Source organism: Chrysoperla carnea, chromosome 1 (assembly GCF_905475395.1).
Source record: "Chrysoperla carnea chromosome 1, inChrCarn1.1, whole genome shotgun sequence".
NCBI lineage: Eukaryota > Metazoa > Arthropoda > Insecta > Neuroptera > Chrysopidae > Chrysoperla > Chrysoperla carnea.
Genome location: NC_058337.1, coordinates 7,708,577 through 7,780,665, shown reverse-complemented (window position 1 = coordinate 7,780,665; position 72,089 = coordinate 7,708,577). Strand labels below are relative to the sequence as shown.

General features: G+C 30.5%; 4 protein-coding genes across 7 annotated transcripts; 1 reads left to right on the top strand and 3 right to left on the bottom strand.

Moving 5' to 3' along the window:
- Nucleotides 1–35,769: 35,769 nt before the first annotated feature.
- On the bottom strand, nt 35,770–44,654 carry LOC123297528 (MICOS complex subunit Mic60). Of its 4 annotated transcripts, none has more exons than XM_044879228.1 (9): nt 44,492–44,654; nt 43,967–44,354; nt 43,714–43,836; nt 41,731–42,485; nt 40,714–40,942; nt 40,603–40,623; nt 39,213–39,368; nt 37,411–37,699; nt 35,770–36,821 (listed from the first exon to the last, which is right to left on the bottom strand). In XM_044879228.1, exons 1-9 carry the CDS (start codon nt 44,543–44,545, stop codon nt 36,644–36,646), a joined length of 2,193 nt encoding a protein of 730 aa, XP_044735163.1. In that variant the 5' UTR covers nt 44,546–44,654; the 3' UTR covers nt 35,770–36,643. The 4 variants fall into 4 exon arrangements, with proteins under 4 accessions (XP_044735163.1, XP_044735172.1, XP_044735187.1 ...); XM_044879237.1 differs by having other exon boundaries at nt 43,714–43,833; XM_044879252.1 differs by lacking the exon at nt 43,714–43,836.
- On the top strand, nt 44,535–45,441 carry LOC123297553 (39S ribosomal protein L35, mitochondrial). Its single transcript, XM_044879264.1, has 2 exons — nt 44,535–44,674; nt 44,879–45,441. Exons 1-2 carry the CDS (start codon nt 44,650–44,652, stop codon nt 45,397–45,399), a joined length of 546 nt encoding a protein of 181 aa, XP_044735199.1. The 5' UTR covers nt 44,535–44,649; the 3' UTR covers nt 45,400–45,441.
- Nucleotides 45,442–49,533: 4,092 nt separating this feature from the next.
- LOC123305632 (oocyte zinc finger protein XlCOF6.1-like) lies at nt 49,534–51,190 on the bottom strand. The gene has a single exon (XM_044887405.1). It carries the CDS (start codon nt 51,179–51,181, stop codon nt 49,889–49,891), a length of 1,293 nt encoding a protein of 430 aa, XP_044743340.1. The 5' UTR covers nt 51,182–51,190; the 3' UTR covers nt 49,534–49,888.
- A 3,429-nt stretch (nt 51,191–54,619) lies between these two features.
- Nucleotides 54,620–60,213, bottom strand: LOC123301077 (fumarylacetoacetate hydrolase domain-containing protein 2). The gene is made up of 4 exons (XM_044883810.1): nt 59,525–60,213; nt 59,251–59,467; nt 56,676–57,004; nt 54,620–54,856 (listed from the first exon to the last, which is right to left on the bottom strand). The coding sequence occupies exons 1-4, from the start codon at nt 59,815–59,817 to the stop codon at nt 54,706–54,708; spliced, it is 990 nt and encodes a 329-aa protein (XP_044739745.1). The 5' UTR covers nt 59,818–60,213; the 3' UTR covers nt 54,620–54,705.
- Between the last annotated feature and the right edge of the window lie 11,876 nt (nt 60,214–72,089).

Genomic DNA, 72,089 nt, shown 5'->3' with positions numbered 1-72,089 from the left:
GAGAACCGTGGATTTTTTTTTGTTTTTTTGTGTTTTTGTGTGGCAGGCCTTACCTAAAAATTTCTTTTTCTACTATTCCATTTTTTCCGCTTTCATCGTATGGGTGCCCTTTTCCTAAAAACTTGTTGTCGAAAATGATTTTATTTAGTTTGTGTACCCTATATATATGAAATATATCAGAGTATATAAAGTTTTATCTCAAGTTTGTAACGCTTAGTAATCCAGCGAAGCGGGTTTAACAGCTAGTGTTTTTTTAATTAACTAGTGAGTCAGTAAATGTGACACAACAGTTCTAACCGATAAATAATAATTATTGATTTAATTCCGTATTTTCCTTCCGTTCGTTTATAATATTTAAATAGTAATTACATATTACGTGAAAAAACAATTAATTACAATTCTAATGATTAACTACTATAATGTCATTTCAAATTTTAATTTCCGGTTTCTGTCATCAAAATGATATGACATACAGGGTGCGATAAATTGATTTAGCATATGATAACGTTAAACAAAATTACTTTACTAACAGTTGAAATTTTTGCGTGCGTGCGTAGTAAAAAGTGAAGTCGAGTTCGTAAAAGAGCAACATAGGTCAATTGAGTCTTGGGTCCCCATCTCGTAAACCGTTAGAGATAGAACAAAAGTTTACATGTTTACAAAAAAATTTACAAAAAATAAACAACTTTTGTTTGAAACATTTTTTTGTAAACATCACGGTTTATCTACGAGGGAGCAAATTAGGTGAAAATTTTATAGTAAGTATGATTATGTGGGATTTTCCATCATGTGTGTGTGTGGCTATTTAAGAGTTGATATATTTCTTAACTTACGTGACGTCAAAAAACAAACAATTGCGTCATCAACACTGTCAATACATGGTATTTCAATAATTAACTCGGTTCATTGTTTGTTTTCACTTGCTATTACTTTTTTCGTGGTTTGAAATGTTGTATATTATTAAATATAACAAATTTAATACAAAGCTTGCGAAAATTGTTGTATGAGAAAATACGTTTATTTAACTATATTGTGAGAGAATAAAGAGTCAGCATAATTTTTACTCTGGGAATTTCAGTTTAAGTAAATTCCAGTTCACCACATATATTTAATAATATAATAATAATATTAATAATAATATAATAATAATAGTATTTAAGGATGTATGAGCATGACAACAATGTTTGATTGAAAGGCTCAAAATTTGTTTGTAGGTAGTCTTTTACTCAAAGAATATGTGGTTAAAATTTCAGCATAGGTAACCGGGCAAATTTTTAAGAAAAAAGTCATTAAAAATCGATATAAAATACATTGGCTCTTATGGAGGAATCTCAAAAAACGACATATTTTGGAAGTTTTTGATAATTTTCATTTGGAATGAATGAAAACAAATTTAAAAAAAACTTTTTAATAGAAAGTAAACATATTAGCAATGAATTAGAAAAGAAAAAAACTAAGTGTCACCGTCCATATAAGAGATGTAAGAGCAGGGTAGATTAAGGGTTGAAATTATTTTTATCTTATTTTCAACTTTGATGATGAATTTTGTTATAACTTCATGAATGTAGACGAAAAATAAGAATAAAATTTTTCGATATGTGTCTTGGTTTTCGAAATATCGAAAGCTAAAATAATTAAAATAATTAAACAAAATTTTCAATTCAATTTTCGGTATTTTGAAAATTAAGCCAGATATCGAAAAATTTTATTCTTACTTTTCGTCTTATATCGTCAATTAATAACATAAATTTATCACCAAAATTGAAAATATCTATTTTTAAATTTTTACCCAAACGCCCTCGCTCATACATCCTTAAGTACCGTATTTGGTACATAATTATTTGGTTAAATAATAGTATAGAAGTAAATCAAACTTAAAGATAAATGATGATCCAGATAAAAATAAATACTAATAAAAAAATTGGAAGTATAACATAACGTAAATTTGTTAAGTGCTGGCCGCGACAAACAGGTATCTATTCGTTGTGTGCGTAGTCATGGTAGGGACAATAAAATCGATATTAGCGCTTCCAGTGAAAAATTTTGACGTTATAGGGGGCTGTTATTACTAATTTGCAGTTCTTTACATGTTAATGTTATAGAAATGTCAAATTAAAATTATTGTAAAACATGAATTAATTAAACTTAATGCATTAAAAATTGTGAAAATAAGAAATCAAATTGCACAAATATTATTTTTCAAATGTAAATTATCATAATTATTTATTTAAATTTGTGAGACAATAATATTAAATTTTCAATGTAAGTCTTAAATGCAATCCATACAATTATATATGCATCCATACAATTCTATAATTAAAGTAGTGTATCGTTACCATGGAAACGAAACTCACGCACGGAGCGAATAATCTATTGTGTACAAACAATAAAAATAAACAAACTAGATAATTTAGTAATCTATACATACTTTGTCCTGAATGACTGATTGACTGACTGACGGATCATCGCACAGCTGAAACCGCTGATGGAGCTTGGAGAGTATGTTCTTTGTATGACGTAGACATTTTCCGAAACTCTGTATCCAAATTGATGATTATACAATAAATCAAATTTATTTAAACAATTTGAAAATCTATTGGAAACGACTCTTTCAAAAATTTTGCTAAAGATTGGCAAGCAGGAAATGGGTCTGAAATTTGTTAATAAGTATTTAATCACATTTTTGTGCTCAGTATGCCACCATGTCATTCAGGTGGTACTTCCCTAAATTTGTAAAGACTTTGTAGAGAATATGTAATAGAGTGCCTTAAAACACATCTCTTTTAATTAAGTGCAAGAATTCTCTATTATCTGTAGTATAACTACTAAATAATGTTAGACGAACGATGCAAAATATTAACTAGTAAATTTAAACCTGAATAGTTAAATATTTATTGTACTTAAATCTACTAAATAAATAATGATCATATCATAAAATAGCATGCATATATCATTAGTTATATACTAATAAAGATAACAGCTTTACTACACCTAAAACTAAATGTTAAAGAATTTCTCTGTTAATAGTGATTAAAAATGTTTTGACATCTAGATCCCATAGAGGAACTAATTCAAACAAAGCTGTTCTACAATTTTTTCACAAAATTGTAGTTTTTGATGTAATAATTTGTGAAATTTCAAATTCAAGTAAATATCACTTTCTCTGAATAATGCGAATAAGTTGCTATTATTTATTAAGGATGTGTGAGCATGACAACAATGTTTGATTTAAAGGCTCAAAATTTGTTTGTAGGTAGTCTTTTACTCAAAGAATATGTGGTTAAAATTTCAGCTTAGGTATCCGTGCAAATTTTTAAGAAAAAAGTCATTAAAAACCGATATAAAATACATTGGCTCTTATGGAGGAATCTCAAAAAACGACATATTTTGGAAGTTTTTGATCATTTTCATTTGGAATGAATGAAAACAAATTTAAAAAAAACTTTTTAATAGAAAGTAAACATATTAGCAATGAATTAGAAAAGAAAAAAACTAAGTGTCACCGTCCATATAAGGGATGTAAGAGCAGGGTAGATTAAGGGTTGAAATTATTTTTATCTTATTTTCAACTTTGATGATGAATTTTGTTATAACTTCATGAATGTAGACGAAAAATAAGAATAAAATTTTTCGATATGTGTCTTGGTTTTCGAAATATCGAAAGCTAAATAATTAAACAAAATTTTCAATTTTCGATATTTTGAAAATTAAGCCAGATATCGAAAAATTTTATTCTTACTTTTCGTCTTATATCGTCAAGTAATAATATAAATTTATCATCAAAATTGAAAATATCTATTTTTAAATTTGTGCCCCCACTACCATGCTCATACATCCTTAACAAGTAAGCGGTCAGAGCCATTAAAATCTAGACCGGCTCAAGCCTTCCACAATAATGGGCCCCGGCTGTTAAAGTCGCTTTGTAAACTACTGGACTTGTTTCTTCCTTTTTAGATTTTATTTAATGCAGTCGGGTTTTTTATTTTTTTAATAATTTATTTTATTAACATATACATTTTATGCCATGTATATATGAAATATATCAAGGTATATTTTAGTCCCAAGTTTGTAACGCTTATAAATATTGATGCCACGAATAAAATTTTGATATAGGTGTTCATAAAATTACCTAATTAGTCGAAATGGGCTATATTTTATTTTCAAAAAAATTAGGGTTCCGCATCAAAAGTCAAAATCCATTAAATAGTGAAACATACATTTTTGAGTTCACTACGTAACCGATTTTTCATCTATAGAATGCAGTGCTGGACTACCCATTAGGCCGGACTAGACCATGGCCTAGGGCCCCCGACGGGCAGGGGCCCCCACGAAAATCTGATATGATTATTTTTGAACAAAAATTTTCAATTTCAAGTTATTTTTTTGTTATTTTGTTCATTTTATTTCGTTTATAACCTTGGAATGATATTAATAGGCTGTACGAATGCTATGAATACACAAATAACGATTAATTTTACAATTATTCAAAAAAGGGGGCCCCAAAATTTTATTGGCCTAGGGCCCCCGATGGGCTTAATCCGGCACTAATAGAATGCTACATTATCAGTAAGTGATACGGCCGTTTTTTCTTTTCAAAATAATTAGGGATTCGAACTAAAAGTTACAATCCATTAATTAGTGAACAAAAGTGAAGGTAAGAGAATTGATGGCTATAACGTAGATAACTGCTAGTTTTTTATATTGTAAACCAATATCTGTGCAACTAATCTAAAACAAATAACTTCTGCGTGATTTTTTTCCACAAAACTTAATAATAAAAGTAATAGTTTTTAAAAACTAAAAAAAACACGCTTTTAGCACGTACTAAAAATTACAAATGGAAATCACTAAAAATTACAAAATAATTCAGACATTTAGTTTGATGACTCAAGAGTTTTCCCTTTGCCAAATCTTCATTCGATCGCATGTAAACATAAACAATTTCAGTTCGTGACGAACGATAAATAATTACCTATGCAAAATGGTTTTAAGTAGGTAATCATCTTTATTAAATATTTACTATGATTTATTATGAAAGAAAGCATGGAACGTTTATGTAATCTTTACTCTTATTGGACAAAACGATCCACGCTTTCTTTCATAATAAATCATAGTAAATATTTAATAAAGATGATTACCTACTTAAAACCATTTCGCATAGATAATTATTTATCGTTCGTCACGAACTGAAATTGTTTATGTTTACCTCTGATCTAATGAAGATTTGGCAAAGGGAAAACCCTTGAGTCATCAAACTAAATGTCCGAATTATTTGGTAGTGCGTGCTTAAATCGTGTTTTTTAGTTTTTTAAACTATTATTTTTGGACTTAACGTTCATTTGTTATTTTTAGTGCGTGCTAAAAGCGTGTTTTTTAGTTTTTTAAACTATTATTTTTATTTTGTACTTTTTAGTCTGCTTATAATTTAAACTTAATTTACTACTTACTAATTTAAAATATTAATAGGTATTTAAAGATATTTATTATTAATACCCATATCATGGCGGTGCATTTCAAATAGCTAATCCGCCATCTTGGATGTCCGCCATGTTGGATTTAAGTCATGTGTCTTAAATCCCATCATAATTTGGAATCCCATCATGTGTGGCCATCATAATTTTCCCGCTCACAACTTTTCACATCAATTGGGGTAAAAATTATTGGAGAAAGAAAAGAGATTACACTAGTAAGAACAATACGCAAAAACAAGCCTGAATTACCACCCGAAATAGTAAACAAAAGAGGAATATGAATGTTTTCACCACATTTTTCCGTTACTAAGGATACTACTTTCTTGTCTTACATCCCAAAAACAATTTTATAAACCTTGTTAGTACATTACATTATGGCTAAGAACTGAGTGATCGCACAGACAAAAACTATCAATATTATTGAACTAAACCAAGTAATATAGTACTGGAATATATCCCTAAGTCAAATTAGACCTTAAGTCCTTTTACGTCAGTAGCTTTGAAGACCGTATGAAGGTTAAGAGCAAGATTATGACCAAAAGAATAAGAAAAATACAGCATGTATTAGAACAATATCAAGACGTTCTTGTACCAGCTAATATTTTAGAGGTCTTAGTCTTCGCCTTACTTTTAGTTATCGATTAGAATATCGTTTATTAGCTACACAAAAATTTTGAGAGTTCTCAGTTATTTATAAAGTAAAACTCCATTCATATAATGAATCACATTGTTTATAGTTCATCATACCTTACACACACAACTAGATCTAAGTTGTATTCAGACAATGAGAAAGAAGTCTCACAACTGCTAACTGGCATATAATATCATCTAGAAAGTATACAGTTACATCATATTTAGTACAACATAGTGACAACTTTCAACTATATTTTACATCAAAGTTTCTTGCTTGTTAGAATGTTATGTATACTTTTTTTTGTAACATTAAGTACCTAGGAAGTCTTATGACAAAGCTATTAATCTTAAATAAAAGACCCCTGCATTGGATGAATACATGATGTGAAAAAATTTACTTAGTAGGTAATTAAGGTAGTAGTCCTCTTTTAGTTTAAGCATCAAAAAAATGATTTTTGTAATTTATTAACAGAGTGTAAAGCATATGCATTTATTTCATTTTCAATATAAATATTTTGGACAAAAATATTTTTTAGAATTGTATATTTTGGTTATTTCTTGAATAGTTCAGTTTGTTTAGTCCAAATTAGATCCAAAATGCAAAAAAGTGTTAGTATACACGATTATTGTCGTAAAATTTTCTAAGAAACATACCAATTATACAAAATATTATTAATAGTCGGATAAAGGAATACATAAAATAGCCATTCTTAGAGAGTCCTCGATAACAGCTCCATTTTTCATGATTTTTTTTTTCAAAATGATTCCTATGGCTTATTATTTAAAATCAGAAACATTTCAGATGGGGGAAATAATCTGGAGGGGGAAAAGGCAATGTTACGTGCTGATATATCGACGACCAGTCTAAATCACTAATAATAGAAGTTTGAAATTTCGAGAGGATATTGATTTTATACTGTAGATGTCATTTGAGAAATAATTTTTCGAAATTCATCCCCTAAAAGGGTGGAATAGGGGATGAAATTTTGTATGAAAATATTAAAAATTCTTTCACCTATAAAATGCTACATTATCAGTAAGAAACATGGGCTAAATTTTACTTTCAAAAAAATTAGGATTCCGCTTCAAAAATTAAAATCCATTAAAATGTGAAACCGTTATTTTTTAGTTCACTACTAAAACAATTTTAAAAATTATTTCACTTATACGCTACATTATCACCGATTAACATGGGTTGTACTTTATTTTCAAAAAAGTTAAGGTTCTTCACCAAAAGTTAAAATCTGTTTTATTGTTATTAACACGCTTTTATTAGCTTCACTTGTAACTAACTATGTATGTAAGAAAATCTTGGAATCTTAATTTGACCCACTTCTTGGTCTTCGATTAGGATGAAATTTTGCACACGCTCTGAGTTCTGATGACAATACATGACTAGCTAAGAAACGTCATTACAAATCCAATATGGCGGCCTCCCCAAGACGGCGGACTGGCTGTTTGAAATCCACTCCGATGATATGGATATCAAATGAAAGGGTTTGCTGTCAGGAATACAAAAAAAATAGTCACGTGACTTCAATCCAATATGGCGGACGTCCAAGACGGCGGACAGGCTATTTGAAATGCACCCCCATGATATGAGTATCAAATGAAAGGGTTTGCTGTCAGGAATACGAAAAAATAGTCACATGACTTAAATCCAACATGGCGGACATCCAAGATGGCGGATTAGCTATTTGAAATGCACCGCCATGATATGGGTAATTTTTCCACACCCTAGAAAGGTGGTTACCACTCCCTGAGCTAAAGTATCACTAGGCACCATATAACTTTAGTAAAGAATTTAAAGGTTTAAGCCTCGGTTACTGGAGTATATATGGTTATTCAAATTTTTAACTTATTTTCAAGCTTTGTGCTTTTTAATAGTAATGCAGAAAAAATGCATGACAAGTAAATCGATTCTCATACTCTCTTATGATAAGTAAATTTTCCTATACAAGTGTTAATTTCATATGTTGTACGTAAATTAATGATATGAATACATAAATGCAAGTTCATTTTGTTGATAGTTAGTTATACACAAAATATCTAATCAAAACGAAAAATGTAAGGCTTTATTTTGTAAGAATGTATTATATATATCTCTCTTATTATGCAGATATATTCTATACCATTGTACAATGTAGTTGGGATTTTGTGTAAAAAATTAACACAAAAGTTTGTTTTAATTGTTCTTTTTAATTATAAAAAGTAAAATACTTTATGAGCAAACATTAACATAAAAAAATAATGGTTGAAGTAGTATCTACCTAATGTTTGGAGAAGAATTTTATTTTCATATTAACAAAAATACGACTTCTTTTTAACCTCAAAAAACAAATAAAAAATGTTGTAAACTAATTCAGTTAATACAGATTTTTATCCCCGACTATAATCCCCAAGGCTGATTTTTGCCAGAAAGATCCCATAGGCCTCAGGGTAGGTTATAATATATAGTTAATCTAAATAATATCAAAGATAAAAAATAAGAACTCTAGGATATTTCGTTTTTGCCCCAATTTCCTACATCAAGTTTTTGTATTAATACGTATTTCGGCTACCAAGTAGTCATCATCAGTATGATTTAGCTAATCATAATTACTCTTGTATGCTACTCGTTCCTAATTTGATGGCACACTGCACATTGATATTGAATTGAAAATTATTTATTAATATCCTCAGTTTACAACGTTAAATTACAATATGCCCTAGAATCTATAGCCTAAGCTTTCGTAGGGGGAAGTAGGGGGACTTTCAAAATCGTCCGAAGACAACGATTTTGAAATTTTTGCACTTTCGCAATCTGCGAAAGTGCAACGTTCAACCAGATTGGGGCAACGTAGGTGAGTATGGACCGGATACATTACTTGAAAAGTCGAATGTTTCAGACGTTCGTCCAACTAACTCCTAGTGTTGAGTAGTGGGTGCAACCCAGCAAAGGATGCGTTAACAAGGGTAAGACGTTTTTTAACGTTCTGCGCCCAACTCAACTGCCTTTGGAGGGTTATACCCAAGTATTCCTCACTTTGAGTCTTCGTAGGATTAATTTTGATTTAGTACGTGACATTTAGTACGTGATACTAAACCTATTAAAATTAAAAAATAGCTCCTGTAGTTTAGTGCAAAAAAAAATCTCTGTAGTCTCAAGTATATGTAAACCAAAAAGTTACTTTCACAATAATATTTTTCAGGATTCTTACAGTACAATAGTTATTAATATAATTTTTTCTGTTGTTACAGAATTATGGGGCTCCAAAACATTTTGTTGTAATGAAGATGGTTGCAACTCATCAAGTAAATCACAATCAATGTCATTTATACTATTAGTACTATTAAGTACATTGTTACCGATTGTGTTCAACCAAAAATACCATTCACAACAATATATCATTGCAGTTGAACAACAATGAATGAAAAATACATACACACATTGGATTCAATATGTAACAATAATATCAAGATCATTATTGTTACATATTATTAAGGTGCAGGTTAGTATGGTACCAAGTTGGCATGGTGTCTCCTATGTATGTTCAAGAGGCGGTGGCGTTGTTGGTGTGAGATACCATTTGGGTTGAAACATCACACGAAAAAATATTCTAAATCATCATTCCTAGAGTCTTCCTAAGAGTGTTAGTTACAAAGCATTTTCATTAATATTAAAATATATATTACATTAATTAATTAATTATTATCAAATCAATTCGTTCAATTACAAATTTTAGATGTTTACTTCTAAACTATTATAGAACAAAACTAACAAATTATACAATTATGAATTATTATTATTCATTAATTAAAATCATTACATTTAAATTTAATATTATTAAAATAAATAGTTCATATATATATATAGAATAAATAAACTTAAAACCAATTATGTACGCTTGAATTTCATAATAAAAAAAAACACATTACAAAAATTATTACGTTTATGTTTTGGTTTTGGTTTAATCATATTGGCTTAAAGTCTCCAAATTGTTCTTTGGGTGGTTCTGATGAGGAGCTCTCACGGCCACAAAATTTTTTAACGGGTAGTTTTCGAGATACGGGCAATCAAAGCTACATACATTATAGTTATAAAGCTCGTAGCTCAAAAACTCGTGAAAAAATGGCGCAAATATATCTGTCTGTATATTCTAAAACAGCAGAAATTTTTCCATTTTCTAAAGTTACTGCGTGAATTACGTGATGAACCTAATGATTGGCGGAACTACTTGAGAACGGAGTATTGTATTACATTATCCATTATAAATGCGACTTTTTTTTTCGATGGGGCGTAATTCCACCATACTCCATTATGAAATACTTTCCACGCGAAATGCCTTTTACTCCTCGTCGCTGTAAAATACTTACTGTAAAATATTTGATAAGGATTTGTATATGACGAGGAATTGACGATGGAATTAAAATCATTATTCTATTTATTTAATAAAATATGTACATGTGTATTGGTAAATATAAAGAATATGAATAATATGAATACTAAGATTGTATAAACATTATTCACAGTTCAATCTATGGCAACAAATTGTCAAAACTCAATCGTTCCATCATACTTGATGGAGCATAGCATTTTGCTTTTGTTCAGTTATCGCTGCAACTGTACCGCCTTCGCGTGGGATTCAAAACTGTGCTCTTTCCCAATCCACACGCAACGTTTTATTTGCAACCTTTTGAACTGTGCTGACAAAACGTTGTGCAAAACGTAGTGTGTAGACCTGGCTTTAGATCTAGACCTGTCATTTTAGAGTTTCATCTTGGAATCTAACAGATTGTAACAACCCTTTATTTTAATAGTAGAAATGTTATATCAACATAGGGTCTCGTGCTAGCGTCCTTAGATATTCAAGGCCAAAGGTAGCAAAGTTAAAGTTTTATGAGAATATCTCATTTACATTAATTATAAAAGATTTAGAATTCTCTACAAATTTTGTCTGAAATCTTTTTTTATACGTTGAAGCGTTTTTGAATTAGAGGGCGGAGAAGATAATGAAAAAATATCTGGATGACCGAGCTTTGCTCGGTATTCTTAAAAAGACACTAATAGAAGACCGTTTTAAATGTCTCCACACAAATACCAATTTGAATGTCCCGGTAATGTATTTTATTTCATTAACTACGATATACACCAATAGATGTCAGGAAGAGTTATAATTTGCATTGTATTTCATTAACTACGATATACACCAATAGTTGTCAGGAAGAGTTATAATTTGCATTGCCGGTTTCAGTTTTTCATGAAAAGACGGATAAAACGACGTTTTTTAAAAATGAAACCTTGCAAGATCGACTTTTTGCCCCAAAAAAATGCATCTCTATAGGTCACACAGTAATGTCTCCATGACAGTAACTGTTGTCTGAATAAAACCAACATTAAAAGAGTTAAATTAAATTTTTAATTTATTAAAAAACCAATACTTTTTCTTTTTTTCCTACTCTAAATCCTATTATCCTTATTAAAATATAAGATTAATTAATAATAAGATAAAATATATTTAGATTCACTTAATTACTTCATTATTTGAACGAGAAAGGTAGGTAAATTTCTATATGATTCACAAGGAATATTTAAAAATATAGGGTATTAAAAAATTATTTAAGTAGTATAATTAATGAATAATTAAGTAAAAAACCGTTTAATTAACTGGGATTCACGTTTGAACTTGCACTAAAGTACGTATAGCGCTACATCTTCCGCGCCCTCTATTTAAAAAACAGTTCTATCCATCAAAAAAGGTTTCAGATAAAATTTGTAGAGAATTATCCACTACAACTCTTATAATAAATGTTAATACGATTAAAGGTAAAGGAAACGAGATATTATTAATAAAACTGATTTTTGGGATTTTTGACCTTGAATATTTAAGGACGCTACAACATTTGTACTAAAGAAATAAAGGTTTGTACTCGGTAAGAAATGCATGGCGTTTACTTCAATGCTGGCATGATATATACAGATAATAATTATGTAAGTATAAGTAATATTAGAGTATTAAATTAGCATATCCACCAGAAGTGTCGTGGGTATCGCCAACCAGTATGGACCTAACGCTCATACTGTATATGGCGTTCACACCGAACTGACATAGTGATATCTACCAAAACATTTTTACCTTATACTATAAAAATAAAGCTTATTCCGTGAGATTCCGAGGTTACCCCTTTTTGACTAATATGGCTAATCAATTCAAAATGCAAATTTTGCACCAAAAGAAGCAAAAAAGTTGTAATGTGACTGTTTTAAAATGTCATAATAATAAGTAAAATCAATTTTCTAGACACCTTAGAGAAAAATAACAAAAAAAGTCACATAAACAAACATAGTTTTGGCTCAGTCTGAAAAATTTATGATCGTATTTCTCGAAAATGAAAAGCCTTTGACCGTAAAGCTATGATATTTTTTGTTATTTTAAGGTTTCATTTGAAAGTTTGCCATCTTGTATATTGAAAATGAAAAGTTTTAGGAATCAAAGTCATATATTCATATGAACTTCTTTGCTTCTTTTGATGCAAAGGATCATTGTTTTAAGTTTGTCAATATATTATTGAATTACCAATGAATGATATTGAATCATAAATAAATATAAATAAAGTATATACAAAGTATTTCAGGAGAAACAGTAAAAGTATTGAGGCACAAAATAAACATTAAAGTATTTTTATCCCGTTAGCAATTGTGTCAGCCGTTCGATAATATTTAATCCCGTGATGAGAGATTTTCTCAAGCGTTCTGCACATGCATATTAATTCATTCTATGCATATTAAAAAAGACAATTTTATTTATAAAATAAATATACTAACAGGTTATATACCGGTTAGAATTCTTTCAATAAAAATTGTAATAAAAATCACAAAACAAAGTTACTTAAAACAGCGTCATCTACATTTATTAAACTTATTATTAAAATTAATTAATAGTTATTAATTCTTATCACAATTATTATCACTAAAATTATTACACAATTAAATAATGTGGCATTGCAATATTTTTGACAAATAAATTTCAATGACTCTACACTACAGAGCCGAATATCTTTAAACTAAGTAACTCATAACAGGAGTGCTGATGGGTTAAACACGGATCCTATCCAGAGAGGTACAAAAATAAAAGCAAACCTATCTGTCTTTGTTGTCCCTGTAGGTGTACCTTAAGCAATCAGAAAAGTTCCTATATACATGGCACCTATCTTCAAGCATTGAGGAAATACAAAATTGTCTTTATTGGTGTAGCGTTTGTGAATAGCACACAAATTTATTGAAATGTTTATGAAATACCTTGTATATGTATGAAAAAAGTAGTCACGCGTTCCATTATTTTATAAACAAGACATCTTCATATCAGGTCTACAAAAATAAAATAAAATAAAGCAAAATTTTATTTTATGTAATAAATCATTCTAAACTGTAGTATTTTCTGAATAAAACTCACATGAGGATATTTACTATATCAAGTAATATCAAGTCGTACCACCACAAAAACGCATCATTATAAATTTTTCAAAATAATTAAAAGAACTGAAAATATACATGTCTGATGAAGGTATATGGATTTCATTCATTAAGAATTGTTCAAGTACATCAGAAGAAATTTGTCATCGGCAGATTTTAATCCCAAAAAGCCATAAGAAAATGGCGGACAATAAGCAAGACAATCTTCTTATAGCAGTTGTAAGTCAGTCACAGATTGATGAGCCATAGTTTACCTTCCGTCCTCACTTAAACTGCACACTATAAATCAAGGAGTGTTAGGGGCATGCTTTTCAGCCAGTGCCCTGCAATAGCCGCTATTGTATTACGAAGGTATAGAAAATTTAAAACTTCTTCGATTGTACCCTGAGCATAATTTTCTAGAAGTACTGCAAATACGTTTTTCCTCACAACAAATAATAACCTTCCTTAGTATGACTTCATTTTGGATTAGCTTGTAGTTCGCAAATGGTATATTGAAATGTTTAATAATGTCTGATAGGTTTACAGTGTACCAAATAAACAATTCGACAGTTTGTTCAAAGATAATCAGTAGTCTTTGCTACTTTTACTTTCGATGGAAATATTATTGCACGTTGAAGTGTTTATTCCTATTCATTTAATTTAGCGGTCATCACTTCCGCTTGATATGCATAGATCTGGAAATTGGAAATGTATCCTAACGACTCGGTTCTGAAAGTAGACTCCATAGTATAAAATAATTTGCCTTTCCCTGCTCTTAAAGTTCTCATCCAATTATTTCTTGGAATAATTTCGAATTTATTTATAATATAAGATGAAACATGTTAAAAGGTAAAAAATTGATCTTAGAAGGGCGTATTTTATTAAATAAAAAGCACAAAAAATAAATCCTGATAGATATGATCCAATGCTAAACTGAGAAATTTATCATAATATAAATAAATATACTCCTCCAAGCGACTGTAATAATTTTATTTCTATAGTCGTTAAAATTTAAGTACAACTAGACAGACAGATAAGGACACCACCTTCACCCCTCCACACACGAAAATTACGAAGTGGCTTTAATTCGACACAGGTAATTAAAAACATGTACACTTTCAGTTTCCATAAAAAATTAACCGCTGGCCATAACTATAAAGGTGATCCTTTTTAAATAGTTTTAAATATTTGTTGTTCCCTTTAAAAAGTATTCTTAACATCAGGATGTTTTTAAAAGGTGTGTGCAACTCTTTACAAGATAGAGTATAGCTCAAAATAAGTCAAGCAAAACTTTCCTTAGTACGGAGGAACCAAGGAAGCACCTCATACAAGTCGTTTTGCTAGGCAATTCTAAAGTTTAAATTTAAAATCGTTTTTGTGACCTTAATCAATGCACGGAAAGCTTTTTTTCTAAAATTGGGTCTGTTGACATTGTTTTATAGTACAAAAAACCCAATTTTACCAAAATAGTTTTCCGCCTTTATAATTAAGTTACAAAAATAATTTCAAAGTTTCAACTTTTTCAGAAATTCAAAGAACGCAACTTAGTACTAATTGGTAAGCTTAGCTAAATTGACTCATTTTGAGCGGTATTATATATGGTAGAGCATTATGCACACATTTTTTACAGACAGTACATGTTTTTATAGTTTTATTTTTTGTGTTACACTGTAAACAAAACAAAATACTTTTTATCAAACTAAAACTTCGAAAAAGCTTAGTCAAGTATAATTTTTGCACACCACAGTCCTTCGCATTGTTTTAATTCATTTACAAACAGTTTTTTCTTGATCACATCATTGTCATTTAACTACAAAAGCTCACTAGACACTATGCTACTTTGAGAATTGTGGTATACACGTCTCTGAGACACTTAATAAGAGAGTTACCAACGCCAGTGATACATCTGCATAATATTCCTTCCTAAATCTCTATTTTGTCAAGTTCTGTGGCACAACGAAATTTACGCTCAAGCGATTGGAAACATTCCGCCGCCGTACTTCTAATAGAACAAGCTGCTCCTCTAAGTGCGACAGTTACGGTCCACATCATCCAATTTTCAGATTATGAAAATAACTACCCTAAATATTGCAATATTAATTATTTTTATATAACAAAGACGTTAGTTTGGAGGCTAAACACACGCTTTCTAAGCCGCTAGATTAATACCCACTAGCAAAAATTTTTTATTTAATTTTCACGAAATTCACGAAATTCAATTACTGTAAATATAACTAATTAAAAAAATTTCCAGTTGCTTAATATCAACAGAAAAAAATTTGAGATCCAATACATTGCTTCTCTTTAATGAGAAGTTATGATGCAGTCACTTAAGCCAAAAATAAGAGTCAACGTCGGAATGAGAGATTATAAGTACGCACTTTCATTTTCTTGCTCTAAAAGTTATCTCAAAAGTATCATAAAATCTCATGTCGTAAGTTGCTCAAGACCAAAGGCCACAAAAATCAGTTTTTCGCTATTTCTATAGCTTCAATGATGTTAACATTTATTATAAAAATTGAAGAGCAAAAAAATTGAAGAAAAATTTTGTATTGAAAAATTTTTCACACACCCAACCGTTTTAAGATAGAGGGTAGAGAGCCCACAAGCGCAGTAGCCTATCAGCATATAAACCATGTTAACTACCAAGTTTAAAAATGGTTAGGGCTTCATTTAGAACCCCAGAAATGGGATTGGGTGCTACAAAATTCTGGAGCCAATAACAACAATATTATATCACCAGCTCCTGAATAATTACTTAATGCAATATTTTATAATTGTAAGAATGGATGTGGTGTACTAGGTGGGCATAGAAAATTTGGGTTGTAATGCACTTTCGTTTGTGGGCAATGTAACGGACAAACTTACCTCAATAATGTTTCATCACAGAGGGACACTGAGGAAGGGGAAGCACGTCACCCGGAAAGACTGGAAACAACGGATTCATGGCAACGAAGATGATGACAATGATAAAGACAATTTAATCATTGGAGCTATAGAAACACATGCGATTTTATGATACTTTTGAGACACCTTTAAGAACACCAAAATGAAGGTGAGAACACTATGAAGAAAATCTTGAAATGGGTTGTATTACATTGTAAAGGCAAACGTCAAAGGCGAAAATTAGCTTTTTTTGCTTTTCTGTAATTTGATAGAATACATTTTACTCTGTAAAATATATTCCTTAATTACAATCCATATTTACACTACCCACTAATAACCACAGTGTGGTAATATATATTTTATTTCCAAGAATACATTTGCGATTTTGATTATTTGGAAATAGTGCAGACTAGACTTTTTGAAAATAATTTCATATTAAAACCATCGCATCGTTAAAATGTACTGTTACAGGTATACCTAGTTGTATATAACGAATCTTGACAATGACATTTAAATAATTCATACAAATTAAGTCATTTATCATCGTTAAAATTTTATGGACAATTTAGAAAAAACATATTCGTGCATGAGATCCTCTGAGAGTCCCGAGTTGGATGATGTCATGTATTATACACGTAATTTAATTTGTCTATATAATTTTTATGATATAATGAAAATATAAATTAAAATAAATTGGAACTACTCACTATACAAATCAACACAAAAATAATTTTCTTCCAAATGGGAGAAATTATCACAGAAACAGTTTTCGAAAATTATAATCCAAAACACCTTTCACTTTACGTTAATACTTTCCTCAAACTCTCTTCTCTGAAAACTATGAATATTTTTGACCACATTTAGATATGATTCTCTGAAGCATCGGCTTCGTCATTTTTACGTTTCTGATTTATATTTATCTTAAAAATAATAAGCGGGATAAAAAATTCATGAAATGAATCCAAGCCTCGGCGGAGTTTAGATTTTCTAAATTTCAAATATTGACTTTCCGGTTCTATAAATATATTTTTCAAAAAATATATTAGCTATCGAGAAACAAGTTCAATAATGAAAAAAAGAGAATTTCAGATTTCATCCCTTCACCACCAGCCATCCAAACTTTGAAATTTCATTTAGCACCCCTTAATTTTTGATACCTCATTTGAAAGGACATAAAATTATCTCTTCCATGATTAAAAAAATGAAATTGATCGATTAGTTCTGAAGATGTAAGTCTATACAGAAGTTCTTAAGTATCTCAAGAACCAATCGATGGATTTCATTTTTTTAAATCACAGTTGAAGAGAGAAACTTGTGCCCTTTCAAATGAGGTATAAAAAGTAGAAGATGCTATATGAAATTTCAAAGCTAGAATACACAGAAGATAGAACTTATAAATTCCATCTTCTGAGGCTTATCATGATTGAGGAGAAAATTTTAAGCTATTTCTAATGAGGTTTCACAAGAAAGGGGGTGTCATTTGAAATTTCAAAGTTGAGGTGGCTAGGAGTTAAAACGGCAATTTTTAAATCAAAACAATAATCACATTGGGTCAAGAGTTATAAAGAAAGGGTGAATACTTTTGAAATGAACACAGTGTATAAAAATATATACATTTTTACACGAAAATTGTATAAGAGAAGAAACAGACAGCTTGAATGAAAATATCTCTTAAATAAATTATAATATTAAGCATTAAAAAGTAGGTACTGAATATAAACATGACAGGAGCGTAAGAATCATGTTATTTGAACTTTAATGTCCTTAGAAAACTGTGAAAATTGACATTTTTTCATTTCAAACGAAATCCTAACGGAATTGACACATCCAAATATAATTCATTTAAAAACCTCTCTGCTTTTTTATATCTACTGAATGAAATAGTTCTTAAAATTCATAATATTTAGGAACTCAACAGTATAACAGGTAAATTCAGTCAAAGCTGTACACTGTGAGACCTTGTAATACCACAATTTTACGTAAATCAGTATAAAGGTGATTTGCAAAAAGTTTCCACCCAGATTGGTTTTTTACACAAAAATGCTCAAAAGCATCTTATAATGAAAGTAAAGGAGTACTTTCGTTTCGATTTATATTAAATTATGCAGAGAGGTTATGATTTAGAAAGTTAAAGAATATTTAACATGCAAAATATATGATTCATCCCAAGGATGAATTGAAGGGTGGATTCAAAGGTTTCTTTGGATATTGTGAATAACAATTATTTTAAGTTTATACAGAAAAAAAATAAAGCGCTTAATAGATATTGTAAGAAAAAAAAGAACTCAGAAAATATGAGTTCAAAACCGGTATAAAAAACATATACAAAATTTGTTTAATGTTGTTGATAATTATTGTATGTTATTTATTGAATATCGAAATAAAATACTATTCATGTGCAGCAGTTGTTAACGGGTATCTGAAATATGGCCCGATCAAGGGAGGGCGGCCAACCGCCCGGAGCGACAGAAATGTGTGGCGGCAAACCATGAAAAAATATGATATACAGTAACCTCGATAATTTCAGGCTCAATAAGACCAGGGTTATTTCGAAAACTGGGATTGTCTGGAAAAATTCATTATAATCTATATATATAAAACAAAGTCGTGTTAGTTAGACTACTTATAACTAAAGAACGGCTGAACCGATTTAGCTGAAAATTGGCAGGGAGGTAGTTTAGAGCCAGGAGAAGGACATAGGATATTTTATCCCGTTCGACATTCCCGTGGGACTTGATACCTGGGTTGGGTTTCGGTGGTGGTGCCATCTATAGTAAACATATTGAACTAATATTAATTTCGATGGTGGTGCCATCTGTAGTAAACATATTGGACTAGAATTTATTCGATGGTGGCGCCATCTATGGTAAACTTACCGAACTAACATTTATTTCGGCGGTGGTGCCATTTATGACGAACTTATTGGCCAATCCTTAAAAGTTTGTGGTTTAAATATAGAACATTCATGTTTTTCCCATGGTCAATTATACGTGGCATGTTCACGGGTCGGAAGACCATCTGTGTTGTTTAATTTTTCCTCTGATAATAAAAAAAAAAATGTCGTGTGAACTTGACCTAGGTTTTCAAGCTGACTCTACTCATAATTGGTAATAAATAGTAAACACTTTACATTAGAAAGTTGTTATTGATAAAAAATGAAACATTTTTTATTCGAAGCATTTTTCCACAAACCGTACAGTTTAGGGAAAACGGACTGAAAAGTTTTACCATATTTCAGGATGTCTATTGTTTTTGCGCATCAAAATTGTTATTTCCTATAATTGAAATCTAAGCACTCTTCTAAAAAAAATTTTCCAATAAATCGTTTTCGTATTTATAAAGAACAACTTTCTAATTTAAAGCGTTCATCTAATGTTTGTCAGTTATGAATCAGAGTGAGGTTTTACTTGAACCTGAAAACTTGAATTCGATGCCGGTATAAGATGTGTCCCTTTCAAACTAATATTTTTGTTCGAAGCATTGCTCTCGATTAAATTTATTTATCGAGTTTCAAGCATATGTAAACTTAAAAAATATACTCTGTATATGATATGAGTGTAAAGAGCGGCAAATATTATTTTTGCTCGGAGCGGCTAAATTTCTAGATCGGGTGTCTGAAAAACGATTTGCATTTGTATACAGAAACAAAATCTTGAAATTAAATAATTATTACTTAAACCAAAAGTATTAAAATAAAGACAAAAGTATTAGAATGAAGAAAAAAGTGTATGATTATTTTATGTTTCTTGGTTGATGATGAGACTTTGAAGCAATTTAATATAATAATAATAATAATAATAATAATGGGGTTTAACCTCCGTTTCTCTGACATATATGCCTATAACAGAGGCCACCCACATCATTATTTGTTAATCTTTATTTAATCATTTACAAACATATTTTACAATTACATTTTTGATGTGGGTGGAGTTGGTTATTACGTTCTTATCGAAGCGACGACAATGTGATCAATTCTACCGCCCCCATTAATTATATATTGTTCACACTGCCGCTGCCTGGATTCGAACCCGCAACCTAAGTCTAAGTAGACAAACAATCGGAAGACTAGCGCCTTAGACCGCTCGCCCACTTAGGCTCTAACCATCAGTAGCGCAGTCGATACAGCAGTGGACTTAACATACTGAAATCAATAACAATCAATATGTTGGTGGTTCAAATCCATCTCTTGAAGCAATTTGAAACATTAGCATTAATATATTATGTATTTATTAAAAGCATGTTTAATATATTATTAGTTACGCCTCTGGAAATGAATAATATCTTAGCAATATATTTTGGTGACTTATAGATGAAAAGTCAACTTTCCAAAACTTACATTGATAAATGTTTTATAAAATGTATAAATCACTCGTTTTATGCCTGTCTGTCTATTTTCTTATATTTTCTTACTATGTACGACAAATTATTAATAATATTTTAATTTATCAAAAATAAAATGATTCGTATTTGCTCATAATATTATTTTTGTAAATGATGAGTTACACGCAATGAAATTTAACCCGGTCGCCACCCATTTAACTTTGGTCGAGTTTTTTTTATAGGTCGCCAGTTGTTATTTGGTGCATCGTGTTTTGGTGCATTGTCCTCTAATCATTTTGGTACTTATTTCTTCGTCCAAGCGATGGGGAAAACGTGTTTAGTTGGAAAAAAACGGTTTGTTTATTTTATTTACAATTTAACGTATTATTTCCGGTATTTCCATTTTTCTTTTGACGAGTCTAGATTTTTGTTAAAATGAGTGGTAATTCTGAAAATTGCTGTCAAATCTGTGAAAAGTCTGATTTTCCACGAAGAAATTAAGATTTGTTTCAAAATCTCTTATAAGATGTATTTCGCAAACAAATAACGAGATGATGTTAATAAAAATTTTCATTTAAACAAGACATTTTTTCCAATTAAAATCATTTTTTCTAGCGCCGGGGGTCAATAAAAATAAGAAAACTCATTTAGCCTGAGTTAAATGGGTGGCGGAGGGACTAATTCCTACCATCACTTTTAAAAGTCGACACTATTATTTTAAATAACTAATTATTTTATGTTTATGTTTATCCTATAATTCTGGATTTCAAGTAAAATAATGTTTGAAATTTGACTTCATGATTTATTTATGTGATGAGATAAAAGTGTTTCCAAAAATTGTATGTTACATTTTATGATATACTATATGCAAGTAAAAACTATTTCCCGATATCATTCTATTGAGAATATGGAGGGTATTCAAAGAAGTATGGGTATGTAACAATAAGATTTAAAACTGAGAAGTGAAATAAGGATAATCGGACATCGGAGAAAAAAATCCATACAAGATATTCATTGCTAAATACCAACTGTTTTTGTACCATCTAGGCATATACATGTCTGTATTATGACTGTATACATCCGTTTAGTAATGCATCTAAGCGAGATGTATTATATACATGTATTTAACATTAGTTGGGAGACGCTTGGAGAGTGGAAGTTTTTTAGTTAATTAATAATATTTGTATGCAACAAAACTCCCACTCTCTGCATGCATACAACAAAAGTCTTGTGTATCGTATCTGTAGCCTTACAATATATGTATATAATACATTTCGCTTAGATGCATTACTAAACGGATGTATTCAGTCATACTACAGACATGTATATGCCTAGATGGTACAAAAACAGTTGGTATATGTTTTTGATTACTTATAAGTTTAACATTTTTATCTTTCGATTCGAAAATCACACCCTAAAAGACCCTATAAAGGTAAAATAGTGATTAATTCAACATTTGCTACAAATTATAAAATCATATTTTTAATAATTATAAGTCAATAACAATTCTAAATTCTAAAATATTTATAATCAAATGAAAACTAACAAATATAAACCAATAATAATTCACTAAGTAATAATATAAACTATAAAAAAAAAATCTTAAAAAAGTGTAAGAATGAAAGCAATAAACCATAGACAATCAACTATACAAATTTAGGGGACTTATAGACTAGGTAAGAAAAAATAAGAAACTTTAGATTCAAATTACAAAAAATTTTATCTGCGGCTTCTGGAATCTTTAATAGTTATTCAGATTAAAGTGGGACATCATTTTCTAGCATCATCAGATTTGTTCTGCGTCTTTTGGATCCTTTAATAATTAAATCAGATCCTTAACAGTTGGAGATATAATAACACTTTAAATAAGGAAGTTGTACTTCATAAAAAACTAACATTTTTTTATTAAAAACATTTTTTCTAAAATCGTTAGCTTTCGGACAAAATGCGACTTAAAAATATGTCATTATTGCATTTAATCGAGAGAAAACACGCTAACTACGGAAAATTCTTTAGCCAAAAATTGTCAAGGGCATTGGAGGACATTCGTCTGTGTCCATTTTAATCGATGGACCCAAATATGTTTTAAAATACACTACAAAAAAATGTTTCGTACAAAAATTATTCAGATTAAAGTGGGACATCATTTTCTAGCATCATCAGATTTGTTCCTGCGTCTTTTGGATCCTTTAATAGATAACTAACATCTTTAACAGTAGGAGATTAGCTTTCGGACAAAATGCGGCTTGAAAATATGTCATTATTGCATTTAATCTAAAGAAAATTCGCTTAAAGCTTATCGATAATTTTAGGTCAAAGTCACAGACGAATGTTCTGAACTTTTGGCTAAAGAATTTTCCGCAGTTAGCGTGTTTTCTCTCGATTAAATGCAATAATAACATATTTTTAAGTCGCCTTTGCCCGAAAGCTTACGATTTTAGAAAAAATGTTTTTAATAAAAACATGTTAGTTTATGATGTCAACGTGTAAAACAAAGAAAGCGATACAGCAGTGTTGTATAGTACTCAAATAACTAGGCACACACCAGTTTAGTGTATCTATTGACAATGATCATACTTTATTCAAAACACAGGTTCTCGTCCGATCACCAAAGATAAGTAATATCAGGCTTTACTGGTACCGACATGGGAGACTAGTCGATATAATATGATCGAATTGACACACTCAACTAATAGTAGTGTATGCCTAAATTTTGTGTCAATTCGATCATATTATATCGACTAGTCTCCCATGTCGGTACCAGTAAAGCCTGATATTACTTATCTTTGGTGATCGGGCGAGAACCTGTGTTTTGAATATAGTATGATCATTGTCAATAGATACACTAAACTGGTGTGTGTCTAGTTATTTGAGTACTATGCAACACTGCTGTATCGCTTTCTTTGTTTTACACATTGACATCCATAAGATATATAATATAAAACGGGATTATTCTCAAGCTGTATATATACGAATAACTCAAAAACATTTTTTTTTTCTGAAATTCTTTATAATATTCTAAAGGTTTAACAGTACCTTTTTATGCAAAAACAAAATCAATTTCAGAAAAATGTCAAGGCTATAAGTCCCCTTAAGTAAAATTGATTGTCTATTCAATAAACCATAAGCATATTTTTTAAATTATTTTGTTGAAATAAATTCATAAAAATTCATATTGTGTTGTCATTTTATAAATTAACTAGGGGAGCGTACATTTTATTTTATTTCTACTTAAATGTTTTGAAATCTTAAATAACACAAACATTATTTCAAAGTTGACAAACGTCTTGAAAAATTACAATTTTTATAAATACAATTTAAATCGTTTAATTTAAAAATCATAACAATATTTTGATTGTTAAATCATTTCATTCAAAAACACATCATCCCATAGTTTTTATGTATATTATTAGTTGTTTTTGAGTGACTTATAAAATTTAATATTAAATCAGAAAAATGAAGGAATGATACAGAATACATCTAAAAGAAAATCTAGATAATTGAATACAATGAAAATAGCCAGTAAACAGAAATACGAAAACTTAGTAGGGTTTCATCTTTAAGTGTCTTGAGCGTCTTTGAATAAATTTCATAAAATATGTAGTGAGTTTTTTGACATATGATTTTTCAGTTATTTTAGCAAAGAAATATTTTGGAAGTGGAATATTTTCCGCTAAGAGAACCACGTAAATAATGAAATTTAAATATGTGTAATAAAACTAATATTAGGATTATAGTGCAATAAGTAACAAAAGTAAATAAAGGAGTCTTTCATTTAAAAAAATTGTGGGTGTAATTATTTATTAATTCAAACTTTTTCCTAATTTCTTTCAAAACTTAAATGTTAACTGGGGTAATTATTAAAGAGTATTTAAACAGAATGAGTGGGGAGAAACGAGCTAAACTACAAGAGTGGATTACTATAGTCATACGGTCTTATGCGATTTTCATTTGTTTAAATTTTCTTGGCTTATTACAAATTAACAAAATTGTATTGTATTCGCATTTCGTTTATCAAAGTCTACTTTTATTAATTGTTCGAAAATATCACAATTAACTCCTAAACGTTGTCCTTCTGATTGCTTCCTGTGTTCCTTTGTTTAGAAGCCAATGGTGATATTTTCAAACTTTATTAAAATAAAATTTCAATAGCCGAAATTGTAATAAATGTATACTCAATGTTGTTTATTTCTTGTTTATGAGTTTGGACCTTTCCTCTGCACTCATCCTGTATATGGAATAGTTCGTTTAACTGTCATAGATAAAACTTTCAATAAGCTTAGCTTCACAGGGTTAAAAAGTCTTCTCAAACAGTCATTCATACAGTTTCTTCGAAAAATGTTCCTTCATACACGTATTAAGGTAAATGTACTATATTACGGGATTACGGGATGTTTAGACATAACGCAGTTTGAAGCTGATTATTAAAATAAATAGAAATATTTCCACTATACAAGTTGATTGCTCGAACAAAATAATTTATTTTCTGGACTTATAAAATTTGAGGGAATGGGAATGGAATTCTAGGAATGGTTCAAGTTCTGGGATACACACTTAACATAGGTAAATTTAAAAAAATTTTTTTGTACGTACTTAAGTTTATTGAATAATTTTATATAAAATTTGATTGAACAACAAAAAATTTAAATTTTTAACAAATTTCAAAACATTACATATTATATTGCTGAATACTAATGGTAAAAAATCACAGGTATTATAAATATTATCGTTATTAAATTAATTAAGTCAATAGAAACTAATATTTTCTGATTCTTTTAATAATGGTAAAAGTTATTTTAACATAAATAATTATTGAAAACTAGCATAAATAATCATTGAAAACTAATTTAAATAACAAAATATAAGTCAGGTTTCAATGTTCTCCTTTACAATGTGATACTTCCGGAATTGCATACATAAGTAAAAACTCTGCTCATTATTCCGGGAGCTTAAAACACAATAGATATTTACTATAAACAGCAAGTCTTTAAGAATTAGACAAATTAAAAAAATACACATATCAGGTAATTACCTCACAAAAATCTACGGTATCTATTGCTTCTATTGGTATAAAAGAATTTAATAATTTTTACACCAATTTAAAAATAATTGCTTCCTATTTTCCCTAATTACGGTAGACTCCTGTAGTATGGTTCACTATCACTGATTTAAGAACTGAAATTACGGGAATCATAATTCAAAGAAACTAATTGATTAAAATAATTTGAAAAAGGTTAAAAACGATTTATTTATTCATTCCAATCAATATTTTTACATATTTAAATATGATAAACTTACCTGTAAACTAAAAACACCTTAACAATGCAGCACTATCACCTAACGTAAACAGACAACATATTTTTGTAATAAAGCTAGATGTTACCTGATCTCTCTCTTTTTCGATCGGTATGAGTATTTAATTGTGATAAAGTTTTTTCAAAATCAATAAGCTCTGTTATTATTTAAAATTAAAAATTTATTTAGTGTTTCTTATTTTTTTATTAAAATAAAAAACTCTCGGAATAACGCACTACCCCGTAATAATGTACATTTACCTTAAAATAAAGAGTAAAACTATGGGATTAATGAAAAAAGGTTATATAATATGTGCTTGCAATTTTTCTTGGGTTGTATTATATTATATACACGCGATTAGAGTTATTATTATATTTAAGAACAAAAATATATATAATATATTACTTATAAAACGTAGGGTAAATCTTGAACTACTACTATTAATAATATTGCTGTTTTTTGTACACAATTAAAACGAATAAGAATATGTTATTACACAAACATTATAGACTTTCAATTTTTAGCACTTTTAAATCATATAACTTAATTAATTTTCTCGCTAGAAAATATATTTAGAAAAACAATTTATAACTATTTAAAATTAAAAAACAAATATATATATATATATATAGATACGCTTTATTTTTACTGAATTATTATAATAAAACTATACTTAATTGGCCTCTTACTGTCCCTTACTAGTCATAAATTTTGCATAGAATAAAAAACTAAAGTTACCAATTAAAATTAAAAGGTAATAATAATAATAAGTATGTAATAATTCTTTCATCACATATATTCTTTGTTAAATTTTAGCAATATATTTATATTTATTATTTTATTAAATTTTTTTAATATAACATTCACTTTGTTTTAATCTCAAGGCATGGATTTTAATTTAACGTTTATTAAAAACAATGTACCTACTTAAAAAATTTAAGTATTGAAAATTCTTCGGAGAAACGGGTAAAATAAGAATTTTTAATTTAAAAAAAAAATCAAATGCTAAATATATCAAAATATTACTTCCATGAATATATTGCTAAAAATAATTGTTTATATACAAACGAAAGCCAATCTTCTTAAATTATAAAAGCATAATTTACTTTCAATTCTATATGACAAAAATGTAATTAAATGCTACGGTACAAATCAATTTTTAAATTGAAAGAAATTTTAAAAATGATACAAATATAAGGAATCAATGTAAGGAATAAATATTCACAAACAAAGGAGTTGCTGCAATTCGCATGGTATTTCAGTTTTTGAAAAATGCAGTCTTAAAAGAAATAAGAAAGGGGATTTGAAGAAGCGATTTCTAGCACAAAGATACGTTATCTTATTTATGACGACCTGATAGGCATCAGGTATATTAATTTTTTTCTGAGAATGGGCGGTGCAGTCCGACAATAAGTATTAAGGTTTCAATTAATGAATAATACGCAAGTTTTCTGCAGCTACTCTCAGAATCTCAAAATTGGGAACTGACATGGAGGCGTGGCTTAAAAAAAATGTCGGAAAGTAACTTACACTTTTAAATGTTTAACTCATGTGATACTCAAAAAAACGTTAAAAAAAACCTTTTTCGTTTTCTATTCGTCGTTTGTTGATAGAAATTTATTTATAATTAATATAGACTTTAATAAAAATTACATAAAAATTATGCTCAAAGCTTTAAAGTTGGCGTTTTTTTGAACGATTATTACATGAGGCGTGTTTACTCAAAAACAAAAGTCAATCAACTTCAGAATAATTATAATAACCAGATAATACCTGGCAGTCACATTGAATGTTATGTAAGCGGCAGACAGAATTAGTTGCGAAATAAAATATAAACTAAAGTGTTTGCAGTCTGGAAACTGGAAAAACAAAGTATTACAATGTCGATAAAATATTTAATTAATTTTATTATTATTATTATACAAATTTAACTTCGAAATAATTATTATAATATTTGTAGTAATAAAAAAAAGTTATTAAAAAAATTTTCTAATAACACTGTACTATCGCTTGCTTTTGGAAATTTATGGAAAACTACGTATAAATTTGTATTTGCTTTACTCTTACAATCTCTAACTGCACAAGTTACTCTATTTTTTGATTTAACACGTTCTGTAAAAATTCCAACTTCCATTTAAATTTTATTTATCGATAATTTATTATAAACAATTTATTGCTAATATAAAGAGTATGTATTTACTCGACAATTGTAACCCATTAATAGTTTATTTTTCTACCACCAGACTGCGTGCCTCGATTTGTCAGTTCCTAATAGTCATTTTAATCCTATCTGTGAGAAAAACTTTTAAAGATGATACATTTTTCCATCTTGACTTTACTGGTACCATAAATATGTATGCTACTGATGCTTCTTTTCCTTACTTCACCAGCCTCATTCGCTATTGTAGCCTCCTTTCCTTTTCCTTTTACAGAAGAATAATGTTATATAATAACAATTACCTAAACGTTCATGTAGTAGTAACTTGCAATGAAATAAGCCAAAATCATTTAACAACACATAACATTTTTTTGCGGTAACTTTAAAATTTCTTAAATAAAAGAATGATTTGCATTCATATACAATCTAACAGAGTAAAAGTTGTACCGTAGCAATTAAACCCTAAACCCTAATTTTAAAATTGGAAATGATTTTATGAATAATAACAATCTACTCTTTTCATATGTAAAAATATGATTTTTTTTATAAATGATTATGCGCCAATGTTTATAATAATTATATATAATTTAAAAAAGGACTTCTCTCCTAAAATTTCCAACAAACATTATTTCCAACAAACTGTATTTTGTGTAATTTTTGTATTGACACGAAACATTACCTAAATTATTATTTGAAATGAAATTGTATACATTTATTATGCCTTAAGAACAAGATCAATTTTGATAACTCATTTGAATGTGTCAGTCATTATATTCATAGAACTTAAACAATATATTGTGTTAAAAAATATTATTATCATTAATTATTATTATTACAGGTTAATAAAAATTATTATTTATTCAAAAATGTTTTGACTTTTTTTTTAAAACCATTTCACCCTTAATTTTATTTGTCATTACTCAAACAGATCAAAGATTTGGATAAGGTTAGAGATCAAACTTTCAACCCTAAAAAATCGAAAAAACACAAGTACCCATGTATATGACTTTGTTGAGTACATTCAGGAAAAACAATTTCTACCGGCTCCCATAAAAACCAACTGACGAGGGGACAATTCCTTGGTCAAATACTTCATTTCCTACAGTAATATAATGTATCTAAATATAGAAAGTTTCATAGCACACAAAAAGGAACTTATATAAGTAATAAATAAATGAAGACAATAGTTATATGCCTCGTAGAGACACAGATAGCAACAAAACTACAAGAAAATGAACTAAAAATAGAAGGAAAAGTTAAATGTCTATTCTACAAAGCAACACACAGGAGGATCATCAATATGTGTTAAAGAAGAATTTAAATTTAAACAAGTTAGCAATATATACAAAAATATGTGGATTAGAGGAATTCATATAAAATTAAGCAACTATCATCATTATAAATATACTTATCCTCTTTTCCTCCAAACTTATAAAATCTTTAGTTTTCGAGATATGATTTTTTTTCGTCCTTTTTTTATCGAAAAATGACCAAAAATGGTTATTTTGGTCATTTGGCATAGATCATGATCTTAACGCAGCTTAAACCACACGATAGAAATATTTATTTTTACAAGCCGGGGTCGAATTCGAAGGTAAGCGATTCGGTTTATGATTGTTCTAGTCTTAGTTCTTTTTTGTATCACTTACCTTTTACGACTTATTCGACGATTATGATCTATTTATTGACTTTTTTACTAATCGTTTACGACTTAACGACTATTGAAATTTATTTGACTTTTTGACCGATAACTCCTCTAATAACTGCTTAAACAATAAAATGTTAATAACTAAACTTTTATATCAACAAATTTCCTACAACTGTTACTTAAAACTTTTGTTTCTAAAATTGATTTTTATGATGTTCGCGTATTTTATAGAATATATGGGGCAGAATGAAACCCTAGAGCCGCAAATAGCACTTTTACCACCAGCATCAAATGATGAATTGCTCACTACAATATTTTCCAACTGCAAAAATGGGAGTGGTTCGCGTTGTGGATGCCGTAAATAATCCATGCACTTTTCGTTTGCTTGTGGTCACTGCAACGGACATGCATGTCTCAATGCATCATCGTATTCCATGCACTTTCGAAGATTAAATAATTAATGTCAATGATAACGATGAGAGTGGTGATAAAAATTAATCTGAAAAGGCGCTCCATCTTTTGCGCCCTCTATTCTTAAAACAGTCCATCGTATAAAAACAGGTTAACAAGAAAACGAGATATTCTCAAAAAACTGATTTTGGGGTACCTTTCCCCTTGAATATTTAAAGACGCGCACACGTCACTATATGTGACTTTTTGATCATGACCATATTGTGACTCAAAAAAAATCATATGAAAAAATGGCTGCAAAAATGTTTTTCATTTTTTTTCTAGTCCAGAATACCACCTTAAAAACACACACTATCCCACACTGTTTTCACTGATCAACACCAATTTTGTCCAAGAAGCATGAGTTTACTTTTTGCTTCAGTACGTCGCGTTTGCGAGAAATTCGCCCCCTAAATGTCTGAAAAATTTGGTTTTCAACTAAATTCGCAGTAATGTTTCACAAATGAATCAGAAAATACCATCCATTTTCCTTCAAAAGCGATTTTGAATTTATCCAAAATCTTTTTCCAGGAAATAGAATAGATAATATTTAAGTAGAATAAATTAATTATTACTCCAGTGCACTTACGGATTGACCCAAAAGTTTTGACTCTAGATTTTTTTATTTTTTCATTCGATAGGGGGTTGTTTGGAGACCTTAAATTTTATTGTGCGTATTATGAGAAATTAACTCTTTCGCCGCCATCTCGGAAATCTTTTTTTACGTTTTGGCCTTTATCTTGCGTTCTATTGATTTAAATTTGATGATTTTGATGTCGTTGGACTTGTCTGCGTTTTATCTTCAAATCCTTTAATGTCAAAGTACAAGCTCCGATTGATAGCAAAAAAGTTATTCGAGTTCAAAGTTAAAATTTTTTTCGTGGGTTTCTTTGTCTAACAGATTTTTGCAAATACTTTTTTAATAGTGCATTGCATCTGTTTATCAACTGAATGTTTTTTGAAAAGGGATAAATTACGCGTAATTTGATATGCCTACCACTTAAGTTGCTTGATTTGTCGCCGAGCAATCCAAGCCCAAAGTCCAGTGCACTTACGGACTGACCCAATAATTTTTGACACTATATTTTTTTATTCATTCATTCTATAGGGGATTGTTAGGGGAGACCTTAAATCTGATTTTGCTTATTCTGGAAATTAACCCTTTCGTCGCCATCTTGGATAATAATTTTTTTACGTTTTGGCCTATATCTTGCGTTCTATTTCTTCAAATTTGATGATTTTGATGTCGTTGTACTTGCTTGTGTTTTTATCAAAGTACAAAATTTGATTGATAGAAACAAAGTTATTCATGTTCAAAGAAAAAAATTTGGAAAAACTCGGAACACCTTTTAATTTGACGTAAAAAGCCCAAGATATCGGACTCTGCCAGAAAATTTATTCTTAAGAAGAGTTAATATAGAATCGATAAAAGTTGTTACTTCACGCGCAATGGTATGTTGAAATATAAGTGTAAGGTTTGTTACTCCTTTCACAATGGTATGTTGAAATATAAGGTATATTATGATGAAGTGTAAGGTATGTAAGATGTTGTATAAAATATATAAGTGGTATATAAAAATGGACAACTGTTTTGTTTGCGGCGAATTATTAAAATCTAGTGCGACTGTAATTGTTAAAAAAAAAGGAATTGGAACTCTGCTTGCAGCCAGCGTTGCTCGAAAACATGAGCACCATGAAAAAATGCTTAGGAACGTCAGCTCAATCCATATCCACGACGCATGCCGGAAAAAGTATGAAGATTTACGGCTATTTTCAGTGTCTTCTGACAACCCCACGTTATCTCGAGGATCATCGTCGCAGTTGGAGAAACCACAAGAGTTGCCCTTCAATTTTGCAAATTTATGCTTCATTTACAGTGAATCAGCGGAAAATGAAACAAAGGGAACAGTTTCTATCGTTAAAAAAAAGTCAACAAAAAACTTTTTTATTGATATGCTTCAGTCCCGGAAGGCCGAAGAAACAAATTGTAATATAATAAAACGCATTGAAAGTGTCCGAAATATTGTCCAAGCCAGGGCGAGGTACCACCAAAAGTGTAAAGACAATTTATTTTTGCAAAGGACTCGCATGTCTGACCGTTCGGACAAAATCGAAGATGCGATGGGGTCAATTTATAATTATTTAAACGCGAACGTTGAACAATGTCAATTCACGCTCCCCCGCTTATATCAGAAATTCGTGGGGACTATTGTCCCAGTACATCGACTTTCAAGACAAGATTGAAAGAAAAATTTGGAGAAGATGTCATTTTCATTGATACTCCTGGAAAGGCAATGCTTGTTCTGTTTCGCAATACTACCTATGAAGTTCTATCTACTCATTTTTACGCTTCGCGAAAAGAGAGTGTTGCCGAGGAAAGACTGCGAATTATTGAAGAAGCAGCAGCGATTACTCTGGAAGACATACGATCCACACATTTCCGAATTGACGAATATCCTCCCCTCCGGATAATTTTTTGAATGGCGTAGAAAACGACGTTCCCCTATCATTGCGAAGATATCTTGATCAAATTATTCGGAGATTGAAGTGGGGATCTCTTGAAAAGTGGGGCAATTATGTCAGCTGCCAGACCCCGAAAATATGTGTATGCTCTCCAGATTGAACTACGGTCACTTGTTTATAAGAAAACAAAAAAACTTTTTGTGTTACCCACTCCCAGCCCAAAATTTTGCCAGGAGCCTTCACTCAATTTGTGTTTGACAACGCCGATTGGAACACAAATACTATTGACGGAAAGGGGATGTTTCATGTTATGGGTGGGATCAGCTGTATTACTGCACATGCTGCTGTTGTTTCTGTAAAGGCGATAGAACGCTCTACTTCGCGACCATCTGTCGCTGATCTTGGAAAATTTGGCAGTATTCCTTTACGTATTTATGAGGCAAATACGTCAAAAAGTGTTCTGCGAGCAAAATGCGTGGAAAGACTTCGCAGCTTTCAATAAGATTTCAATCAAATTGTCCGATGCTCTTTGGATCTACGGAAAATGAACATATGAACCTGAGCTTCCCGGCTGGAATGGTTTCATGGAGAGATTGTGTGAAGGTGAAAATTTCTCCCGATCGAAGATTCTACCTCTTCCATTCATTGATGCACCAGCTTCTGGCAACAATACAATTTACACCGCTTTGATGTTCGCGATTGAAAAAGCTCGTGAATCCGATCAGAAAACGGTAATTGTGACATTTGACCAGCCCCTATATTGGAAAGCTTTACAAATAGTTGTTTGCGCGGAACCAGGAAGCCCTTTAAAAAACGTTGTCGTGAGACTTGGTGGGTTCCATTTGCTGATGTCATTCATGGGAGTAACATCATGTCTGGTAGTGGACTCGAGGACGTGTTCAAAGTGATTTACGCGGAAAATAGTGTCGATAAAATGATGACAGGGCATGCATATTCAAGGTCTTTTCGCGCACACTGCGTAACTTATTTATCGCTGGCAAAAATCTTTTTGGATACAACGGAATTACCAGATGATTTACCAGATGAATGTGATCATCTCGTTAGAAATTACAAAGATTGGACAAGTATATTCATCCTGACGTAAAATTAAGATCAACCAATCTCGTGAAAAAAATCTCCGAAATTATAACGAACTTCGAGAATCGTGGACCAACTGCAAAATTGTGGGTGCTCTATTTAAAGATGGTTACTCTCCTAAGGCATTTCTTAGAGGCTGAGAAATCCGGATGCTGGAAATTGCACTTGCAAACGATTTACAATATGCTACCTTTCTTCCACGCAAGCGGTTATCTGCTGTACGCAAAATCAGCTCATTCGTATATTCAAAACATGCTAAGTTTAAAAGAGGTGATGCCTGCCGACGAATTTCGGAAATTCACACAAGACGGTTTTTTCACAATACGCCGCTCAGATAAATTTTGGTCTGGAATATTTTCTGATCAAACCATCGAACATTTGTCTCTGGATCGATCTCATTATCAACAGTTTCAGAAAAAATGGAAGAATTTTGTGCCCGACAATTTGTTTTTTCCGAGCAGCACGTTGATGCGAGACCCGGTCGTATCACTCGTGACAATTCGGATTTGGAAAAATTGGATTCATGGTTCGCCCAACATTCGCCTTTTCCCGAATCTCAATTTTTTCCATCGGTTCGGGAGTGGTTGCTGATCAGTCAATTAATTGTCATCAAGCTGATAGAGTTGATACAGAGCTCCTCGTGAAAGTAACAGGGCAGCTTTTCGAAAACATCAAGCTGCGTCGAAAAGACAGATTCAACACTTTTGCGACCATGTCCCATAGTATTTCTGTCGACTCTGAGCAAATCACTATTTCTACTGAAACAATTTTTCATAGGATGATACTAACTCAAAGAACGAGTCAGGAATTATATGTCTTCAATACGAATTATCGCCTTTCCCGTCATCTTTATTTGTCGATGGAGGTCACAAAAGTCAGCCCTTTTCGACGAATCACATCAAAGTGACAACAAAAAATTGAAATTTTGTTGACCAATGTTTCGTAGAAAAATACCTACAATCTGCCTTCTTTATGAGTATTCCTTACCTGGTCTAAAATTCTAAATATACCCTTGAATAAATGAGTAAAGAAAGATCGATTTATCGTTAGTAACAGAATGTTTTATTTTTACAATAATATGTGATTTTAAATATAATCTTCAACAACAACGAACTGCACTTCTGACACAGTACTGCTCTAATCATTAAAAATAAATATAGGTATTTGGAGCTTCCTTCAATATTTTAATTCAAACGCTATTCAATCCAAAAGCATTTCCATAAGCTCTGATAAAATCTGTTAAGTCACTTACTGTACTTTTCTTATTTATTTAGTACAATTGATTAAACTTTAATATTACATAGTTTACGTCAAAACTTTAACGTCTGACAGTTAAAAGTTTGAAACTAAGACAAAATCGCGTGCATATGATACTTTTCTATTCGAACCAAGAGTATATAGCCATGTACCTAACAACTTTATATTCTTCGAGATAAACATGCTACTATTGACAATTTACTGAAATATATTTTTGATTAGAATTTTAAAAAAATTGCAAAAAATCTACCGAAAATTTGATTATTAACATGTTTAAAAAATGGCTTATAACTTGTTGCACTTTATAAAAAAAAAAAGAAACAAATAACTACGGACAGAAAATCGAAACAAATAAAAATGAAAACGAACCGATTGAACAAAATATACAAATAAGTTTTTGTCACAAAACATGGTTAAACGTTACAACGTGTACGTAACGTAACTGCTTATATGACAATCTAATCGATATCTATGTCGCAGCCAATTAGATTAATTAGCCGTTAAATGAACAGCCTAGCTTTTTGAATAACCGACGCCGTTCAACCAGCGGCCTGAAAGATATTCAGCCATTTAATCAAACAGCTAGGCAATTGACTTTGATTCATAACGTTTCACTACTTGCCTAGATTAGTCATTTAAATTTAATTTCTTTTTCTACTACCTTGCCCTGACGCCCACACACTGTTAACATGGCGTCGGCAACGAAAAATATTGTTGGTGTTTCTCAAAGTTTGATTATGTTTACGCAAAAGAGAAAAGTACAATGGAAGAGTGTAGTGAAATGTTGGAACACAGTATGGTTCTATTAGAAACTAGTTTTCACTGCAAGAATTGCAGTACTCAGATAGAAACTATGGCGATTAAATTTCAGAAAGTTCAATTTTTTTGAAAGAAACTACGATAAGTCAATCACCTTTTGGTGGCCAGACATTCCAAAAATGTAATTGTAAGCCTGCGGTACATCAATATCGCAATAATAGATGTTCCTTCTTTGCAGATCCTAACGTCGTGGAAGTTTAACTTGCGTTAACAAATAACATTTTAATTGCTTACATGTGTATTTTTTTTATTGAGTTAGAATGTTTGATCTCATGATTACCAAATAACAATTTGTTATATTTTAAATGATGTAAATAAACAATTACTAATTTCAGATATTTCATCTTTTTTTGTCAAATAGGCACCCTATTGTATGAATGGCCTAAGTATAAGTCAGCCAGTTCATGAGATGTTGTATTAGACGCTACGGCTCAATATCATTCAGGTCGTTAGTTGACCAGCGCTGTTTAGTAAAAAGGCTAGGCTGTTAATTGAGAGGCTACTAATTAAGTTAACTGCGACATCGATATTAATAGATTAGATGACCGATAGTAATTATATAAATAAACAGTTGAGTTTGTATGGAAAAATAAATTACAGATTAAATTTGCGTTTGTATTTTTTTTCAATTTTATCCAATTTAAAAATTTATAATGACTCACATTATTATTAAATAACCGTAAAATCAACTATTTTAAATTCTAATTTATTTACAAATAAACAAGCCCATTTGCTGCGGCATGTGCCATCAATGTATTGGCCGCTTGTTTTGTTTCAAGAAGAATTTTTACTTCTTGCATCCAATCTTCGGACACTGTTCGTGACGCACCACTCAATAAATTCATATATTGTAGTGTTAAATGGAAATCACCCCGATCTAACCAGTATCTGAAATATAAAATTAAAAAAAAAATGGCGTCAATTTTTAGATAATTCTGAGTTCGGAGAAAAAAATTGCCTTGAATAAATAATGAATAAAATTGCCTTGAATAGATAATGAATAAAATTGCCTTGAAGTATCACACACAATTTCAGCAAGATGTATCAAAATATCAAAACCATCGATTTTGCTCGAAATTTCAAAAATTCATAGTTATTGTTGTTTTAAAGATTAAAAGTTGAGATTTAAATAGATTGTAGCTTTTGTGCCCATGAAGTACCACACACAATTTCAGCAAGATCGGATGTATACTTTTTGCAAACCGCAGCTGAATGCAAAAAAAAGACTTTTGTAAATGGTTGTGGTTGCGGTAACGGCCATTTTACAAAAATCGTTTTTTTTTTCATTTAGCTGCGGTTTGGAAAAAGTATACATTCGATCTTGCTGAAATTGTGTGTGATACTTCATGGTCACAAAAGCTACAATCTATTTAAATCTCAACTTTTAATCTTTAAAACAACAAGAACTATGAATTTTTGAAATTTCGAGCTCATCTGAAATATAAGAGACAAAAATGAATACGTATTATTGACTTACCTTGCACGCGCTAAAATATCACTTGTACTAAACTGTGAAAAATCAACGACTTCATCATTTAATTCTTCTTTTGTAATTAAACTAGCAGCGTTCACTAATAATAAAGATTGAATAAAGGAAAGTAAGTACACAGGTAACTTAGCACCTTCATCTGGCACAAGTGCTAATCGTTTAGCTAGTTTTTCAACTTTGTCAAAACGTTCTCGTAATGCACTTTCATTATACACACCACGTTCTAACACTGTGTTTGGAATTGAATTGACCACTGCTTTAACCAGTTCATCATCGTCTACAAAAAAAACAAAAACAAAACAAAAAATAAACAAAATAAAATTCAATTATACTCTACTCATTATTGATAACTGGGAATTGCAACTCGCCAACTGGCGATAATAATTCGTACTAAATAAAATCAGAAGAAGACCCGAATTCAGTAGTTAAAATTTTGACTACCAGATGGCAATACTTGTACTTACCATTTTTAATGTCAAATCAGAAAAATCCCGCCAACTGGCGATAAAAATTTGTATTATTAAACATTAAGTGAACCGCTTTTTCAGTAGTTTTCATGGGAGACATGTTCTGACATCAGATTGGACATAATTCTTCGTGCTGAAATTTCACCTTGATATCTCTTTTTGTTTTTGAGTTATCGTGTTGACAGACAGACACACGGACTGATTAGGTGATTTTATGAACACCAATACCAAAATTTTGTTGGTAATATCAATATTTCCAAGCGTTACAAACTTCGGACTAAACTTATATATACATGGTATAAAAAACTAAGATTAAAAGCTTAAAATTAAAAAACTTTTATTTCTAGAGTTAAAAATACAACCTCCTTTATGCTCTCCACGTTAATTATCCAAACTTTAATTAAATTTATCTCGAGTTAGAGGCGGTCAATCGATTTCAAATTTTTAAGGAAATTATTTTATACTATCCTTAATAAATTATGATTTTTTGACAATTTTCACAATAGTGAAAAATGTTCATTAAACTTTTTTTTCGTTTCTCGTGTTTTAATTTCAATTAAAGAAAAAAATTAAAAGTTCATTAATATTCATGTTCAAAAGTAGCTCGAAAAAATATAAAGTGCTCGACTTGGAACCTTGGAAAAATCCGGAGCGACCGTTCAATATTAAAATTTTCAGAATCTTAAAAAAAATTTAAAACAAAAAAAAATCCGGTTTTCGATGTTTTTGGAATTTTTTAAAAATTCGGAGTGACCCTTTAAAAATTTTTTTTTGTGCTGTCCTTTGGAGAGGGCTCTTAAAACATGATAAAGTAACATATTTTCATGGGAGACTTAAAAAAAAATATATTCGTTTTTTTGGACCACCGTAATATATATAGACAAATTTTGAATTGTTGGAAGCTTTGTCCATAGCGAGATAACAGCCTTAATATTATAATCAAATAAACATACCTAAAAGGGCGCCAAATGCATGACTATCCCAGGACGCCTAGATGACTAAAGCCAGGTTCGATTGCATTTGTAAAAAATAACTATGATGAAGCAGTAGCAACCACTTTGTTCATGCTTTTAAATTGAGAACAAAAAAAAAAAACTATGTACAATTGACTATTTCACTATACACTTGTTACACAGTGTACTTTTGTTAAATAGAAAATAACCCTGTAGTCTAACAATAAATTAAAAAACTGCTGAAAACGAGTCTTTTATTTTTTTAATTAGTACGAATTATTATAGCGAGTTGGCGAGTTGGCGGGGTTGTAGCTCCCAGTTAACGATAGTGGTAGTTGTATATGAATTTTAAATAAATATAAATACAAACCTCCTGCTTTCGAAATGGCGTCAACATGCTTAGCAAGTGGTATTGGCTGTGAATCAGGATTTTCATTCAACTCATTTTTAACAGCTTGGTGTAGTGATTGGCAGGCACTCCAAAGTGCTTGTGATTGATGCGCATTTTTATCAGCATCAGCACGGACTATAAATTAACATAATATCATTTTTATAATTATAAAATTTTTTAAATAGAAACTATTGCAATCGAGACAGAAAATATATTTTTAACTCTCCTCAAAAAGGTGTTTTGTATTTAAATCATTTAGAATTCGAAAATGCAAGAAAATTATGTTTGACGTATGTAATTTTAGTTTTCTGTGAAGCTATAAAAGAATGTTACTTTGTAAATATCTTCGAATTACATACCATCTAATAATATGGGCTTGGAAGTTAAAAGGTGTCAAATTTTGGGGAAAAAACATTTCGAAACATCGGGAAAAGCATCCAAAAAGGGGGAAAGAATTTCTACTAGAAACTACTAGAAACTAAATCGAAAAATACATAAAATATAATAAAACTATCTTTTACCCACAGCTTCGTTCGTGATAATGATTCATTTCAATGGATTTCATAAATAATTCATTAAGTGAATCATTTAATCATTTAGTTTAGTTACGAATGTTCCTGAAGGTCTAAGGAACACGTACAAACAAGAATTTTTGAAATCAGAACTGTTCCACCACTTTTCCGGCTTATATTAAGTGAACTATAAATGATGAAAATAATTTGAGCTGTAATACAGTAATTTGAGCTGCACAAAAATTTCTGAGGGTATATTTGAAAATAACATGCCATAAGAAAAGAAAAACTACCAGAAAATTCGCGAGAACAGATAAAAATTAAAATTTTGTAAACTAGAAAGTAATCGATGTGTTAGAAAATTGAGCGTTAATTAAATTAAACTTTAAGTTGATGACAGATTTTGTTGCAAAAAATTAATTTGTTAATAATCGATAGACACAAACGCAAAATGGTCTGTCTTCCCGGATTTAGTTAACCTTTGGTTACTTGAGTTCGAAATTTTGCCAAATACGAAAAATATCAATACGCAAAAAGGAAACTGTTCGTTACTTCTTATGAAATTTAACAATTTACCGAAATAAAATATACATACAACTTTTTGTTGAAGAGAAAATATTGGTCAAAAATAAGTGAAAAACAATTGACAACAAGTTAATTGTTGAAATACCCTGTATAGAAAGTGTTTAATGTCAACATAATTATGGAGATCTTTCGGCAGCCATCTTTTTTTTCTAAAGTATGAAATATCGGAATTCGAAAGTGAATGGATGGACACCCTAAATGTAACTTTACTAATTTTTTTTCAATATTATTTTATGTGGATAAAATTTGTGTACGATATATTGGGAACTTACCTTGCAACTCTTCGTCCAAATCTTTTTGTAGCAAGAAATAATTAAGGAGTAAATGTTAAAAACACTTTGATCCACACAAAAAACCAAATAAATATGAACATAAATAAATACCTTTCAGAGCATTATCAACACCTTTCAATCGACCCACCATTGCTGCTAATTGTGCTTTGTAGTCTAATTTAGCTTTTAACACTTCTTCGTTCAACTGGCGATCAAAGGAGCGCTTTAATTCATTTTCTTTGGATCGAATGGCATCATTTAGATGATCACTGTGCGCTTCAGATTGTCTTTTTAATTGTGCCTTGATGTCTCTTTCCGCGTTTGCTTGAACTTCTAGCGCCTATAACAATTAATTGGTTTTAGTTTCCTCATAAAAATAATAGTAAAACTAATAAGCCAGGATGCATAGAAAAAGTTGGCAGGCAACACCAAAATTTTAATGAAACTTGTATATATAGGACCCCAAGGAACATTCAGCCAACTTAACCTAGTCATAAGGGGGCGTGAGCTCAAGCGAAGAGCATATGCAGCTCAAATTTTAAAAAAATGCTCTTTTAGGCGTAAAACTGTCATCTAGTTGGTATGTTTGGTCGCTGATTACGAATTCGATATCAGATTACTCAACTTTTGTCATGTATTCTAAAAATCGTACCATTTTTGATCCGAAATTCCACTTTTTTGAACAAAAACGGCAAACTAAGGGATTTTTTTGTTCGTTGACTACATGTCATAGTTTCCGTGTAATCGGCGGCAAAAAATACCTCCTAGAATAAAATTTGAACGAGAAATACTTAGTTTGCCGTTTTTGTGCCAAAAAAGTTAAATTCTTGGCCAAAAATGGCACGGTTTTTTCGGAATACGTAGCAGAATCCGTTAATCTGATATCAGATTCGTAATCAGCGACCAAAAATACCACCTAGATAACAGTTTGGATGATAAATACTCAGTTTTCCGTTTTTGTGGCAAAAAGTTCAATTTCAGAGTCATTTCGGTTAAGTTGGCTGAATGTTCGTTCCTTGGGGTTCTATAAACACATTACAAGAATTTTCATTAAAATCGGTGCTGCTTCCCTATTTATTTTCCGGTTTATTCATTGTATTATAGCATGTAATTTTATTAGTTTATAACCTTTTTCTGGAAAACTTCCATTAATTGTCGTTTTTCACGATCCAATAAAATTTTCAATTCTTCTTCAACCAAGGGGTCTACATTACCGGACTCTTTAGCTTTTTGAATTGCATTTTCTAATTCATATTCACGTTTTGTATCTAATTTAGCTAACTCTTTTTGTAAATATTGAATCTTCTTCTGTGTGTGTAAAATGAACAAATCTATTTCACCTTCAGACAAATTCAATTTAGTATCTTCTAATTTAATCGATGGGCATAAAATTCCCAATTCTTCTTGGTATTGTTTTCGAGCATATTCAACTTTATCCCAGAAGCGTTCAGTGATTTTAGCATTTAGCACTTCCTTATTATAACTATTTTGAACTTCTCTTAGCTCTTTTTCAGCACGATTAATAGCTTGCATTGTTGAGGCTAAATTTTCGTCATCCAATTTCAAATCTTTACGTTCAAACATTTTCTTATACATCTGAATAGTTTCTTGCGCTTCTTTAGCATTTTTTTCTGCATTTTCGATTGCCTGATTTTTTTGTTCGGATAATAGTTTTAAATTATGCCATACTTTTGAATCAACTCTTTCAAAATTTTGTTCTACTAAAGTGTCAACATCTCTAGTAAAATTACGTAAGGATGTAACTGCTAATCCATAGGATTTCAATGCGGTCCCAGACACCTCGTTTATTTCTTTTTCAATATTAACAATGTGCTTTGGTTTGGCTGCTACAGATATTTGTTTGACTTCTGGTTTTCTTACTTCTGGAATAATAAAAGAATAGAATATTCTTACTCAATAATAAGTTTTATTCATTTTAAACACAAATTACTTCGATTATGGAGATATATACCAGACTACAGAGAATTTTTTCTGCATTAAATTAAAGGAGTTATTTTTTTTATTTCAATAAGTTCAGTTTCACTTACTGAATGTAATTGCACAATTTTTCTGAACGATTGGTTACTACGAACTTGTAAGTGCGCACATACGCGTAGACCACACTTTTTGACCCAATAGACTTTTTTCTGCACCCTCATACGAACAGTTTGTGTCCGGTCTCGTAAAAATGGGATTTGTACTATTAAATTTCGACCTTCTGGACATTTTTCGGTTTTGTTACCTCGAAAATCATATTGACCAGTCATTATTGCTACGGTTTATTCAACATTACCATGTGTTCTCTTTTTTAAGGTTAGAGAATTACTTTTATTAATTTAGTATGCATATCTCGAAATATCAACTTTCAATATTAATAAATTTTTATGTCGCTCATTTTATAAAAAATAACGTTGACGCTTGCCGCTGTACATAACTCTATTTGTTTCAGCTAGGTGGAATTCTAATTTTACAACAAGTGAAAACAAACAATTGCCTGAGTTAATTGTTGAAATACCATGCATAGTCAGTGTTGATTTCCTTATCACATTACACATACAAACATGTGACACATACATAACTGATAATCAAGTATAGTACATATTATAAAATTTCCGCCTAATTGGCGCCCTCACGGGTAAACAGTGATGTTTACGAAAAAATGTTTCAAACAAAAGTTGTTTAATTTTTGATAAGGAACATTTTTTACATTTGAACTTTTGTTCTATCTCTAACGGTTTACAAGATGACCCAATTGACCTATGATGCTCATTTACGAACTTGACCTCACTTTTTACGTCCTGAGTAAGCTCGATATCTTTTTTCGTTTTTGAGTTATCGTGTCTACAGACGGACGGAAGGACGGACGGACAACCGGAAATGGACTAATAAGGTGATTTTATGAACACCTATGGCAAAATTTTTTTCCTAACATCATTATTTTTAAGCGTTACAAACTTGGGACTAAACTTAATATACTATGTATATTTCATATATACATGGTATAATAAACATTCAAATAGCCACTTTTTGTAGCTTATTCCTAACAAAAAAGCACACTTATTCCATAATGTTTAAACTTGAAATAAATAAACTTTATTAAAATCACAATACCTTCTTCTGCAACTTTTAAAGTTTCCTTATCTTCAGACCTTTTTGAATATGGCTCCAAAATAGGATCTATTGGCATTGAAACAACTGTTGATTTGGCTTCTAAATTTTTAGGTGTTGAATCTGCTAGATTTAAAAAAGACAAAAGAAAAAAACTAAAATCTAAACTCACATGCAAAGTTAATTCACGTAAAAATTTATTTAAAAAATAATTGTCTAAATGCGTGTTTAGTCACATAATAAAATTTGATCTAACCTGCCTTTCCACTTCCAGACTTTTCAGGAAATTCTTGCACAATCTTTGATTTGGATGCTGATGTTAAAGTAGACTCCGGAGTTTGTGTAGACAAGAAGCTTGGTATATATTTGGAAACAGTGTTTTGAATATTTTGATATCGCTGTTCGTAAGTCAATTCTTCTTGGAATATGAATTTAATAAGATCGTCAGTAAAGGGCACATTACCTTTTAAATATTTACGAAACTGATCATCATATTTAGCGTAACACAACGTAGCACCACCGATAAGTGTCAATGTGCCGAAGGCATAATACCCTCCTAACGATACCGGTTTAGAGGAAGATGAAACTTTTTGAGAATATTCTCTATGTAGACTGTAACACTTTAATGCATTGTTTCCATGAAGCTAAAAATAATTTGAATTTAATTTTAAATTTAAGTACTCAAAATATCCAATTAAAAGACGTATGACATAATAGGCGATAACCTATAATATATATCAGTTTTGAATAATTTAAAAGATATTTTAAAAAAAAAACTCACTTTGAAATGTTTATTATACAAGGTTTTTGGAATTTTTGGGCAAATTGTGATCATTGTTTTTGATTAGTAAAATCCGGGTTCCTAAAAAAAATAATTAAAAAAATTGACCACTGAACACAATCCCCCGGAAGTCTGTCGTATCGTTTTAAAGTGTCAAAATGTTTCGTGCAGTTTTAAATTGCGGTACGAATAAATTTTTTAATTTACAACTAGTTTTATTCATGACAATTCTTTCATTAATAATTTTCCTAATTTGATTTAAAAAATTATTTTTTTTTTTTTATATTTCCATTTTAATTATTTTCAGTTGTTTTAAATCACCTACTATTAAGGTTATGTTATGATGCATTTGGTACACTTTTAGAATATTTTTTTTTTTAATTTTAGGACGTAGACATTCCGTATGGTTTTCTCAAATTGTAAAAAATGTTACCAGAGTTCCCAATCATCCAATTACATTTGAAAGTACCGCACCGAGAAATTTTTCGATGTTACAAACACAATCGAATAGGCCCACATATAATTCACAATTAGTATCAGTAAATTTATTAAATAATCCGAAAGTTATTCAATTATGTAATAATATGACAATTCGTACCGTGACCAAATTTTCGTTACAAAAAGGAAAACGTAAAACAGTTAAAGCAGCTTTAAAAAGATTTTATCGATTAAATTGGGGTGGTTGGATTCGAACACGAGCTGGAAGACACAAACATTTATGGAAAAAATCTCCTGCGTTAAGAAAACGTTTACGGGAACATGTTTTTGTAAATGCAACACAGTCGACACTGCTTGATAAAATGGTTACCAAATATTGGAAAAGACCGAAGTATTACGTGGATGATCCTTACGAAGCATATCACACACGAGAGGAATGGATTTTTACACGACGTAAACCTTTACCTTAATTTATTATTAGAATTTAAAATAATTATTTCATGAAATTTAAATTGGATATATTATTAGCATTTTGTTTTTTTTAATTATACATAATTATATTTTGAAAATTGAGTTGCCATGTAAATACAATCAAATTATTTACAATATCAACATCCAGTTTATTTATTTATCAACTTTTTATAGTAAAAACTTTTAACAAACTTCAAAAAGAAAACAGACTTCAAAAGAAAAACTATTCCAAAACAAATTAGTATGCACTAAAAAGTAAAAAAATAAGGATAATATAATGTAGTTACAATTATTGTTATTTTTGGAATCGGTGTCAGCCAAGGAAACAACTCTGACAGAACAGTTTGCTACATTAGCTTGGCTGACACGGACTCCAAAAATAATAATAATTGTAACTACATTATATTATCCTTATTTTTTTACTTTTTAGTGCATATTAATTTGTTTTGGAAAAGTTTTTCTTTTGAAGTCGGTTTTCTTTTTTTTTCTTTTTTGATTTTTTTTTGAGCGAGAATACGCATAAAAAAATTCAGCTTTTATACTTTAACGTATGTCTGGCAGGCGCTGGCTCTTAGTCCATACTGTATGGTATTAAAAATTTATATTTTGTATGATATTACCATGGATATATACTAAAATTACTACATCCGTGGGTATTACACCTGTAATAAACAGTACATTGAAGTGTCAAAAACTGACAGATCACGTATTAATACGTCATAAACAGGGAGCGCTAAAAGGACTGCGTTTAAATATCTCAAAATTATTCTTTTTTAAGTATTTGTTTACACTTAATTATAGCATACACTTAATTATAAACAGTATTTATATTTTTTACTGTTATAACGGTGTAAACAATGAATTAAAAAATACATTAATATCCTCTATTGCTTATAACTAGAGAATGGATAAAGATTCAGGCTAATGTTATCAGTGAAAATCAATAGCTTATACCACTTGCATTTTAACCAGCTCATTTATTACAGGACAGGCAAAAAGTATCCATAGATGTATTTTAAAATTATAAATATAATGTACGTTATCTTATCACTTAAACCTTTTTAAGTAATTAACAAAAAAAAAAAAAAAAAAAAAAACTATCTTATGGTTTCAACATTCATTGATTAAAAAGATTATTTTCTTTATTCGATTCACTCAAATTATGTCAGTTCACCAATGTTTCGCCATATTGTTTAAGATAATATTTAAGTATGAAGGGTAGAGGTAAGGAGGTCCATCTTAGGGCGCGCTCCGTTTTACACTACGAGCACTGTATAGTGCTCTGACGGTAGAGAAATTCGTTCCGTTATAGACTTCTAGTACACTGCCACAGTACTGTAAGGGAAATAATGACGACATTTAACGCCATAAATCACCGTCATTTTACTATTGCGAGTACTGGCATTTTAGAGTCAAGGTGCTCTCAGTCACATCAGTGCTTTGGTCAAGTAATCAAAATCAAACAGCGTCAGTTTTATAACATTTCGCGTCAATTATTAATGTAAATTAAATATTCATCATAATTATAAAATGTATAGTAAAATTTTGTTTAATAAAACTTTCATAGCATCAATATTTTTTAGCTTTAAAAATTTAGGACTACACTTAATATACCTTGATATATATTACATATATACAGGGTATAAAAACCATTGATTTATAACCTGCAGCTCTCTGGATCTCATTTATCCTCCTCCCATAACATTCGAAGGGATTGTTTTGCATAGTTTTCAATTTTCTTAAGTGTAAAATAGTCATAATTCATTGAGTATATGAGAAAAGATGGAGATTAATTATTTTACATTTACTATTTTAAATTTTTATAGAAATCTTGAATTTATAGTTCAAAATTATAATCATAGAGCAAAATGTCCAATTGAATTGAATTTTTTTTTTTTTTTAATTTATCTTTATAAATTATAATGTGTTATTCTGATGTATGAGAGCTATATTGTTGTACAGTTTCAATTCAAATCCATTCAGTAGTTTCTTGTGTGAAAGCGTAACAAACAAACATCCTTACTTTCACATTTATAATATATAGGGATTGACATTGAGCATAAAACATATATTTAGGTTTTATTATAACAGCTTTGAGTGGCTTACACCACTTTCATTCTGATTGTTACAAGGGTTTATGAAAGAAAGTGTTAAGTGGTATTCTTTGAAGGTATTTATTTTACATAATTTTCTACAAAAAAAATACATACTTTTGTATTGAGTATAGTTTCTTATGTTTTAAGCAACAAATTACAAATAAAAATTGATAATATTTGGCTATTTTCCTATGTCTTATATTGTATTGTTCACAAAAGCACTAAAACTGAAAAACAAAAACACCTAAATATCGTTTAAACACTGGTATGGTCCCTAACACATGAAATAATAGCTTGTCACACTACTATTTGACATGTACCACTTTCATTTACAGTACTACAGCTGTTTTTGACTTAAAAAGCTATTGACTATCATACTGAACCACTGCTGCACTGTATACATAAACACTGGATAGTGGGGGTTTGTGTACAGCTTAGAAGCATTGTGAGGTATCGAGGAAGAAATATCTTATGGGCTCTTAGGCTATATAGATACACTCGCCGGTGTTCACTGCTATTTACTGGTCGATGTATATGTATGTATATCATTGACATTACAGTTACATAGACTGAGTGTCAAACGATTTTAAGCGTGTTAACATCGGAGGTAATTGCTTGGGTCAAATCCATTGTAGATTCGTAAGAAAAATGTAAAATGATACGTGATAAGAATTTTTTTTGTGATATAAAAATTTGACATTCAATGTATATTTCTTTGATAAATGTCCTTATATTCTTTTGATAAATGTATTTTTTTTATAAATGTCTTTAGCTGACCAAAGCAACTACCTCGGATGTTGGCACGCTTCTCACTGTACGGATATATAGGCGATGCTTAGTCTATGTATACTACAAAGTCCATGATGTGTATGCATCTAATCTACGATGTTTTACAGAAAACAGCACAAGTGCTTGGATTGTTCATTTAGAAATTTGAATTCCGGGCGTAAAACGTGCGCGCATATCTCACTTAATTGGCTTCTAAGCTCGACACAGTGCCTAACGCTGGAAGAATGGCCGTCCACTATCTAGTGTTTATGTATATCAGTGTACTGAACAGAGGAGCTAAAAGGAAGCCCTTTTTGAAGCAATCTCAGATTTGCAAATTTTTAACTTATATCACTTTCATTCAAACCAGCCCATTTATTACAGAGCAGGTTAAAAGTATCCACAGATTAGTGGAGCTCCTGGAGTATTAAAAGCATAAAAAGCTCGAATTTCCGAGATAGTGAATGAAAAATTACAAAAATATATAGAATGTTTCAAATATATACGGAAAAGTTTACCTATTAAAAAATTGTGATCTCGATTTTTAACCCCCGAAGAGGCGTGTTATAAGTTTGACCGCTATGTGTGCCTGTATGTGGCATCGTAGCTCCTTAACGGATGAACCGATTTTGATTTTTTTCTTTGTTTGAGAGGTAATTTAACAGAGAGCGTTCTTAGTTACGTTTAAGTGTGAGTTTAAAATAAAAAATTTGTCTTACGGTTTATTTTACTTTTTTTTACTTAAGATAATACTTTTTACTCGTAAGTATGATGAAGAGAGTGCATTTGCAACGCAAATTCTAATAGGCCTAGAAACAACAAAGATGATGACAATGAAAAAGACATTTTCACATGCCCGGAAGATGACGACGATGAAGAAGGAGAAAAGGAAAACTATTACTTTTGTTTTTAAAATAATAAAAAATACGGTTGGTTGTATGAATAATTTTTGTGAACAAAATTTGTCGTAAATTTTATGCTCTACGGTTTTCATAATAAATGTTAACACCATTGGAGCAATAGAAACCGAGATAAACGCGAAAAACTGATTTTTGTAAACATTGGCCTTGAATAATTTACGGCGCAGACGCGAGATTTTATGAGACTTTTGAGACCACTTAAGGAACACCAAAATGAAGGGCAGATTATTATCTCTCACTCTGAGGTGAAATCCTAACATGACTGCATTATATCCGAACATTTTCATTTAAAATAACGCATTTAATCACCAAAAAAAAAAAAAAAAAATTATAATGATTTATCGACAAGTTTGAGAGGAAAAAGGTTTTTCTCCAGTATGAGTCCGTTTATGTGCTATTAAATTGTTTCGCTGAGCAAATGATTTATCACAAACTTCACAAGAAAAACGTTTTTATCCAGTATGAGTCCGTTTATGTGCTTTTAAAGTGGTTCGCCAAGTAAATGATTTATCACAAACTTCACAAGAAAAAGGTTTTTATCCAGTATGAGTCCGTTTGTGATACTCTAAACCTTTTTTGTGAAAAAATGATTTATCACAAACTTCACAAGAAAAAGGTTTTTATCCAGTATGAGTCCGTTTATGTGCTATTAAATTGTTTCGCTGAGCAAATGATTTATCACAAACTTCACAAGAAAAACGTTTTTATCCAGTATGAGTCCGTTTATGTGCTTTTAAAGTGGTTCGCCGAGTAAATGATTTATCACAAACTTCACAAGAAAAAGGTTTTTCTCCAGTATGAGTCCGTTTATGTGCTGTTAAATTGGTTCGCTGAATAAATGATTTATCACAAACTTCACAAGAAAAAGGTTTTTCTCCAGTATGAGTCCGTTTGTGATACTCTAAACCTTCTTTGTGAAAAAATGATTTATCACAAACTTCACAAGAAAAAGGTTTTTCTCCGGTATGAGTCCGTTTATGTGCTGTTAAACTGATTCGCTGAGTAAATGATTTATCACAAACTTCACAAGAAAAAGGTTTTTCTCCAGTATGAGTCCGTTTATGTGTTGTTAAATTGCTTCGCTGAGTAAATGATTCATCACAAACTTCACAAGAAAATGGTTTTTCTCCAGTATGAGTCCGTTTGTGATACTCGAAACTTTTTTTGTGAAAAAATGATTTATCACAAACTTCACAAGAAAAAGGTTTTTCTCCAGTATGAGTCCGTTTGTGACACTCTAAACCTTCTTTGTGAAAAAATGATTTATCACAAACTTCACAAGGAAAAGGTTTTTCTCCAGTATGAGTCCGTTTATGTCTTTTTAAATTGTTTCGCCGAGTAAATGATTTATCACAAACTTCACAAGAAAAAGGTTTTTCTCCAGTATGGGTCCGTTTATGTGCTGTTAAACGTTTTCGCTGAGTAAATGATTTATCACAAACTTCACAAGAAAAAGGTTTTTCTCCAGTGTGTATTCGTTTATGTTCAATTAAACGGTATTGATCAGCTAATTTTGCATGACAAACGTCACATGAAATATTCTTGTCTTCTTTTTGAATTGATTGATGTTCTAAATCATCTTCATCAAATATTTCATCTTTTATAATAAATTCTGTATTTAATTGATGTTCAAGTTTAATTTTTTTATATTTATCCATGGAAACTTCTTCATTAAAATCAATCCGTTTGTGTTTTGCTGTAACATTTTCTTCTAGTATTTCCTTTTTAATTATTTCATGATCTTCCGTTGTATTATTTTCTTCTTTAATTGATTCATGTTCCATAGAATCACTTTCATCAAATATTTCATCTTTTATAATAAATTCTGTATTTAATTGATGTTCAAGTTTAATTTTTTTATATTTATCCATGGAAACTTCTTCATTAAAATCAATCCGTTTGTGTTTTGCTGTAACATTTTCTTCTAGTATTTCCTTTTTAATTATTTCATGATCTTCCGTTGTATTATTTTCTTCTTTAATTGATTCATGTTCCATAGAATCACTTTCATCAAATATTTCATTTTTAATAATAAATTCACTGTGTAACTCTTTTTTAAATTTAAAGTTTTCTTCATCGATAAAAGAATGATTATTTACATTATCAAATAAATTATTTTCCATTTCTTTTATTCGGTTCACTCAAATTATGACAATTTACCAAAAAGGTTTGATATTACTTCTATGCAATTTACAAAGAACGCCATTCGCAATATTTTTAAGTATGGAGGCTAAGTATCTTAGGGTACGTTCTATTTTACACTGCGAGAGCCAGTAGACAGAGCCAGTAGAGCCAACTTATTTTATACCGCTCGGCCACTGAAATTATACAGAATCAAATCTCATTATACAAAGCGACAAAATTGTTAAAAAATAGTCTGTAAACAGTTCCAGTAGCAAGTGGCGCTGGGTTAAAAAGTCACTTTTACGTTTACTTGTAATGCTAACGAATATTACTCAGAAAGCGACAATTTCGATTAAGAAATGTTCGATCTCTCGTTATCTCAAATCGGTATTTTAACTCTCACAAAATTTGCTTGACGTTTGAATTTTTATTTTTGTATCCAATTATACGAAGCAATCCGCTATATCAACTGGATACATAAAATAACCATATTATACACTTTTGTATCCGATTATACAATCTGGCAGCCCTGCTTACTGGAGAGAAATTCGTTCCGTTGTAGACTTCCGATACACTGCGCACTGCCAAATGCAGACACACGTGTCTGACTCATACCATGGAGGTTATAAAGAAGGAGAACGATCGCTACGCGCTAAAGCATTAGCGCGTCTGTCCCTGAAAGTTTGTAGATTTTATAGTTCATTTTTCAGCCACCAGCCGCGCTGTGATCAAGAAGTAATATCTGCGAAGTTAGCTGTTTATGAGTAAAAGTAGATGAAATTAGTACCATTCAAATTTATAAAGTAGTATAGATAAATTTATAAAGCAGAATAGATAATTTATTCATTAGTAAATAATAATAATAATTAATAATAATTTCATTATTTGCTTTTTTTTTCCTTTGAATGATATTATATACAAGTATATTAAACGTTGATAGATCATTTGAAATTAGCGCACAACAGCCCGCTTTTAATGAGACAACTTAGCGATCCCAGCGCCTCACTTATTTTGTCCATATTTTGGGACAATATTTTCTATAGCGATCGTTCTCCTTCTTTATAACCTCCATGACTCATATTTAAAAACTGAAGTGAAGTAAAATGAGTAATCGCGATATTCTATTAAGCCTATTAGCTAAAAAAAAAAATTGAAGAAGTAGAAATTCTATTTTAATAATTGATGCTTGATGGTAATGCTGAAGTCCATACCTTATTTAAAACAAGGAAAGCTGAAGGTTTCTAGCAAAACTTATCAACTCCTTCAAGTTGCAGCCGCAGTGACGCATCTACGACAATACTTGCATTAGACTTCATAAGAGCAGTTTACGGCGTCAGCCCTTAAAGGAATTAATGATGTCATAAAACGTCATAAATCACTACCATTTTACTACTGCAAGTACTGGCATTTTAGAGATAACCTACTATCAGAGTTTTGGTCATGTGATCAAAATCAAACAGCGACAGTTTTATATCATTTCGCGCCAATTATTAATATAAATAAATTATTCAACATAATTATAAAATGTTGTGTAAAATTTTCTTAAAAAAATAAATACTTTAGCCACAAATCGCTAAAAACCACTTGTTATCCCTTTTCACCCCCGGCGCACCCCTTTTCGGCTAAATCCAGCTATTTTAAGTTTGTTTCCTGATTTATACATATTAATATTATCCCTGATAAAAAAATCCGATTCATGAATCGGAAATTTCCAATTCAACCAATCGGAATGAATCGGGTTTAATTGGAAAAAAAATTTCAATTCATTCCGATTGAATTCCGATTCAATCCAATAGAACTAATCGAATATTTTTAATTGATCGCAATTCATAAATGGGATCGAATTGAAAATTTCATATTGGATTCTATAGGATTGAATTAGAATTCAATCGGAATGAATTGGAAATTTGAATCGGAATTCAATCGGACTTTTTTATCAGGGATGTCCTACACAAAAAAACGGGCCCGATCCTGCAAATAATTTTTTCCAAATTTAACTCATATCAGAGGTATTCATATTGGTGTATAAATTAAGATGGCATTGTTGTTTCAGAGAGGACCATGTATGTACATCATAGACATAGGAAAAGTAAGGACGGAGTATAAAGCTGTATAATACATTTGTATAATGATTTCTCACTCTCCTGTACAATTACACTTTTCCCGCTACACGAGCGCCATTATAGCCCTTTTATTAAATGCTATTTTGTGGACACTTTTTGAGTCAAAAGATCATGTAAGATTGTACTCCTTCCCTCTACCCTCCAAGTTTTAACAGAAGTGCGCAAAGCAATAAAAATAGGATAGATATCTAAACATCAATCCCCCTTTTGCTACACATTCTGGTCAATTTCAGAACTGGTATTTGATGTTAGCAGCTGAACACTTTTTTACTTTAGCCTCTATCTAAGGGTACGTTCCGAAATACACTGAGACCAATGTAAGATATGACATTTATTTAGTGTAGTGCGAAGCCGTTCCTTTTTAGTCAGCTATACTGGTTACTGGGCCAAGCAGGACCAAGCTGGGGCCATCTTAGTCTTCATCACAACTATAGATGACGTCGTCCAGAAGCTAAGGAAAGTCGGTGGTACTCGCTCTGACACTAGGTCCAAAAAAAAATATCGATCCTAAGAAAAAAATGATAAGGATTAAAAGTGTAGGAAATTCAATTTCAAAAAACTTTGGTAATAACCATTTTTCGTGTAAAATTAAAAATAAACGAGTTATGTAACAAACAATAATCACGACCCCCTTTTTTCGGGTCTAAATCGAAAAATATTGATCCTAGGAAATAATTGATAAGAACTAAAATTGTAGAATTGTAAAATTGAAAATAAACGTGTTATTTAATAAATAAGATACATACAAACTATGTCAAGACAGTGTGAAAATATGAAATACTTAATAATTGACATCATGGGCTACTAGCCAATAAAAATAGTTTTAAATTATTTCAAATATGATGACTTTTTAACCATTTTTTTCATAGTGTTTTTATTTTTAAAAATGCGTAATTTTCGAGTTACCTAAATTTTCATAAAAACAAAAAGTATTTCAATTTTTCATGAAAAAGATCTATTGCTGTTCTTTAAAAAAAAGAAAAGTTAATAACTTTTATTATTATCACGAGACATTCTAGTCGGATTAGTAAATTTTAAGGCAAGCTTCTTCATGAGGTTACACCTTTAGGCGTGAATTATTCTTTCTATTGGATAAATGAAAATGAAAATGGATTATATACAGGAAATAATTTTAAATTAAAAGAAGTTAAAATTCTAATTAATTTGGTTTTATTGTATAATGCGTAGGGTGATTATTTATTTTAAGTACATCATTTTTAAGTATTGTACATGATTAAAATTAAAAAACCAACATTTATTCTTTACACTTTATTTTAAACTACTTTATTTATCATTTTTCCGATACCTTCAATTTCACTTTCAATTACATCACCTTTTTGTAAATATAGAGGAGGATTTCTAAACACACCCACTCCAGCAGGTGTCCCTGTTAAAATTACATCACCTGGATATAATGTAAATAACCTAGAAAAAAATCGAAGGTGTTATTGTAAATCTAGTAAATTATTAGTGTATTTAGTGATTAAATCTCAACGCGATTTACTGACGTAATTTACAATTATTCGTTTGTGAGCTACTATGACCAACAATCTGAACACTTTCGACAAATAGCAGTTTTCTACATTTGCTCACATCAGGCCCGTGTCCAGGAATCATCCCAAGGTGAAGGGTTCAAACTTTTGTTCATCATGCTAGGACATAAAGTTAATAAAGACAAGAAACTATTTTTCATAGTAAGAGTACATTTTATGATATTCATTCACTATTTGTCAAGAAGTTAATTCTATAAGGTCCAGAAAAAAACTTTTCCAAAACTCTGAACGCGACCTCATTTTAAGACATTGTAAATCAAACGTATGGTTTAAGACGACACAAAAATGGACTTTGATTCTCAAAACCCAAACAATCCCACCGTGTGTAACGACCTGGTTCACATTTTTTTGAAATTTTCCCGAATCATAAACACAAGATGGCAATCGAATAAATTAATTTGAAATTCCTTGACTTCCATGTTGATAAGAAAAATTCCCTGACCGTTTTTGAATTATCATAATTTGAAATTTTCCTATTTGCAAAACACTAAAATTTCTCTTTGCCTCGTGTTCTGATACAAAACACTTACTAATAGTCTGAGAGAAGGTATAATGTCGATCTTCATAACACTCCTAATCCAGGGCCCTATCTAGCTATTTAGCCGCTCCGGGCAAAAATAATATTTTCCGCGGGTGACACTCACACCTTATACAGAATGTCATTTTTAATTGACTGACTCGAAACTCGATAAATAAATTTAATCGAGAAAAATGCTTCAAAGGGACACATCTTATACCGGCAACGAATTTCAATTAAAACCTCACTTTGATTAATAACAAATATTAGATGGACGCTTTAAATTAGAAAGTTGTTCTTTATAAATATGCATACAATTTGTTTGAAAATTTTTTTGTAAAGCGAATAGTTTAGACAGTCATTGATAGGAAAAATCTAGCTTTTTGTGCGTTTGTTCATTCAATTTGAACAAAAATGGTCTTTATAGAAAAAAACGTTCGATACCAACGCGCACCAACCTCCAGGTGCGCTCTGGATCTTTTTTATCGCCATATTCGCAATCAGAGACCTAAAAAAACCACCAGTTACAAAATTCAGGATGAAATTCTTTTCGAATCATATTGCCTTTATTACGCATCGATCGACCCCTCAACGAAGTCGATATCATTTTTTGTTCGCGCGATATCGACGACGAAAAAAATGTTTACGGACGTACGTATGTACACACTCACATACATACTCCTTCTCCAAATTGGTGTTAATGCCACGTACAAACCATAAATCGTAAGGATATGTTGAAAATTACGATTTCGAAAATCGGACTCATTACAATAACTTCCTATTATAGTGGGAAGTTAAAAACTTTGATAACTAGTGTGCTATGGAATGAATTAATGAAATAATGAAAAAATTAAAAATGTGAATTTTGTCATGAAAATCATCTCTGAAGCAAGGCAAAATATTAAGAATCGGCCCTATTTGTCAATTTGTAGTGAGCTGAGTATAAAGTTCAGATTTCGGTTAATTATCTTAAAAATTGAGACCCATTACCCAGTATACTAAAAATTTAAAAACCATATTCCTATAAATAACGAAAATATGACGGTGTCTTCATCTTAAATGCAACTCACTAAATATATAGACGTATATTCCAAAAAGCGTTGACTGCATCAGTAAGTACCTTTAAAACCTTAATTTTACCTTTAAAAATTAAAAATAAATAAAGGTTACTTACTCTGATAAGTAGGAAATTATAAAATCAACTTTAAATATCAACTCATTTGTATTTGCACACTGTCTCTCTTGTCCATTAACAGTACATTTAATATCTAAATTGTGGGGATCGTCGATAACTTCTTTTGTAACCACAGCCGGTCCCAATGGACAAAATGTATCCATTGCTTTGCCTAGTAACCACTGACCGCCATTTCGTTTTTGCCAATCTCGCGCAGTGATATCTTGTGCGATTGTATATCCAAACACGTGATCGTAAGCTTTAGCTTTAGGAATATTTTTACCTTGTTTACCAATAATTACAGCCAATTCAACTTCATAATCAACTCTCTAAGTAAAAAAAAAAAAATTAGTAACTAAAATGTACTAACTAATCTAATCAATAAGTATCATTTTGGAACGCACCTTATCTGATTCTCGGAAAATTATGATCAAGGTGTCATTTGAATCGGAATTATGCTTAGAAACTTTTCGAGCACAAATTAAGAGGTTGTGATAAAAATTACAAAAGTTATAAACAAGTGATAACAAACAATTAACTGAGTTAATTATATAAATACCCTGTATAGGAGGTATTTAATTTAATGTTTGTTTGTATTATTTTTAATAAATTAGGAAAATTAAAAAGGTTTTGAAAGTATTTTCTCGAATTTTTTTTTCGTTTTTCGAGTCTTTCACAAGTCCACTAGTTGAAGCTATCTGCATAAACTCTCTATAATTTATAGTTTTGGAGAAAATGGCCAAAAAAGTTTCGACAATGATGCTTAAAAAAATGTTTCAAACAAAAGTTGTCAATTTTCTTATAAGAAACATTTTTTACATTTAAACATTCTCTCTCTAACGGCTTAGAAGGTGAGTCCTACGTATCCAAGGCATATGTTGCTTATTTACGAACTCCGATTCACATTTTACGTTCTGAGCTGACTATACAAATTTTAGCTTGATTTTAACGGAAATGGAGTAATTGGGATTTAGGACCAAAATGGAAAGATCAAATATAAGTTTTATAATAAAACTGTTTTTAATTTTTATTTTTTTCATGATAAAAGTTACAGGCAGTTTTAAAAACTTTGCAAAAGAGAAACGAAAACACCCATAAAAAAAAAAATGTTCGTAAAACATCGTTGTGACGTAATAATGTTAATTTAATAGTATCCACTGTATACAATTATTAATTAACATTATGACGTTACACGATCTTTTACGAACATTTTTTTTGTCGGGCGTTTACGTTTCTCCTTTGAAAAGTTCTTTTAAAACTGCCTGTAATTCTAAAATTATCAAAAAAAAAAAAAAAATAAAAAAACTTATAAAATGTTTCCATTTTTGTAAAATATTTTGTTCTATCTCTAACGGTTTACAATATGGGTCCTACGGACCCAAGACCCAATTGACCTATGATGCTCATTTACAAACTTGGCCTCACTTTTTACGTCCTGAGTACGCTGTAAAAATTTCAGCTCGATATCTTTTTTCGTTTTTGAGTTATCGTGTCCACAGACGGACGGACGGACGGACGGACAACCGGAAATGGACTAATTAGGTGATTTTATGAACACCTATGTCAAAATTTTTTTCCTAGCATCATATGTATATTTCATATCTATGTATATTTCATATATACATGGTATAAAAAGTGTACGACATACTTTTTTCAAAAAACGTAAAAATTTTCAGTTAGTTAACGTTAAATACTCCAATAGTTGTTGCCGGTAGTTGTCTTCAACTAGCTGTATCTCAACAAATATCGCACAAAAACGAATGAAATAGTAATCTTTTCCTCTATTTATAAGTTTGATTTTCTGTACATAGTTTCTTTTTTGGTGAATTTTTTAATGAAAAATAGGAAATTACAATCGCCAAAAATTCGGAAAGTGTTGACTTTTCGAAATATGCTTTTTGTTTAGAATTCGCCTCTCTTTGGATAGCCATTGTTATTTTCACTATAACTTTTTCCACTTTCTAGAATAGACGACTACCACCTCCTGGGAAAAAGCACCATTCGGAACTATACAACTTATTCGAAACTATAGCACCATTCGGAACTATATAATCGGAGCTATAGGAAAGAATTTGGAGGTTTAATCCTCGTTTAATGGAGTATCAGATCCAAAATTATTAGGATAATTCATTATTTTTACAAGTTTTTACGGTTCTGGCTAAACTTATAAGAAAGGGTAAGGTTATTCGGACAGTATCGTGTGTTTAGCGTGAACGAGTAGATAATTAGCATTAAGAGAATATTATCCAATTTTTTGAGCTATTCTCAGATTTTCTGAAGTTGAAAAAAAAGAATGAAAGCAATCACAGGGTTAAACAAAAACCCGCAGGCCTGTACTAACTCGACCCCATTAAAGGCATGGCTAACCTATGGATCAGTGAATGAACACAATCACAGGGAAAAACTATTTTTTTATCAGCCATGACAACAAATTCGTAATCTACGTAAAAAATGCATTAAATTTGGTTTTTTACCTAACGTTCTAGGAGCTTTTTTCTAGAAGCGTTAAAGTTAGATAGCCGTTAGATACACGATAGTGTCCAAATATCCTTGCCGTATAATAAATGATAGTTACCGTCGAAACGCTGGGTAAAACTATATCATCAGTTGGACCGCATATGGTTGATGAAAACTTGCTAAAAACTGTAGGTTCTTTAGGAAAGGGCTTATTCTGTTCCTCACAATGACCACTGTAGTTTAATCCTACACATACCACTTTATCTGGATGTGTGACCGGTGAAAGAAGTTTCACATCTTTGTAATAAACCAAAGAAGAAGCTGCGGCAACGATTCTATGAAAAAATAATGAAGAAATAATTGTATACTACATTTTTTTAATTGTTTTATACCTTTTAGCTCGTTCATGAACAGATTTATCAGCGGCCAAAAATTTTGGCAAAGAATTTGGTATTGTTGAATCAACAGCACTGATATCAAAAATATCACCTCCAGTACAAATTTGGGCACCTAAACGTTGTGGGCCACCATTTACTGTATATTGTACAAAACGCATACTTAAACAACTTGAGACTGAAAAATTTCTTTTCTGATCACGAGTATTGAGTAACAGTTGTTTTATTGCTGCACTTGAATTTAATAGCTTTTTTGAATTAAAAAAGATTTTATTCATATTTACTACCATTTTAATTTATTTACTTAAATTAAATTTGTTTGATTAAAGTTATCTAGTTTGATAAAACTTGAATAATTAAGTACTAAATTACGTATTGTTTTTTTTAAATTATTGTCAATTTTTGTTGTTTTAATTTATTTAATGTATTGAAATTCCAGTTCCAGGTTGTTGGTTATATGTATGAAATTTTTGTTTTATTTGTACGTGCAATAAATTATATAAAACTTGTGAACTGTCTAGCATACAATTGATAATTATATCGATTTATAGTAATATGGTTAATTTAATGTGTTTACTTTGTATTTATATTAATAAATATTGCGATATAATATTATTTAAATTTTAGTCATTAATTATTAGAAACCACCCGCTGTCAACAAATACTATCACAGTAAAACTTTACATGAAGGAACGAAACCGGGTTTACTATGTATAAATATTTCCAGTTTTGTGTTTTACAAGATAAAGGCGTTAACAGTGATAAAATGAAATAAAATATTTTCGAAATTACCATCAATTTAAATATTTTCAATGAGATATTAGTTGTTTGTAATTCCAACAGGTAGCTCTATTTGATTCAGCTATGCAGTTTAGTTTCAAATCTTACTGATTACACAACTAGATGTCTCTGTAGGCATTGATTTACATCAATTTAATATATGATCATATTATAGTATAGGAGCTCGCAACGTTTTCGAGAGAGAATTTTATTATTGATGATTTTATGATATGTTGTTCCCCTTGTTCTTTCTGTTAGAGCTTGGGCGGTCTGGCTGCCGGAAGTGGTTGCGTTTAGTACTGCGCAGCCTAAATGTACAGGTCATAATACTAAATTTTAAAAGAAGTTTATTATGTCTGTTATTTTAATATTATGTTATTTAAGTATACAAAAACCTAAAATTAATTTGCCAGACGGTAATTCGGTTGCTAAACCTTGAAAAAAAGCGAAAAAGTTATGAAAAATAAATGACATTTGTTAAATATATATCTTATTTTATTTTTTTCTTCAAGTGTGGTAAATGGCTGTGGTCGTTTAGGCGCTACCATTTTGTAATTATTTTAGTGATTACTAGTTCCGAGTTCGAATCCAGCAGCAGTCACCATTTTTTCTTTTTCAATTTATGATCTTTGAAGTGGAATAGTAATAGGTTAAGAAAAAAAAGTTAACAAAACCTATCGAGTAGTGTATCAAAATAAAGGAAATTAGAAGGGGGCTAAAAATATATACAAGTTAAAAAGTCTAAAATAAAGTAAATAATAAAAAAAATAAAAAATCCGACTGCGTTAAATAAAATCTGAAAAGAAAGAAACAAGTCCAGTAGGTAGTTTACATAGCAACTTTGAATCAAGGTCGATTTCCTTGAAAATTGAGATTTAGGTAGTATTTATATCCTCCTTCAAAACCTACCCAGCGCCGAAGCGAGCTTTTGATCTATGGGTTAAAGCAATAAATTATAACGTTTTATAATATGTACTATACTTGATTATCAGTTATGTATGTGTCACATGTTTGTATGTGTTATGTGATAAAGAAATCAACACTGATTATGCATGGTATTTCAACAATTAACTCAGTCAATTGTTTGTTTTCACTTGTTCACTATTAAAATATATTCAGTATACAACTTGAAGCTAAAAGTGAAGCACATGTCAATTGTTTAACTGGCTTTAAATATGAAAAGTTGTCATACAAGTCTTTAAATACATTGTATTACAGTATATTTATAATTGTTTTCGTAGAGAGTTGTTGTTTTCATCCCGAAAAACGATATCGAAACTTCTAGGACATCTTTACTTTTTACCCGACTAAGCAACGCAAAGGAGTGGTACTGTGTTTATCAATCTGTATTCGCTCCGTGCGTGAGTTTCGTTTCCATGGTAACGATACACTACTTTAATTATAGAATTGTATGGATGCATATATAATTGTATGGATTGCATTTATCACTTACATTGAAAATTTAATATTATTGTCTCACAAATTTAAATAAATAATTATGATAATTTACATTTGAAAAATAATATTTGTGCAATTTGATTTCTTATTTTCACAATTTTTAATGCATTAAGTTTAATTAATTCGTGTTTTACAATAATTTTAATTTGACATTTCTATAACATTAACATGTAAAGAACTGCAAATTAGTAATAACAGCCCCCTTTAACGCCAAAATTTTTCACTGGAAGCGCTGGCATCGATTTTATTGTCCCTACCATGACTACGCACACAACGAATATGTGTGTTCTTAGGTACATGGCATATTGGAGACCAAACGTGTGGGCCGATTTCGATGATTCAGGTGTCAATCGATTTGTCTTAGCCTTACGAGTTTTACTGAAGATATTGCATTAATGAAAATTCAATATGGCGACCACCAGACGCATACAGCTTCATTCATTTTAATTATTTGATGCAGCATTGACATTTTAGCAAACTCTGATCTATATTTGTCTATTAAATTATTTACATATTATTTCCATATACAAACTATCATTCCCTTTTTCACCACCTTAGGGTGGGGATAGGAGTATGAAAAATACTGTACGAAATATTCTCATACCTACTGAATGTACAAAAAAATTTCTTTAAAATCGGCTCAACCGTTTCAGATGAGTTTAACCACAAAGACCGTGACAGGAAATTTTTCTATATTGTATCATCACTACATAGTATAAAACAAAGTCGCTTTCTCTGTCCCTACGCAACGGATTTTGATGCGGTTTTTTTTAATAGATAGAATGATTCAAGAGGAAGGTTTATATGTATAATAACATCCATTAAATAGTGGAGAAGTACTGCTATTTTTGAGGTTTCTAATGTGATGTCGTAAAAAGTAAATAAGTAAAAATGTAGTGTATGAATTTAGATATTCAAAAGATAGCAGGAAATCTTCATGGTATAGGGAAAGGGGGATTGTTTTACTCCAAATTTAACGCGTGCGGGCCACGGGCAGTAATGAATAAATCAAAACTACTGGATTGATTTTAATCACATAGGCTATATATTTTATACCCGTGCGAAGCCAGAGCGGGCCGCTATGTTTTTATATACAACGTTCACAGTTTTTCTGTAGTGTATTTAGTATCAGCATTGCACCCGTGCGAAGCCGGGGCGGGTCGCTAGTAATAATATAAGTGGGAATCTTAGATCATCACGTTTTTGCTTCACAGAGAAGATTAACAAAGACAACAATCCAATATTCAAAAAACTGACAGAGAAACCCAATACCAGAGCATGGTATTCAATGCGTATGATCGTATTGATGGAAGTCAGCTGCTTCATTAGTTATAGTTTGTTGAATTACTTCCTATATATAATACAGTGAAAGTAAGGATGTTTGTTAGGCTTTCACGCAAAAACGCTTGAATGGATATGAATGAAACTGAACAATAATGTAGCTCATACATCAGAATAACACATGAACTAAAATTTATAAAGATACTAGCTTGATACCCGCCCATTTCACTGGACTTAAAAGTGAAAACCACCGCTTTATAGCCTCCACCTCTTTTGATCTCACTTACCTCCTTTTATCCTTATAATTAATAAGGATATTTTTTTTTTTAATATTAAAAAAATTAAATTTAATCTGATATTTTACTACTCCATCTATGATCATCATTTTGAACCATAAACTAAAGATTTCTGTAAAAATTTAAAATGGTAAATGTCAAAAAATTCATGGCCATCTTATCTGATACACTCAATGAAATATAACCATTTTTCACTTTAAAAAATTGAAAACTGCATATATTTCAGCTGTGTAAAAAATCCCTTCGGGTGTTATGAAAGGGAAATAAGTGAGATCAAGACAGCTGGAGGCTGTAAAACGGTGGTTTTTACTTATAAGCCCAGTGAAGCGGGCGGGTATCAAGCTAGTTCTGTATAAAAATTCTGAAAAATGGTTAGATATTGTTTTATCTGCAAGAAATATTTTTAAGTAGACATGTATTACAGGTTAGTAATACATGTCTACAATTATTATGCTGTAAATACGCACCAATAATCATGCTTCGTCATTTATTATCCTCCTCAATCATCTTGAAGACGTGGTTCTCATTCTGTTGCTAATTCCAGTTTAGTATACTAAAGGTGGTAACAGAAAGTAATTGGTGATGTCCCAAAAAGCCGTACCCACCACAGTTTGTTTATCTAACGTCCTGGTCTCTGTGTTCGTTTGTTCTCATGAATACAGTTTCGTTTCGTTAGTTTAGTTTAGATTGGAAGTCAGCGATAGGTGCTGTATTGAGATAGAATGAGAAGGTGGGCTGTAGTGTCCTTCTCTTCTGTATCCATCATAATAATGAATATCTATTTTATGGATGTGTATTTGTTTATAGATATAGTAAAAGAGATGGTATAAGGTCGACCTTCACCCATCTGATAATCAAATAAGACACTATTAAAGAGATTTTTAAACACTACTAGCATAGTTTTTATATCGAAAAGTGTTCATGGCTATTTTTATACCATGTATATATGAAAACATAATATATTAAGTTTAGTCCCAAGTTTATAACGCTTAAAAATAATGATGCTAGGAAAAAAATTTTGTGTTTATAAAATCACCTAATTAGTCCATTTCCGGTTGTCCGCCCGTCCGTCCGTCTGTGGACACGATAAGTCAAAAACGAAAAAAGATATCGTGCTGAAATTTTTACAGCGAACTCAGGACTTAAAAAGTGAGGTCAAGTTCGTAAATGAGCATCATAGGTCAATTGGGTCTTGGGTCCGTAGGACCCATCTAGTAAACCGTTAGAGATAGAACAAAAGTTTAAATGTAAAAAATGTTCCTTATCAAAAATTAAACAACTTTTGTTTGAAACATTTTTTCGTAAACATCACTGTTTATCCGTGAGGGCGCCAATTAGGCGGAAATTTTATAATATGTACTATACTTGATTATCAGTTATGTATGTGTCACATGTTTGTATATGTAATGTAATAAAGAAATCAACACTGACTATGCATGGTATTTCAACAATTAACTCAGTCAATTGTTTGTTTTCACTTGTTAATTAAATTAATTTTAATCAATTTTTTCCATTAACGGTTTTTTTCAAGCAAGCACGGTTTTTATTTTCGTAATTAAATTGTTTTTCTTCTAATACCAATTTCGATTTGTTGACAGATCGGTTTAGATCTGTTGATACTATATGAACAGGTTAGTCAATATAACTAAATCGATCTGTTAACCAATTGAAATTGGTATCAGAAAGATAATTTAATTACGATAATAATGGTATAGGTTTGTATGAACAAAACCGTTCATGGTAAAAATTGATTATAATTAATTTAATTTAAAAGAGGCATGATCACTTTTTGATAGAACTGTGATAAGAGCGTTTAAAAATCAATAAAATTTCACAAAAATATTTCTCATCTGGTTATCAGGCAGGTGAAGTTCGACCTTATACCGTTTCTTAGACCAATACTAAATTGTTTAGTTAATAATCAATTGTAGTTGAATTTTTGTGTTTGTTTTGTTTAAATCTATTTCTACCTCTATATGCACTGTAATGCAGATTACAAATACCCCAATAGTCAGAGCAAAAAAAGTAGTTTTATAATATCATTTACTGCAGTTTCATAATACAATTTTGATCGTGTTGGAATATGTTTAGGGGTATCCTCCGAGTGTAAATCCAAGTTGGCGGGACGGAGGGGCGTGAGCTTTAGCCGTCATCTTGGAGAACACGTTTATCAAATATCTTGTGAACCGGGCATCGTAATACAAAAATAATATCGCTCATTTTCATAGAGAATAACATTTTCTATAACTTTTATTAACAAAATTTTTCTGTATAATGCAAGGGTTTTTATTTATACCGTTCCAAACTTTTCTTTATATGGTTATTACTAAATATATAGTTAACGGTTCATGGTACATGAAAAATGGTAATAAATAAATTTTTAGATCATACAATTTCCAATAAATTTCATTAAAAACTTTTTGTCGTACAATCGTAGTTTAAGAGCTATATTCCAATAACCAGGTAATTTTTTTCTACAATTTACTGTAAAAAATTTTTTCGTGTTGGAATATCATACAGGGGTATCTCACAAATGTAAACCCAAATGTAAATCCAAGTTGGCGGAACGGGCGGGAGCCGTTCGAAATCGTACCAAAAAAATAGTAGGGATCATTTTCGTAGAGAATAACATTTTTTATAACTTTTGTTCAATATTTTTTTCTGTATAACACATAGGATTTAATTTTAAAGCGCTCCAAACTTTTCTCAATGTGATTATTGCTAAATATATAGTTAACGGTTAAAAATGGTGATTAACTAATTTGTAGAACATTAAATTTGCAATAAATTTCATTCAAAAGTTAAAACTAAAATTCGTAAAATAATGCGCCACTTTTTGTATAAAAATAAATGTCAAGTCATTTTTTTAATTTCAACTAATTTGTATCAATATTGAACTCTGTTATCCCCTTCTCTACCTTTTTCTTCTCATTTCCATTCCATTTCCGGTTGTCCGTCCGTCCGTCTGTGGACACGATAACTCAAAAACGAAAAAAGACATCGAGCTGAACTCGATACAGCATACTCAGGACGTAAAAAGTGAGGTCAAGTTCGTAAATGAGCATCATAGGTCAATTGGGTCTTGGGTCTGTAGGACCCATCTTGTAAACCGTTACAGATAGAATAAAAATTTAAATGTAAAAAATGTTCCTTATCAAAAATTAAACAACTTTTGTTTGAAACATTTTTTCGTAAACATCACTGTTTACCCGTGAGGGCGCCAAGTAGGCGGAAATTTTATAGTATGCACTATACTTGAATATCAGTTATGTATGTGTCACATGTTTGTATGTGTTATGTGATAAAGAAATCAACACTGACTATGCATGGTATTTCAACAATTAACTCAGTCAATTGTTTTTTTTCACTTGTTTTTAATTGTAAGTAGCTCGAAGAGTGTGCATGCCTGTGTGAAAAAGATAACTTGAGTATGTATATAGACGTTGTGTGGTGATTACATGAATTTTGTTATTTTTTGATAAGAATCAACAAAATTGAATTAAATAGTAATAGTAATAGTAATATCTTCACGACTAATCAGCCGTAAATGTCATATGCTACATGCTATTATCATTAAATTTAATTCATGGTTATTGTTCATCATCAGAAGTATCCAAAATTTTTGGTATATTAAATTTTTCAATTTGTGTGTGTTAGCCGAAAAGTTTTATTTGCGAATATATCGTTAATACACAATGGTTAAAATTAAAATCAATTAAGGAATGGTTTAAAATCGATTAGATTTTGACAGACGAAATTAAAATGACTTGTTTGAACAGTTCACATATCTATCTCTTTTGGGTTACCACCTTCAAAATATGTGAAGTTGGTATTTTATGAAATTTGTTGTGCTATTACTACAGACTATAAATAATTTTTTCCTGCATTACATTAAAGGTGTAATTTATTTTATTTAATTAGGTTCAGTATCACGTACTGAATGTAAATGTGCAGAATCGAATGCGGATGTGCCGGTATTTTGAAAAAGCGTTTCGGCCTATGTCTTCGTAATCGTGAACTTTAGACCGAAAATGTTATTTTTTTTTATTGTAGATAATTAAATTTCCTATCATTTTTGTTCAATAATGTTTTTTGTATCATTTACCGTCAACGACTTATACGACTATTACCATATAATTATTGACTTTCAGATCGATATCTCTTTTAATAATTGTTTAAATAATAAAATGCTAATAACCACGAATAATAATCGAAACTCCTTCTCAGGTGTAGGCCTTCTCCATCTTTTTCCAGACCTCTCTGTCCATAGCTTTCTTTCTCCAATCGTTTCCTGTCATAGCTTTTATATCTTCTATCTACCTTTTTCTGGGACGCCCCTTCTTCTTTTACCCGTTGGTCTTACATACCTAGTTGTCTCAAATGTCTATATATAGTTTCTGCATCGTCCTTTGTGTCCTACCAACCGCCACTTTTCCTAGATATGGCTTAGGGCATATCTAGGGCATCTATAACTTTCGTTTCTCGTCTGATTTGTTCACTTTTTACCTTTTGCGATTTTCTTATTTTTAGTACGCTCCTTTCCATTGCTTTCTAGCATGTTACTATTTTTGATTTGCTTTTGGTGTTATACGTCCACGTTTGACATCCGTATGTGAGAGTAGGAAGAATATAGGTATCTAAAACAATTTTTTTCAGGTGGAGCGCAAATTGCCCTTTCAGGATTTCCTTTAGGGACCAAAACTTTTCCAGTTAATATGTTAATACGGCACTCGATCTCTTGTTCTTCATTGTTATCTTCGAATGATATTTGTTTACCTTAGTATATGTAGTTTTTCACATATTCAAGCGGCTTCCCTTTTAGATTTATGGCGTTAGCGTGACTATTTGTCAATAATAGGTGTAATTTTTCACTTCTTTGTTTAAAATGTTTCATTTTACTAAATTAATAAATGTTTCATCATTTTTTCTAGCCCTTTCCTTGTTTCAGCGAATAGGACCTAGTGGTTTTTATGAAAATCTCGAGAAATTTAACCAGCTATTAAAGATTTTATAAAATACTATAGCCTGGGGAGTTTTAAAATAATCACAATTTTGACAAATAAAACTAATGAAAATTTCCCAAAAATTCGCATTTAACCCGACTAGAAATTTTCACGTGCTCCCACTTGGGACCCAGCTTGGTTGCCCAATTGGGACCCCAAATTGGGCTGTAACGCAGAAACTTATTTGGGACCCGATGGGGCGATCCCCATTGGTTCCCGATTGGGCAGTCCCTATAGGTTCCCGATGTGCAAGCCCTATGGGTTCCCAATCGAATAATCCCGGTCTGTTCCCGCTTAATTTACCTTATTGTAAATCATTTGCCCCTTGTTAATTAATACAATCATGATGTAGCCTATAGCTGCAAATTAAAAATAAACTGGAAATTACCAAGCAAATTTTTTTATTTATAAATTTATAAAAATACAATAGATCCAGTCAATAGAATGATCATTTTTTTAAACGAAGAAGACGACGGCCATCCCAATCTCGAGCACCTTGTATCACTGCTGTCATTGCCTTCAAAATTTCTTTATCGTCTAGTGGGTTTTCGGGACTGGAAGCTAGTTTTTTAATAAAGACATCTATAATAATTTTTAAAAAAAATTAATAATGAAAGAACTATTTTTTTTAATAATTACAATATAACTTGTGATCGAAATTTTTACCTTGTATACTTGAATAAAAACTAGTGCGTTTCACATCTTCTGATCCGTAAACGTCAAGTTCACATTTTACATAACCTCAATTTCCAAACTCCAATTGACATTTAAAATTACTCTTAAAATGTTCGTTACACATATGTCAAAATAATAAAATTCAATTAAACGTAAATGCACTTAAAAAATTTTATGATATAGTATGATGCTGAATTTTTATAAATTAAAATACAAAAAAAAAAACTATAAAAAAATCACTTATTTTCGATTCAAACTCGACCGTGTGTCTCGATGTGTTTTTATTATGACAAATAAAAAACTTCTCGTAGCGCCATCTGGTGAAATGTTTTAAATAAATAAAACGCGGAAAATTCAAAAATGAACAACTGATACTTTTGATGCAAATAGAAGGAAAATAGGAATAACAGAATAATATTAAGAGAAAAAAATAGATTATGTAAAAAGTTTATAAAAAGTACAGAGTTAAAAGTGAAGTAAAGCGTTTTCAATTAAAACTTTTTTAGGGAAATTATTTTTTTTCTAAATTTATAACTATTTACTTACTATAAAAAAACAACTTAAACAAAAAAAATTAATTGAAAAATTATGATTGTTTTTAATAAAGTAGGAAATTTTTTAAATCAATTAACTGTACTAAGATTAAGAACATATATATTTGCTTTATTCAAAGCAATCAAATTTTTCAAAATCCGGTAAAAATAGAGTAAAGATTATTTAATTTTTACATCGGGCTATCCCAACGTGTTCCCAACCAGGTCCCACTAAAACAATTAAACCGTTGTGTTTATCATTTAATTTAATTTGGGCTTTCCCAATAAGTTACCAAATAGGCCCCAGTTGGGAAAAACTATTTAAAATCGCTTATTTTTACATTGGGCTATCCCAAAAGGTTCCCAATTGGATCCCAATTGGGATAGACCTATTTTAATTTAATTTGGGCTTTCCCAATAAGTAACCAAATAGGCCCCAGTTGGGAAAAACTATTATAAAATCGCCAATTTTTACATTGGGCTATCCCAAAAGGTTCCCAATTGGATCCCAATTGGGAAAGACCTATTTTAATTTAATTTGGGCTTTCCCAATAAGTAACCAAATAGGCCCCAGTTGGGAAAAACTTTTATAAAATCGCCAATTTTTACATTGGGCTATCCCAAAAGGTTCCCAATCGGATCCCAATTGGGATAGACCTATTGGGCCATGCCCCAACAAATCCCAAGCGGGCCCCAATATAAGTACTGGGACAATTTCTAGTCGGGAAGTTGTTATACAGAGATTTTTATGTTTAGAAGAATATAAACTTTATTTTTTTTGTAGAAATTGAAAAATTTGAAGTGATGCAATGATAGAATTCAAACAAAAATGTTGAAACATTGTTTAAACTAAGTAAATATAATTTTTAACGCACTGATATGTGCAGTGAACGTGATTTTAATATAATTGGTAATGTCATAAAAATGTTAAGGCATCTTCAATAATAATATAATTATATTAATACGTGGTAGAATTGAATCAAAGGAATGGCATTATTATTCAAGATGATACCATCAGATTTTACCCAAAAAAAAAAAAAGTAAAATTATACTAATGATGTGAAAATAAAAACTAACGACATGGTTTATATGTTCGTTCAATTTAATTCAAAAAGTTGTTCATCTAAAATAAAAATCTTTTATATGACTAATTTAAGTCATTTTTACATACAATAAAAATGTTTCAATTTAGAATATTACTTAATTAAGAGATAATATGATTATATGAACTTTTTTTGTGGGACACTGTTTGTAAGTCATTATTTAACTAACAGTAATAATAACAAGTGAAAACAAATAATTGACTGAGTTAATTGTTGAAATACCATGCATAGTCAGTGTTGATTTCTTTATCACATTACACATACAAACATGTGACACATACATAACTGATAATCAAGTATAGTAAATATTATAAAATTACCGCCTAATTGGCGCCCTCACGGGTAAACAGTGATGTTTACGAAAAAATGTTTCCCACAAAAGTTGTTTAATTTTTGATAAGGAACATTTTTTACATTTAAACTTTTGTTCTATCTCTAACGGTTTACAAGATGGGTCCTACGGTCCCAAGACCCAATTGACCTATGATGCTCATTTACGAACTTGACCTCACTTTTTACGTCCTGAGTACGCTGTAAAAATTTCGGCTCGATATCTTTTTTCGTTTTTGAGTTATCGAGTCCACAGACGGACGGGCGGGCGGACAACCGGAAATGGACTAATTAGGTGATTTTATGAACACCTATGACAAAATTTTTTCCTAGCATCATTATTTTTAAGCGTTACAAACTTGGGACTAAACTTAATATACTATGTATATTTCATATATACATAGTATAAAAATTAGAAGCTAGAGACGCCCATAATTTTTAACAATAAAAACCTTTATTAGCATTAGCACTTTTGAATGTCAAAATTTTGCAGGTTCCTAGCCAAAACACTGTTTACTATCTCCCAACTAAAGGTTATTAATAATAATAAAACTATGTTCCTAAAGATTCTTCTATAAAATAGCAATGATAAAAACGAATTAATGTTATAAAGAAATACTCTTAAGGAGGGTGACTCGCCAGTAATAGAAAAAAATAAATTAGTAGATAATGATCCAAATTTTTAGTATGTTATAGTTAACGAAATATATTATTGTATTAAACAAAAATTTGGGTATCTTACCGTTCAATTAAGAGAGTTTTTATTAATTAAAAATACACTAAATAACATAACCTGTTATGAGGGTGGTATGTTATTTAGTGTATTTTTAATTAATAAAAACTCTCTTAATTGAACGGTAAGATACCCAAATTTTTGTTTTATACAATAATATATTTCGTGAACTATAACATATTAAAAATTCGGATCCTTATCTACTGATTTATTTTTTCTATTATTGCCGAGGGACCTTCCTTAATTGTGTCTAAGTGTTCACATAAAAAAGTATACCTTATACACAGGACCTTTCAGGACAAAGAAGGAAATATTTTAGGCAGGTATGTACTCAGGGACGCATTTTACGTTTACAGCTTCAATTTTATCT

Excerpts from the sequence above, each read along its gene's own strand:
- LOC123305632 (XM_044887405.1), bottom strand. The coding sequence starts at position 51,181 with ATGGAACATGAATCAATTAAAGAAGAAAATAATACAACGGAAGATCAT.
- LOC123297528 (XM_044879228.1), bottom strand. The coding sequence starts at position 44,545 with ATGATCACAATTTGCCCAAAAATTCCAAAAACCTTGTATAATAAACAT. Across the intron at positions 40,624-40,713 it reads TGTTGATAATGCTCTGAAAG|ATTTGGACGAAGAGTTGCAA; the intron begins GTATTTATTTAT and ends TGCTACAAAAAG. Across the intron at positions 37,700-39,212 it reads CGCCATTTCGAAAGCAGGAG|ACGATGATGAACTGGTTAAA; the intron begins GTTTGTATTTAT and ends TTTTTTTTGTAG.
- LOC123301077 (XM_044883810.1), bottom strand. The coding sequence starts at position 59,817 with ATGGTAGTAAATATGAATAAAATCTTTTTTAATTCAAAAAAGCTATTA. Across the intron at positions 57,005-59,250 it reads TTTTACCCAGCGTTTCGACG|AGAGTTGATTATGAAGTTGA; the intron begins GTAACTATCATT and ends TTTTTTACTTAG. Across the intron at positions 54,857-56,675 it reads ATAATTTCCTACTTATCAGA|GTTATTTACATTATATCCAG; the intron begins GTAAGTAACCTT and ends ATTTTTTTCTAG.
- LOC123297553 (XM_044879264.1), top strand. The coding sequence starts at position 44,650 with ATGTTTCGTGCAGTTTTAAATTGCG. Across the intron at positions 44,675-44,878 it reads TCGTGCAGTTTTAAATTGCG|GACGTAGACATTCCGTATGG; the intron begins GTACGAATAAAT and ends TTTTAATTTTAG.